The 62,895-nt window shown below is 38.3% G+C and overlaps 4 protein-coding genes across 6 annotated transcripts in view; 1 reads left to right on the top strand and 3 right to left on the bottom strand.

Moving 5' to 3' along the window:
* The window catches only part of LOC109223295 (receptor homology region, transmembrane domain- and RING domain-containing protein 2-like), a 5,778-nt gene extending 3,477 nt beyond the window's left edge, over nt 1–2,301 (bottom strand). Inside the window, exons 1-2 of the mRNA XM_019387551.1 lie at nt 1,783–2,301; nt 1,161–1,391 (exon numbers count right to left, since the gene is read on the bottom strand). Of these exons, the coding sequence (XP_019243096.1) occupies nt 1,161–1,391; nt 1,783–1,909 (358 nt within the window). The 5' untranslated portion in view covers nt 1,910–2,301. The remainder of the gene's footprint in view (nt 1–1,160; nt 1,392–1,782) is intronic.
* On the top strand, nt 5,003–5,490 carry LOC109224171 (RNA-directed DNA polymerase homolog). Its single transcript, XM_019388757.1, has 2 exons — nt 5,003–5,299; nt 5,392–5,490. Exons 1-2 carry the CDS (start codon nt 5,003–5,005, stop codon nt 5,488–5,490), a joined length of 396 nt encoding a protein of 131 aa, XP_019244302.1.
* On the bottom strand, nt 11,438–18,842 carry LOC109223293 (long chain base biosynthesis protein 1-like). Of its 2 annotated transcripts, none has more exons than XM_019387549.1 (13): nt 18,594–18,842; nt 16,577–16,694; nt 16,347–16,441; nt 15,353–15,444; nt 13,773–13,866; nt 13,623–13,695; nt 13,397–13,529; nt 13,003–13,177; nt 12,741–12,881; nt 12,556–12,651; nt 12,301–12,442; nt 12,103–12,230; nt 11,438–11,995 (listed from the first exon to the last, which is right to left on the bottom strand). In XM_019387549.1, the coding sequence occupies exons 2-13, from the start codon at nt 16,689–16,691 to the stop codon at nt 11,819–11,821; spliced, it is 1,461 nt and encodes a 486-aa protein (XP_019243094.1). In that variant the 5' UTR covers nt 16,692–16,694; nt 18,594–18,842; the 3' UTR covers nt 11,438–11,818. The 2 variants fall into 2 exon arrangements, with proteins under 2 accessions (XP_019243094.1, XP_019243095.1); XM_019387550.1 differs by having other exon boundaries at nt 16,577–16,738; nt 18,594–18,805.
* On the bottom strand, nt 26,328–49,036 carry LOC109223292. 2 transcript variants are annotated; one of them, XM_019387547.1, is made up of 13 exons: nt 48,451–49,036; nt 44,659–44,736; nt 34,197–34,354; nt 33,312–33,387; nt 32,633–32,700; nt 30,652–30,907; nt 29,984–30,115; nt 29,771–29,877; nt 29,608–29,661; nt 29,416–29,499; nt 29,092–29,255; nt 27,633–27,796; nt 26,328–26,700 (listed from the first exon to the last, which is right to left on the bottom strand). In XM_019387547.1, the coding sequence occupies exons 1-12, from the start codon at nt 48,773–48,775 to the stop codon at nt 27,649–27,651; spliced, it is 1,650 nt and encodes a 549-aa protein (XP_019243092.1). In that variant the 5' UTR covers nt 48,776–49,036; the 3' UTR covers nt 26,328–26,700; nt 27,633–27,648. The 2 variants fall into 2 exon arrangements, with proteins under 2 accessions (XP_019243092.1, XP_019243093.1); XM_019387548.1 differs by having other exon boundaries at nt 29,984–30,112.

Raw genomic sequence — 62,895 nt, 5'->3', positions numbered from 1 at the left:
CCCCGGAGGAGGGGGGGAGAGGGACGTCTATAGAAGATCAACATCGGATACTACTTATGTCAATGACCAGAAGTCCATAATATTTAGAGAAGTGTTGCCTTATAATGTCATATTGCCTTCCCTTTTTTTTATAAAGAGATATTGCCTTCTTAACCGGGTATATTTGTAAAGAACAACATTTTCATGCAGGCCGTCTACTTTTTGTGCACATGAGGGACTTAAGTCTCAAAACGCCAATAACTTATCACCTTATCTAAAAGATCAGCATAGCAAAAAACACTAGGCAGTGTTAGTGAAAATGTGCTAATTCTTCAAAATGCACTTTTCACCCAGTTATCAATTCCTAACCAAAAGTCTTCAGCTGAAAACAGGCATAACATATGATCATCACTTACCGAAAGCAAACAAAAAGAAACTTGGACAATTATTATCCTGCCATTTTTTCTTGTTTCTAAAACTTTAAATATCCTAGTTGAAAAGAAAACAATGGAGTTACTGCTTATTTATTCTTCAATCGACTCTATCAACTAATGCCTACATTATGCAAGAAGAAAGTGCAAGAACATAAAAGGTTGATATACCTCCTCAAAAAGATATCCAGTTCAAGCCACACAATCATTATGGTCTATTAAGAGGTAGGAAGGATTATACTCATCAAAATATCCATTCATTTATAAGAATACTTTTAGACAACACTACTCTTTACGGAGACAATTAGAAGCCCTTCTCAACCCCAAAAAAAAGGACTCCATAGACCTATAAGAAATATTACAAGAAACTTGAAAACAGGTAAAAGCTTTAAAGTTTCTTCATCATGGATCAACTTCTTCCCCTATGTTTAACATTTTATAGCTAAGCTCGAGCAGTTTCTTTGAGTTGTTTAATCTGTTTGCCTCTCCAAGACACCACCTTACTTGTGCCTCAACATATCAAGATTAGCTGACATGATATTAGTCTTGAATCAGTTTCAGTGATATTCCACTTACTAATTATCGAAAAGCCATTCTCTTGCCACTTACATAACTCAGTATCAAATAAGATAGCCCACTTGAACCAGAGAATCTGAGCGAATCAGATTATTTCAACTAAAATCAAAAATTGCCGGTAAGTTGAAAGCACAAAATCAATAATAATATCAAGTAAGAGGAAGAGTTCATTACTTGCAACTAGATCACCGTATTCATCATCGTAGATAATGGCTGCTTTGAAACCTGCAGCTTGGGCTTGTCTGACTTTATCTTCGAAACTACATCGACCCCTAATTATGAGCAAGAATGGCTCATGGGAGCTGTTTTTAGCTGGTTCAACCTTATTAGTCAAGGTCGAGCAGGCATCTAAAGGCTCTGCCACATACAACGTCCCGCATATGCCTGATTCCCTCGCTGACGGAGCTGATATTAAACATTTAGTACAAATTACAACAGCATCAAAGAGACAACATATGTTAAAAGAAAAAAAAAAACACCAAGACTAAGTTCTCAATGAAAGTACAAGCATTAAATTATCATGAATCAAACCATACCCCATCCACATTTTCTTGCTCAAAATTGGAAGAAAATAAATAGAAGCAACAACAACTACTACCCCAAAAGAGAACCAAGTAAAATTAGATTGATAGTAAGCAAATAAAGGTCAAGCACTAAAGTTAAACAAACTTAATATTGAATATCACTCCCAAACCATTGCATCATACAACTAAAACACCAATTACAAGAAAGATCCATATTAAAACACAAATCAATAGTGGTAGAAGCAAAGCAAAAGTTAAGATTTTTAGCTCACCAAAATTAGCTTCAATGTCTTCAAATGATAAAGTCACGTTCTTTCCTATCAAAACCACATTGCCAAACACTCTAGTACACAAAACACACACAAAACTCAAGTACCAAAATACCCACAAATTCCTCATCTCCAATAAATAGCTTACAAAAAGAAGAAAAAAGTATCAATACACCATCTTTGAGTCCCAAATCTCAAAAACCCCACAACCCCTTTTGCCAATTTTCAAGAAAAAACCCCCTCAAAAGGAAAAAAAATTGTTACTTTATTGAAAGAATAGAAACATCAGCTTCCATTCTCTACACAGCAAGAATGAAACATTCGATTGTAAAAAAAAAAAGAAATTGGTTCTTTTTCCCCTCCTTTTGGTGTCTAGAAATGGAGAAATTTTTGGAAGGATTTGGGAATTTTCGAGTGAGTATTTCGACAGAGGAAGAAAATAATTATTTTGCTATTTATAGATATGTCTCTATGGTGTGCTCACTGTGCTGTGATGATTATCTGAAGCTAAAAAGACAAGAAAAAAACTACACGGGGTGGAGAAATGTGGAAACAAAAAAAAGGAGAAAGAAAAAGGGAAGGAAAAGGAGGGGGGAAATATTACTGCAAATTGCAAAAACCAAAAATATTACTATTTTTTAAAAGACTTTAACGTCCAGTTTCTTTTTTTTTCTTTAAAAAGAAAAATAAAAAGAATGTTAGTGCTTTTTTAACTATCGGAAATTTTGATATATTTCTCCTTTTACAAAATTGCGAAATTACAATGGTTTTTTCTTGAGATAGATTTCTCGTCATGTTCTTTGGATCGCTCTCACACCTGTAACGTTAGTGATTGCCTCGTTAACTGTATATCCATAGAAAAATAAAGTGGCACAATCACACAATAAATGGAGTGAATGAGTGGTTATATTTAGTATGTCCCCTCTTATTCCCAACATGCTATGGTACCCCAAAGTGGATAGGAGCAGATTGAGTCCGTATTCGTCGCGGAGCAATAGTCGCGTCCAAATTTGAATTTTTTTTTACTATTCAAAGACTACCAAAGTTTGACTAACATCAAAACCATAAACGAGAATACTATAAGATCAATTTATTGGACTTTTAAGCCATTGGGCTTTAAAGATAAGTAGTGTGAATTGGGTAATGGTGGAAAATTAAATGGACTGGGTTTGGCTTCAAAACTGACTCGGTTTATTTGGTTAAACTAGTTGACCCAGTTTAATTAGTAACGTTAAAAGAACGTTAAAAGACAATACGTTGTCTTCCTATCAGATGTCTGTTCACAGTGAACAGACACCATACCTTTTCACAAAGCCAACAATTGCCTATAAATTCAGGCATGGCTTCCATTCTAAAAAATTCAGAAATTCAAAAACTACATAATCACTTTCCCTCTTTCTACAAGTTTATTAATCCATAAAGTCTTGTGCTTTCTTGTTCTTGGAAAATTCTAAGTGTGATTCGCTTCGCTCTTTAAGTTCGTTGGTTTCCTTCTTCTAGTATTGCCGCTGTCGCAGGAAGGTTTATTCCGTTTTATCCTGGGAGGATTTAATCCATTACCTTGACAACTGTGAGGGGGTTAAAATTCCTTAAGGACACAAGCAAATTGTGGATTCGGAATTATTTATTCTATTTCTTCTTCCTCTTGTTTTTCTTAACAGTGTTGATTTTGGTTTAATACACGTTGCCTAACACAATTTTCTCCAAATAATTATTTCATAATAGTTTCCAATTTTGGATGAAAAAGAATATAATGTGGTTGTGTTAGAATCTTTCATTTAAAGTAGATCACAAAGATCCTTCCTTATGGAAATATATCGGGCCTACGAATAATAAAGGCAAAATACAAAACTGATCAATCGGCTAAAATTAATTATATTTGTTAGCTGAAAATGTATAAAAAAAAAAAAATATATATATATATATATATATATATATATATATTTGTATATAATACACATACACGCGTGCGCGCACACATATATATTATCGATTATTATTTTTTAAAGTGGATAAAAATAAAACATTTCTCAATTATAAACGTGTTAGGCCATCTAAAATTAAAAAAATTACTTTGTCTTTTAACGTAAATAAATTTTATCGACCATACTCAATTTTACGATAGAAAGTTTTTCCTTATTATTAGCATACCTTATTATATAAAGTTAGTAGAAATTTTTGTATCACCAACCAACCGTGATATAGCTCACAAACAATTCATTAATAAGCAAGAATTAAGTAACCAGCTTTGTTGCCTAAAAAAGTCAAAACCTAGATATTTATGTTGTCTTAAAATACTATTGAAAATAACTTGAATAGTGAGTAATTAATGTATCTTAATTTTATTTTAATAATATTATGACAAATAGTTCCACAAATATAGGTTAAGTGATTTATCAAGTTTGTTTCAGAATTCATATGACTTTTGGGACTCTTGCATCAAAAATCTCCTCTTACAATAAAATATGAATTTGATAAATCATGTATGTAATTTGTCCGGCGTAAACGTTAACTCAAACTTTTTTTTAAAAAGGCCAAAAAAGGTAGTTCCTTGTCAAAGTAACCATTTTCTCTCCGGTATATAGTAAAGGCTAGTATGGTCATTTTACGAGAATATCCATCAAACATAGAAAACATGTGGCATCTTTAATAGAAGATGAATAAAAGAACTTTTTTGGTTTAAAATAATATTCGAATATTGATCCATAAATATCTTGCACCTCCAAGAGGGTACTGGATTAATCTAATCTAATCTAATTAGAACTGTCCTTCTAGCTTGTTACAATTATTTATTTGTATGATGAAGTTGTTAATTAATTGTTTATGGACAAGTAGTTGTGGAGTGTCCACAAGTAGAAAAATGAAAAGAAAATAAAGGACTTTAGGTGCAAATTGATATATTGGGCCCCATTCCAAATTATAAATTCGATTTAAGTTTGATTCCGATTTTGATCCGTCATTTTGTTTGTTTCCTTTTATTTTTTTAAGATTATCATTACCATAAGAAGCATCAGCGAAGCGCAAGTTTTATGTAAGACTTGTACAAGTAAGGAAATCATAATCGATAATTAGTAGATTATAAATATAAGTACACACTTAAATGTACTATAAATGCATAGGCTTATTGTAAATCTACTCGTCACAAATAATATAATTCAAAATCGGGGAATGTGCACAGGTGGACACTTTGAGAACCTCTACTCCTGCATTTGCCCCATAGCGTATGGTATGTCACATCTGCCCATCGAAGACACACCCTTTTGGCGCACCGCTGTTGCTTCGAAAGAAGAAAGCTGGATCGTTGCGCTTGTGCATGGACTATCGGGTGCTTAATAAGGTCACCATGAAGAACAACTACTCGATCCCGCTCATTACTGACTTATTTGATAGACTTGGTCAATCCAAGCACTTTACTAAGGTGGATCTCCGCAAGGGCTACTGCCAGGTTCTCATTGCACAAGGAGATACGCCGAAGATGGCATATGTGATAAGATATGGAGCTTTTGAAGACGAGGCTAAGGTACGGGCTGTCCAAGAGTGAGAGGCACCTACAAAAGTAACTTAGTTAAGATCCTTCCTTGGTCTTGCTAACTACTATTGTTGGTTTATCAGTGGCTACTTAGCCAAGGCCGCACCATTGATCAAGTTGCTAAAGAAGAAAAAGCCATGGGTTTGGACAAAATATTGTCAAAAGGCATTCGAAGGGCTTAAGGCACCTATGACAGAAGAGCCAGTCTTGGCCCCCAGACGGAGCACCACTGAACCCTCTAGAATATCGAAACCGCTTGTCCCTCGGCGTCTTCTCTCAGCTCCGCTGACGAACACCCTCGATCCTCCGAGCTATCTCCACAACCAGCTCGTAAGAAGTCCCCATATCAACCTCTCAGGGCATAGTGGCGTGGATAACAAAGTGCAAACCCGCAACAAACCTTCGAACTCTCTCTGCACCGGTGGGGAGTATCATAAGTGCATGGCGAGACAACTCAGAGAATCTCATAGTCGGTCACCGACATCTGACCCTTCTGGAGCTGCTCGAACTGAAATCGCAACTCTTCCCTCTGAGAGGGTGGAATATATCTATCTAGAAAGAGACGTGTGAACTGGTCCCAAGTCAAGGGAGGAGAACCTGCTGGCCCGCCGAGTAGATAGGACTGCCACCATCAATGGGCCCCGCCCTCCAGCTAAAAGGTGGAAAAGTCCACCCCGTGGGACTCCAATATCCTCATGTTGTGCAGTCTGTCCCTGCAACGATCAATAAAGTCCTGGGGTCCTCATGTCGCTCACCTCCAAAGACAGGAGGATGTAGCCCGGTCCATCTATCCAATAGCTTCTGCAGCTCGCCGGCCGCAGCTGGTCTGGGCTCAGGTATAGCCGTATTAACTGGCTGAGCTCCGCCCATAGGTAGTGCGCCTGGGGTCTGATATACGGCAGCTGCATGCCCTGGAGCCTGAGCTGTAAGGGTCTTTGCTCCCCCTCCCGCCTAAGATGCGGCTGGGTTTGTTGGAAATAAACCGGCCTGATTCATAAGATCAATGAACCGCAGCATACGGCCCATGACCTCCTTGAATCCTAGTGCGGACATGCAATCCACTAGGGCTGGCTCTGCTGCAGGCACCTCGCCCTGCTCCTCAATAACAGGATCTTCCACTGGATCCAGTGGTGGCACAACTGGAGCAACTCTAGGACGTCCTCGTCCTCTACCATGAGCTGGAGCCCTCCCTCAGCCTCTAGCAACAGGGGGAGCAGCTCCTCCACGGTCGGGTACATCTGCGGCGCGCATTCTCACCATCTGTGAGAGAATAAGAGAAAGATACTTAGCACAACATCAACTGCACGATAGGAGATGAAAAAAGTGTAGTTTCCTAACACCCTATAGCCACTCGAAGATAAGTACGTACGTCTTCGCAACGATCCGTAAGACTCCATTAGGTATGCTCATGACTTGTGAGACCTACATGAACCTAGTGCTCTGATACCATGTTATCACGACCTAATTTCTCCTATAGGCCATGATGGCACCCAACATTATCACTACGCAAGCCAACGGTAAACTAGTCATGTATTTATTCTTTTTAATAATTTTGAAGTAGTTTATTTTTATTTATTAAGTAAATGAAAAGTAGAAAATTTAATAAAGTAAAGCGTAAACAAATAAAAGAGAAAATATGATGAAATATATACTCAAAAGCCATAAAGTGTCTACTAGCATGTTCCCAAGACCCGGTGTCACAAGTGTATGAGCAACAAGTAGTATATACAAAACACCTAGGCTACTGTCTAAAATAGGATAGACAGAAAGTAAATACAAAAGAGAGACTACGGGTGCTGCAGAACGTACTCAGAAAGCATCTCACCACTATGCCTCAGGATAACCAGGGTGCGCGCCTGAATGGACACCAGATGCACCCACCTCAGATCCTGCACGATTAGTGCAGAAGTGTAGCGTGAGTACATAAACAACATATACCCAGTAGTATCCAGTCTAACCTCGAAGAAGTAGTGACGAGGGGTCGACATCGGCACTTACTATAGGCCAACAAATAAAATACAAAAATTCTAAATAGGCATGGAATATGTGAATAATAATAATAATAATAACACAATAGCAAGCAGTGAATAAATGATTCTTTAACTGATAGTAAATTCCAAAATCTCCAACTAACACATACTAACTCCAAATCAATTTTAGGCCAACAAGTAAATTATACCCTCTCAAGTCATAAAATAATATCAAGTGTAATCGAGCTCCGAGTATCATCATGCACGATTTATTCCGAGGTCGTACGACACGATCCAAAATAATGTGTGCACTGTCGAGGGTCGAACGACACGAACCATAGGTGCATCTATTATACTACCGAGGCGAAAGGCTCGCTCCCATGAGAATAGAGAAGTTTACCTCGCTCGCGGAAGTACTTGCGACGCGAGAGGTCATCTATTTCTCAAAGTTATTTAGTATTCCTCAATTCTTTAAAAAATAAGAAATCTAAGTCAAAAAAATTTCAACTTTAAAATCCCTATTCTCAGTTCTATTCAAGAGAATTAATATGCATAATAATCACAATAGTACAATTTAAAGGCACGATATGGATCTAAGTCTACCTGGACATCTCATGGAGTATAGCTACGCATGCACTCTCGTCACCTAGTGCATATGTAGCTCCCCACACAAGTAATACATAACAAGATACACCTAAGGGGATGAGTTTCCTCTTACAAGGTTTGGCAAGAGACTTACCTTGTTCTCAAGCTAACTTCCGTTCCACAAATCCGCTCTAAAGCCTCAACTTGGTGCCAAACAACCCAAAACTAGCCAAATATTAAATAAATTAATCAATATACACTCACAAGTTCATAATTTAGCAATTAGAGAAATTATCCAACCCAAATTGGAAGATTCCTAAAATTCACCCTCGGGCCCATATGCCCAGATTTCGGAAATTTTCGAAGATAAATGTTACTCATAACCTCACGAACTCAAATATATAATCTTTACCTAATTCCATAATTATTTTCGTGGTTAAATCCTATTTTTATCAAAACCTAGGTTTTTCAACTAAACCCATAATTTCTCCAATTTATATGTTAAGAATCTACCCAAAATGCATGTATTTAACTTATATGGTTTAGAAATTACTTACCTCAAAGAGCTAGGTGAAAACCTCTCTTCAAAGAGCTCCAAAATCGGCCAAGGAAATGAAAAATGAGAGAAAATGGCCTAACTCCCGTTTTTAAAACAAGTCTCTGTCCAGGCATTCCTTCTTCGCGATCGCGGAAGAGGCCTCGCGATCGCAAAGGCAAACAACCCAGGCATAGAAATTCTTACCATCGCGAACGCGACCAGGGCCTCGCGAACGCGAAGGCTCGCCTGACCTGCCCTACACAAACGCGAGGGCTTCTTCGCGAACGCGAAGACCACCAGTGTTCCACCTGGCTCCAGCCTCCTCTACGCGAACGCGGGCCTATTCACGCGAACGCGAAGGCCCCTCCCCCGCGATCGCGAACAAGGAAACCAGAACCAGTAGTGACAGCATTTTGACTTAGCTCTGGGCAGCCTGAAACTCACCCGAGCCACCCGGGACCCCGTTCAAATGCACCAACAAGTCCAAAAACCTAATACGGCCTGCTCGAACTTTCGAAACGTGTAAAACAACATCAAAACTAAGAATCGCATCCCAAATCAAATTGAATCAAGTTATGAACTTCAAACTTCTCAACTAGCTTCGAATGCGCCAAAACCTACTTAGACTACTCGGAATGGCACCAAATTTTGCGTGCAAGTCTTAAATTACCATACAGAAGTATTCCCAGGCTCGGAATCCCAATCGGACCTCGATAACACCAAAACCTACTTCAAACCAAATTCAAAGAACTTGAAAACCTTCAATGCGCCAACTTTCAATATTAAACGCTGAAACGCTCTCGAGTCATCCGAAACCCGATCCGAACATACGCCCAAGTCCAAAATCATCATACGAACCTAATGGGACTGTCAAATCCCGATTCCAAGGTCGTCTACTCAAAACGTTGACTCCAGTCAAACTTAACCATTTTAAGCCAATATTAAGGAACTAAGTGTTCCAATTTCAACCTGAACCCTTCCAAACCCGAACTAACCATCCCTGCAAGTCATAAAACAATAAAATCACATACGTAAAGTCTTAATTAGGGAGGGATCTAGAAAGTAAAAAATGACCGGCCAGGTCGTGACATACAAGAATACACTGTATTTACACTTAAAAATAAAGAATACACTGTATTTACACTTAAAAATAAACAATACACTGTATTTACACTTAAAAATAAAGAATACACTTAAATCCGGCTAGATTTGAGAAATACAATTAGAAATTCCAACAAAATATAAATACATTGTATTTACACTTAAAATTAGAGAATACATAAATAATACATTGTATTTACAATATATTTTCTGGCGCTTCACTGATAGCTCGCCGAAATTTTTTTGTTGAATTTTTGGAATAAAAAAAATGTCAAAAGATAGATCTGCCCAAGGTCTATCCTTTCATGTATATTTCATGGGGTGAAAGTGGTCGGAACTCAACGAATCTGAGAAATAAAGTTCTGATTTTTCTTGATTTATCTTAGATCTACCGAGTTCTATGAGAAACTGAAAGAAATGGGTTGTGAATTCATGTAGAGAAGGATGAGAGCAAGAGATACATTGAGACCGTTTGGAGACCGTCGGTCGGTGGCGGCGATTATCGTCGATGGCGGTGGCAACGATCTGATGGCTGCGGCAAAGAGGTTTTGGGAGAGAAAATGGTTCTTAGGATTGTGAGGAGGAGGGAGAGATCTGAAAATTGTACGTGGATGGTAAATTGCTATAAAAACAAACATTAGCTATAAATCATAATTATTTAAAAGTGTTTTGATTTATGATAAATATAGTGCATTATTTAGCTATAACATGTAAAATTTCCTTTTTATAAAGGGAAACTTACACAAATGTCCCAAATAAATTTTAACTTACCAACCTCTAGCCATTAATCATAGACTTACCAAAACTAGCCAACAAAAATTGAAAAACCAAATAATAGGGTTCTTTTTCTCAAAGAATCACATGCAAAAATCACCTTCCATATTTTTAAGCGAGATTAGCAACACTAGATACAGGACGGAAAGGAAATTTTATGGATGAGGTAGCAAATAAGGTGATGAAATACAAAAAATATATACAATATTCCAAAAATCTAAAAAAAAAAAAAGGAACTTTTGCAATGGGTATAGCTGAAATTCATTGAAAATATATAGATAAGTCAATATACAAAATTTGAGGAAGATTGAAGGTGATTTGGACTGGTTTTGTATCAAAATTCATAATTAAATCGAGTTCAGAAAAGTCTTCTGCGACACATGTATCACGCTTGTATCTCACACACATGTATACATGGATATACATGTGATACACAATAGATACAAATATGATACATATGTGATACACAAATGATACATAGTGTGATACACATATCATTTTTTTCATGTTCAGTTTTTACCGAATTTTCAATTCAAACCACCTCAAAACTTCACCAAATCATCGCAAAACTGAGATTCAAGCTCCTTAAGTTGTGCCCAATCTATTCTAATAACACCCACTCAAAACAAAGGAAAAATTTGATATTTTTTTGCTACAAATAGCTAATTGGCTAATATTAGTAATATTTTATCAATTGGCCAATTTTTGTAATGAACTACCTATAAATGGACATAGCTGGTAATTTTCCTTTTATAAACTAGTTGCCCGACCAGTCCACTACCGTAAATATCCCTTAAAAATATGGGTCCATGTTTGTTATAACTTGGGCTGGGCTATTAGATGTTATTATCAACCTTTTATAATCGAAAATCTCATAAAAAACACTATGTGATATGCTAACATTATTATAAATCTTCAATAAAATACTTTTCACACTCCAACCAAACACCGGAAAACATTTTTCATAAAAACATTTTAATAAAATAAGTCATTTTCCGGTATTTCCATCATATAATTATGCTTCAGTAAAGGCCAGATGATATTATACTCAACATTTCCAAAATATTAGCCCTTTACTTCCTCTATATGATAACATAGCGACCACATTACCATATCTTCAGCTCAAAGCTTAAAAATTTGAGATTAATCACTTTTAGAATCTAGACCAAAAAGGTACTGTATATCTTAACAATACAATAAGAAAAAACATGTCTATACAGTCAACTCCAAGATCCCAACATTCTATCCTCTTCTAATTTCTTTATAATCAGTAAGAAAGGGAAGGAAAAAAAAAAAAAAAAAAGATTAACACAGCTACAGGAAGCACAACATTAATCAAGAGAACTGACTTTTAAGGCCTTGTAGCCTTGCAACATGGCAACCTCAAGAAGTAAATCTTGATCTATCTATATTATAGTTGATGCAAAGTCTAATGAACATAAAAAGTTAAAAAAGACTCTCCACCTATTTGAATACTAGAGTGTTTCTGCCCTACTCACTTCAGCTCAAGTATCAGACACTTAAAGACGATGAATCTCTCTGCTAGCTCTGATCTGTCAATAGTGAAGCCGCGACTCTCTTCAATGATTCACTAGCTTTCTTCATATCAGATTCTGAGTGCCCTGCTGAGACAAACAATCGAAGCCCAACTGGCAACTTACATTTATCAAGTGTCGATCTCTTTGAAGTAACAACAAAAACAGAATCTTCCTTCAATACCTGCAAATGACAATATTTTGTGGAGAATCTATTAGGATGCGTAAGAGAATAAGAATAAGAAGAAATTACGGCTACAACTTGAAAGTAGATCATAGATTATGACTTACACGATCCGCGATATCTTCTAGCAGTTTTAGGTCACTGTTTGAGGAACCCGTGGACTTCTTTAGTCTTAGAAAAACTATGGGAGAGAGTGGATCACTCACTATTTCGAGCCCTTTAATATCGGATAGACCTGCAACCACACAAGGTAATAAGTTGATATCTTCCCGCAACCACTGATTATTTGGTGTAAGGGAAAATACCTTTAAACAACATCTTAATGTTTTCCCTCAATTTTGTGATAAGGTCAGGATTTTCTTCCAGGATATCAAAAGCTTTGATTGCAGCACTTGCTAGATATGGAGGTAAAGAAGCAGAAAACACGTAACCAGAACTACTGAGGCGCTGCCAAACAAAAGAAAACCGGCTTTATTGAGAAAAAATAAACAGGAGATAGTGACAAGATGTTTTTTTGGGGAGAGAAGGGAAGTGTGACTATACCAATCCCATTTTAATACCTGGTGTTCAATGACTCTTGTACTCCCGGTGCAAAATCCTCCTTCTGTGGCCAATGCATGTCCCATGGCAGCAGTAATGATATCTATCTTGTCGACCTGCAAAAAGGATAACCTGATTAAGGTTCTACATACAGAAAATTCAAATCCATAATAATACAAGATGGCTATCAATTGAATGGCATTACCGGAACATTGTAATGTTCTGTTAGACCTTTACCGGAACTGCCAAGCACACCCAAGGAATTGCTTTCATCCAACAATACCCGGAACCTGTATTTTTCCTTCAGTTTGATGATCTCATCCAATGGAGCGACTTGACCAGAATTCTAGATGTTGAAGAAACAAATGAAATTAAAGAATAATCTTCTTGGTGAATTGAGAAGAGGTGAGGTCCAGGTAGTGCTACGACATACAGCTTTGACAATTAAACAATAAAAAAGAAGATACCTGATATACTGCTTCAACAACAATATATCGCCTAAGTTTTTTAGCTCGCTTGTTTTCTTGAGTGATTTTCTCCAATGTATTTCTCAAGGACTCCATATCATTGTGCTTGAAGTATATGATTGTACTTCTAGAGAGCTGAAGTCCATTTTGTATTCCCCAATGGACACCTTCATCCCTAAGCAAGCAAAAGTCATGGTTGAAAATGAGAACTAATTCATGAAATGCTACCTGGTTCTCCATAATCCCCTGGTTCTCCATAATCCCCTTCTCCTACCCCCAATAAAAGATATCTCATCCTGTGTAAGGATATATCTATTCTACAGCCTGAGCTCATCTTGTAAAAAAACAAACAAATAATATCTATGATCAACGTGCAAAGAGTGAATTAACTTACGCAACAATGACATCTCCCTTCTTGCAAAATGCTGGAATTGCACTGAACATGGTAGAAAGCCCATAAGAGTAGAGTATAGAATCAGGAGTCCCAAGAAACTTAGCTATCCTGGCCTCACAATCAAGGTGAACATCTGTATGTATGAGAAAAAGAATGATAAGAGGTTGGCAAATACAGGAGAAGAAAATTAACTAAACTCCTTATTTATGAAAATCACAAATTATACCAATTGTTCCATAAAATCCACGAGGACCACAAGAACCTACTCCATATTTCTCCAACGCCCTGGTGCATGTCTCCTGATATACGACATTAGGCAATGATAAACCTGAACCAAATTACAATTCAAAATGTTCAAGAGAGAAGGGTTTCTTACAAGTAACTTTCCATTTCCTAATAATCCAAGGTAATTGGCTGAAGTAAAATTTACTACTTCCTTGCCATTAACAATTGTATGAGGACCTGCAGCGCTGCATTAATAAAACTTGTAAGCAATTAGATAAAATGAGAGCACTCAAGTAAATAGAAACTACAACCATAGAAATATGGGGGTTTCATAAACTTGACTTACAACTTTTATAGCCTGAGTAAGTTCGAGTAGAAGAAACAAATAAGCTAATCTCGCTCCAAACTTGCATATGTTTTAACTTTTTGTACTGATTTGCATCCTCCCAGATGCTTATTGAATGAAATAGGAGGTACAGGAGTTATTAACTTTTTGTACTGATCAAAATAACAAGCCAAACCTGCATGTATTCTCTTTTTAATTTTTAAAACCAAAAAGGGCATAGGTAGATGTGTTACACAATTAGCGCTTATCTAGATTTTTCTCCTCTCGTGAACTCAGGTTCAGTGGATCTTTTCTAGTGTCAAGATATCCCAATCAACTCATTGAGTTCCATACCTTTGGGTCTCGTCCTCTTTGACCTAAAAAGCTTGAGCCCCAATCCTTAATAGGAGGAACCAAAGCCTTAAATCAATTTTCAGAGTTCTCTGTCAGTCAGGATCACCAGACCATAAGAAAAAGAGATTCTCTATGTGGCTTCCAAAGTCAGTAGCATGGCATTTGAATTAGTTCCTATATTCTTTGGCTGGTTCTATCACTTACAGCTTGTTTGGATGGTTGTTACCCATCGTTTTATAATGTATTGTATTGTATTGTATTGTGTCGTTTTATGAATACAACGTTTGAATAGATTGTTTGTTTACTGTTGTTAAATAATATTTTCTTGTTTGGTTTGACTGTATCGTACTGTACTGTAACTGATAAGTTTACTAAAATACCCTCAATTGTTTAAATATTAAATATATCAAGAATTACGCATAAAAATAATTTAATAAAATCCCTTCCTACTAATTTATCACCAAATATGTCTTATAAAGAAAGGAACAAAAATTGGCAGAACAAAGAAACAAAGAATGGGAGTTAAAGTAATTAGAATTGGAGTTAAATAACATTAGGATAAAAAATGAAACAAAAAAAAAAAGGCAAAACCTATACATTTTACATTGGAGTTTGAAGCGGCAGAAGTTCTGGAAAAAAAGGACGAAGACAGAGTAGATTATACGTTGGAGATTTGGAGTTAAAATTAAAAAAAGGTAAAGGGTAAAATAGAATTATGGAGTAATGAGTTAGGGCATAATTGGAAAGAAAAATAGGAAACAATCCCACCACACCAAATCAATTGTTTCAAAAAAGGGATTTTTCATTATTTCGGAACAATGAATTTAACAATACAATACAACCAATTTTAATGAAATAATCAAAATAAACATCATTTTGGGATAACAATACAATATGATATAATATCTAACAACCATCCAAACAAGCTGTTAAGCGAGAATAGAATCTTACAGTGGTAAAAGGCATAATTAGAAATGTGCAGAATACTGACTTGTATAACGAGAATACATATGCTTCGCTTTTCAAAGGAAAAAAAAAGAGAGTATTTCCACCTTTCAAGTACTGGAGGCTCCGATTTCATCTCATCTGTAATGGTGGGAATAAGAGGTTCTGGCACCCATTCATCACATAGCTCATCTATTTCCTAAATACCAAAGCACACATCATCAGCTTGAATGTAGCATGTTGCATAGAAGATAGAAAACTTGCATACAAATGCTGTCAAGCTATAAACAATAACATTTTTTTTTAATTTTAACAATCACTGAGGCCCATAAATATGAAAATATTATCAAATAGTACATAAAGTATGGATGGACCCAGCATTAATAGTAACGCCAAGGAAAGACTTGTACACATGTAAGTGAGAAGCCTACCTCCTATGTATGAACACCAAAATGCGGAGATTATATAATGGCACCAACCGCTATACAATGGTCAAGATAAAAGATTCCTAAAGAAAATAGAATGTTGGAGCTCTTTAATTTTCAAGTTGAAGGTCATTGCCCAAGCACCTTACAGCTTAGAGCATAGGATGGAGAAAGCAGAGTTGGAAATCTTTAAGTTAGGTTCTACTTTGAGAGATCATTAAAGCAGCAGCTTTTTATTCTATTCTTCTAAGAATGTAAAACTTTTTTAAGTTTATTATTTTTTCTGGCCTACATCAAGCATAGGACTTTCTGCAACTTTTAAAGAGAAGAGCTGGTTAAAGTGTGAGACCCTGTCTTGATCGCTTTCCAATAAGATAATCATTTAACTACACAAATCAAAAACTGGAAGATGGGAGTGTATCATAAATACAATAATTTCCCTTTTAAGCATATCATCGTCTTAGTAATGAGGAAGAGCAATCAAATACCAATTGGACCTTGACTATGGAGGCAATTCTGTTCATATGAATGAGCAAATCAAACAAACAAAAACAACAACTACTAAGCCTCAGTCCCAAAAAGTATGAGAAAATCAAAGAGAGTGAACAAGAAAGAACAAAAGATGGACTAACAGAGAAACAAAGATAGAACTGGTGGAATAACACAAGGGACTAACCTTCTTTGTCAATGGTCTTTTAGGTGGTTTATAACTTTTCTGCGATAGTAGGAAAAGTATGACTACAAGGAGAAGACCCTCCACAAATAGATGCCCTGCAGGATCAAGAGTACGTCTTCCCACAAGTCATCATCTAGTTTAACAGCCAATAGCAATCTTTTTATGGATAGGGAAAATACCTTCCATCTAGTTTAACAGCAGTAGCAATTTTTTATGGATAGGGAAATTACCTCCAATGTTAACTCCAAACACCACAGCTCTTGCAAATGGAGCCTCGGATATCCACGTCACCCAATCAGATGCATCTCTCAACGTATTTGTAACAACTGATATTGTTGCATCCATTATCTATATGGGAAAGAAGTTGTTCCATTCACATAATTTTTGGTATTCTATGATACCCCAAGAGTTCATGTATAATCATAAAAGGAACTGGAATTAAGAGACTAAAAGATAAGCATTTAAAGCGCCAGAGAATCAACATTACACATTTTTAGATAAAGTGAGCATTGACCATCAACCATAATGTTGTTATATATCTTTTCACGTTAACATTTTCACAATAAGTTTCAAAAATGTCGCCAGTCCTATGGTTGTTATGAACAATTAATTATTTTGTTAGAAAAAGTTATACTTAATCATTCCTTTGTGTAACAAAACATAACTCAGGTCATCAGGTGTTGTATTGAAGAAAATGATAAGTTAGACGCTATACAATAGGCACACAACTATAAATAATATTATACTGTCAGAAACTCATCCAGAAAACAAATTCATTCTCTTGTCTTGAGGAATTGCATGGTCCTAAAGAACATAAATCATTATCATTTTTTTGGCAGAGAAGACAGAATCACATTTGACAGATGAAAACTAGAAAATTTATCCTATAACTGCTTTATGCTAACAAATGAAAATTCAGTCTTCTTTTACTGTCTAATGTGTCTATTTGCCTTCCACACTCAGCATGTCCATCACACAGCTCATGAATTATGGAATTATGAAATCAACCAAATTGGACAATTGAGCATATATGTGATCGTTAGAGTATGATCTAAGCTTAAAAGAAATGTGTGAAGATGCAATTCCAACTCTGTCAGATCAGAAGACCTCAACCATTTGGCCACAGAGAGAAAAAAACTAACTTCTCTTTCTTGAATTATCTTAAAGTACATAAATAAATAAATGTTTGTATAAAAGATACTCCTAACATATTTGACGGAAGGCTTTTTCTTTACAAGTTATGCAACCAAGGAAAGATAATCTTGACTTACATTATCAAAAAATAATATAAACTAAAGTATGAAGCATAAGCAAGATGCTTAGCACAGAACCTAAAATCTTAGTACCTTTTTTTTATGGTAAAAGTGACCAATGTTAGACTTGAACCAGACAGGCCGACATAGATAACTCATTCTTTGGAAATAAATTTTTTACAGCTTGTTTGGATGGTTGTTATGTAACGTTTCATTATATATCGTATCATATTGTATTGTATCGTTTTGATGTATACAATATTATTGTTTATCGTCATTTCGTGATGTCATGCGCTAACAATATGGGGAAGAAAAAATAGGGTGCGAGGTAAAATTATTATATAAAGTGGCACTTTTCGTGTTACGTAGATGATACGATACATTAAAATTTAAGTAACACTCAAAATAAACATCGTATTTAAAGTAACAAATACGATATAATACAACAAGTAACAACCATCCAAACAAGCTGTTAACCTACACCAAAAAGTATATCTCACTCTCAAAATGAGATAAATTACAGTTAAAAATCTTAGTTAAAGACCATTCTCTGCAGAAAAAGGAACATAAATTATGGGACATATTAACTAGTAGTGTTATCTCATGTCCGTAGTAGGTAACATAAAGAGCTCCTAATTTCTGCAAATAGTTAAATGAAACTCACTTCATCATCTGAATAAAACTATAGAATGGAAATCTGAATTACACCAATAAATAAATCCAAGCACAAAAATTCCTACTTTGGTTCCTTCCATCAAACCATAGTTCAGATTTGATCCAAGAGATGACAACTTCAATCCAAGATTTGTACATTAAAATCCTCAGAAACTAGGAATTGTTTAAGAAGTACATAAAATTTTACATTTTCGCACACAATTTATCTTTAAAATACAAGAGAATCGCCAAAAAAATAAAATAAATTATAAAACTCAGATTTGAAGAATACCCAAATGAAATATTACATTTTTAAATGAGAATTTCATAAAATACTGACCTGAAAAGAGTGGTTCTTGAAGCTTCAATGGTGTCCTCAAAGATTAGCTTTATTACCCAATTTGCTATTAAGATTATGGATTTTGTTTGCAGATTTTTTAATGGTGGATTTTATGGTTTTTAAATGGGGATTGAATATAGTACTAATAATTAGCGATTGATGCAGAAAGGAAAAATACAGATTGGCTCTACATGGATGAGATGGCTGTCAAAGGCAGATGTTAGAAACAGGTCAGCAGGTCTACTGGTCAATACAATATTCTTTTTTTTTTCCCTTTTTAAGTGAAAATTAATTGATTATAATTTAATAATAATAATGTGTGTGAAGTAAATTCTTTTTTGCGTTTTTCTTAATAAATTATTTTTTATTTCTGGACTACATTTGGTATTTGTGGGAATAAGTTATAAACTTTATTTACAACTAAATTCCTATAAAATTTACAAAGGTTAATACTGCTTAATTTTAATATTTCTCGCTTTGACGTGTACATGAGGCTTGTGACTCGTTTGGTTTCTTTATTTAATAATTAATAATTAATAATATACTAGTAGTGAACTATTTTGAAAAAAAAAAAGGGATTGCTAGCTTCATCATTGATTAAAAGAAAAAGTTATTACTGTATTTAACAGTAGAGTGATTACTTAGCACAAATGCCACAACACCTCAGACGAATTTCAAATCGGCAAAAAAGGAAAAAGATGCTACGTATATAAGGAAGCATATCGTAGACCTTAGTGACACGTTTAAAGTTGTGTAAGCCTAGGCTCAAAAAGCGAACAATATTACTAGTGAGTTGAGTTGTCATGGCATAGAGCCACTTACATGCAACCTTGAGCGATAGTTGGTCAAACCTCAACGAAGACGTTGAGTCCCTAAGACAGGGGTTTATGTAACACCACGGGAAAGATGTTTCTTTTATAAGGAAGCTTGCCTTAGACCCTAGTGACATTTGTGCGAGCCTAACCCCAATGAGAATAATATCACTAGGCGTATGGGCTTTTACAGTTGCACTTAGCAAAGAACTGATTATTTAATGGGATTTTTCCTTTCTATATAATATTTGGAACTTATTTACTAAAATTGTCCTAATTTTGTATATTACCTGCCCTAAATAAGGTTTGCTTACAATTTATATATAATCTATTATTAGTGCCTTAAATTAGGGGATTCAGCTACATTATTTTTGCTTTAAATTAAGAGATTCACTTACGCCGTCCTTTTTCTTTTTTCTCTCCTTTCTTTTTTAAAAATAAAAATATATTCCATTATGCCATGGTAGTAATATACTTTTTCAAGAGACACAAAAATCATTGAACCAACGTTTAAATTTGATACTATAAATTTGGCCACCTTCTATTTTCTCCAACCATTGGACTAAGGGAAGAAAACTGATCCTAATTGATTTAGAAATCTTAGAACCAACAAACTAATTAGTGCTCAAGATAGAAAGACATGTTCTGTCAAGCATTGTAATTTACCGGGGTCCAACTTCTGTTCCTTCTTCACGGTAAGCATTTGAGAAGCTGGATCCAATATCCAACCCAATTTGTATGGTACAACAACATACAAATTAAAAATAAATTTCGTACAAAGTTAATACATCCACGATATGTAAACAAAAAACAAGGGTGAGTCTCGGATGGTTAACGGATCAATTTTGGACTTGACATTATAGCTGAAGTTTTCTGGTGTCTCTACTCTAGTTTCCTCATATGCGATCGCGTGGGAAAGGCCGTGATCGCGTAGGCTTAACTGGACAGTGGAGGATTTTGTTCTACGCGTTCGCGAGAAGGAGGATGCGAACGCGTAGTTGTGGGATGTTGTGATTTGCGAATGCGTGGCCAAGGTCGCATTAGCGTAGGGTATTGGTGGCAGAAGCTGGGGTTCACGCATTTGTTCTTTGCGGTCGCGTGAGGAAGGACGCGATCGCGTAGGTCTGAGGAGTCAGGTGTATGCGATCGCGGATGTGGGGATGCGTTCGCGTAGGCTTAATTCTTGGGCCAGCTGAGTTGTACTTCGCGATCGCGAGGCAATTCCCGCGATCGTGATTAACGATCATTGGGGAGAACTTTATATATTTCTAAATGAGGGTTTGAGTTCATAACACAAAAATTGATTTGGGAGCTCGGTGGGAGGCAATTCTTGGAGAGTTGTTCACGTGGGTGTTTGGAGTAAGTGATTCTTACCTAATTTTGGTTAATTTCCATGATTATGCCTTTGATTTCAACATTAAATTTGTGATTTGGGGTGGAAAGTTGGGAATAGTGGAGAAAAGTTCTTGGGCTAAATTTTAAGGTTTTGATCGAGATTTTAGCATCAGATTTGAGTAATTTTGGTATGGGCGGTGGACTCGTGGTTGAATGGGTATTTGGATTTTGTGACTTTTACCCGATTCCGAGACGTGGGCCCGAGGGCTGACTTTTGAGTTGACTTTTTGACTTTTGATTTAGAGCTTAGTATTTTCTTATGGGATTGATTCCTTTAGTTTCTGCTGATTGTATTGAATTATTTGTTGCTAGATTCGAGGCATTCGGAGGTCGTATAGCGAGGCAAAGGTGTGTTGGAGGAGAGATTTGCACGGCTTGAGGTAAGTAACAGTTCTAAATCTGGTTCTGAGGGTATGAAACCCCGTACTATGTGTCATGTGATTGGTTTGGAGGTGACGCAAATGCTAGGTGACGGGCGTGTGGGCGTGCACCGTAGGAATTGTGACTTGGTCGATTCCATAGAATTGTGAAGTTGAATAATCTGTTGTAGCCATATGCTCTCCAAGTGTTATAGAAATTTGACTGCAAATCATGTTAGAAATCATGTTTAGGCTATGTATTGGTACTGTAGGGACCCACAGAGGCCGTGTTACATGTTGAATTATCTGCTAATTGCTGCTTGTACTCAGTCACAGTTTTACTTGCATATCATATCTCTGTCTCTATTGTTCTTTGTTAATACATTATATCATTTTGTTTAGGCTGAATACCATGATTTCTGAGAGCCCGAGAGACAGGAGAGGTTGATGACTGAGTGAGGCCGAGGGCTTGATTGTAAGGTTATTTATGGGATCGGGTTGCACGCCACAACATGTTTCATTGATATATGCCATGATTGGCTTGTTATAGCGCTTGGACTGAAGGAACCCCTCCGGAGTAAAGACACACCCTTAGTGAGCGCAGGTACCTACTGCGAGCGAGTGCCGAGTGCTGAGCGATTGAGATGAATGAGTAACTATGAGGAATAAGTGATTGCGAGGTTGGAGTGAATGGGAGGACTGAGTGATTGTTGCTCTGAGAGGATGCATTTGACTTCATTACTATTTCACTTAGCTGTTATATATCACTATCTTGAAATTTCTAAGATATATTTTATTCTATTTCGCTTGAACTTGACATGAATTAACTGTTGACCTAAATTGTCGAACTTGAAAGCATGTCCACCTTCCTATGTTGAAATTACTGTAATTGAACTATAACTGTGAAGCTCGTCACTACTTTCGATACTTTATTTAGTCTTGTAACTTATTGAGTTGGTTGTACTCACGCTATACACTGCACTTCATGTGCAGATCTAAGTATTTCCGGACACGGTGGGTGTTGATTTCTTTGCGCAGTTGATCGTTTGGAGATTTTTAGGTAGTTGCCCGGCGTTTCGCAGATCTTATCTCTCCTTCCCTATCTTTCCACTTTATGTATTTAGTTTCAGACTATTATCGATAGTACTCCCAGACTTGTGTTGTATAGACGCTCATGTACTTTGTGACACCCTGATTTTTAGGAACTTCCGCGTTGTGTTTTGGGTTTTCTATCCTATTTATGAGAATTTTATTATTTAAACTGCTTTGACTCATTTTCAGTTAAAAGTGTTGGGAATATTATGAAATGTCGGCTTGCATAGTACCACATTAGGCGCTATCACGACGGGTTAGATTTTGGGTCGTGACAGCCAATATTGTAGAATAAGAATTCCTAAAGTACGAATATATGAAAAATCATAGACGACTAGGTATTCCTAAATATGTTGCCTACAAAAGGCGTCATGAGATTCGGTAAGAAGGGAAAGCTTAGTCTGAGATATATGGTGCCTTATAGAGTCATTCAACGGATATGCAGAGTAGCTTATGATCTTAATTTCCTCCAGAGTTAGAGTCAGTCCATTATCCATGCTACGGAAGTGCATTGGAGACCCTTCTTGGGTTGTCCCAATAGATGACGTTCAGACCACAGAGGAACTATCTTCTGAGGAGATTCCAGTGGTTATCTTAGATTGATAGATCATTAGGTTGAGGACCAAAAAGGTAGCATCCGTGAAGGTTTTATGGAGAAGCAAGAATGTGGAAGAGATGACGTGGGAAGCGGAGGAAGAATTGAATCTAAATAACCTCGCCTATTTCAAACTGAAGATATGGCTCGAGATGGGATATTCAAACTAGTAGATCGTGAGGTGAGCTCTTATTTTTGACTTGCAGTACTTATGATTGACGATCGTGTGAGGCCAAGTATTGCTAGTTATAGACATTGGCCTATGTGGCAAGTAGTATGTTTTTTGGCTGCGTGTAGGTTGGTACTAGTCCAGTTTACAAAGGAGACTTTGGCAGATTTTTCGCAACTCTGTAAGTGTTAACATTCGAGGACGAATGTTCTTAAGGGGGGAAGGATGTTACACCCCATACTTTCATGTTGGATTGCATCTTAACTGAATCTATATAAGTCGGAGAGCTTAAGGACTTCTACCAAGATAATGATTAGTTAAAACAAGTGTTAAGAAAGTACCGTGAGGGTTGGAGACTCATAAGCGCATCAATCAACATTGGAGGACGAATGTTGCGAAGGGAGGAATGATGTTACACCCCATGTTTTCGTACGTAAAAGTACGCCGTAAATTAACTGATGTAAGCTCGAAATGAGATCATCTTTGAAAGTAAATAAAGTAAGTTAATCATGTTACCTTGGAGGTTACAAATATTTAAGATCATGAACTTCAAGTACCCAGATGGTTGGAAGGCTTAAAAGCTAAACGAATTGAAGAAAATAAGTTTCGAGAAAGTCATCAAGTTGGGAATGTTATAACATGTACTTTTGGGGTGAGACTAGGGTGATTAAGTGATAAGGAGGTTATGTTATGAATTATTTTAGTTGTATGATAGTCGTGTGTTATATTTTGAAGTTAAGTGAGTTGTGGAACAAAAGTTTGCAAAGGTCATCACAAGTTGCGTTTATAAATGCGCTGAAAATTAGGTCAAATGTAGCAGAGCTTTTCTCTCAATATAATAAGAATTATGGGGTGATCCACCCACCAAATTGAATATCTACGAGTATAGTTTCTATCGTATTAAGCCATTCATCGATATGATGTCGGAGTCAAGAGATATTCGCCTTCTTGTGAGACTGCACAATCAACTTTATATGGAACCCACTTAGGCGATAGTCAACGTACTTCACTTTAAAAACGATTTGGGATTAATTTTTTACCCAACTTCGTCCCCAAACTCCTCTTAACCCTCCTAAACGGATTCACAAGGTTCAAGGGATATTCTAAAGTGATTACACCATATTTCAACATTAAAAGTTAGTTTTAGTGAAGAACAACACCTCTTTGAGGTTGTGCTGTCATTGAGGATAGTTGTGGTTGTGCTTGGCTGAAAGTTTAAGTTGTTGCTACTGGTTAAGGTAAGTATAACAACCTACTAATTGTGCTTAATCTTGCTTGTATGTTGGTTAAGTTGTTAGGATGATAAACTACAAGATAATACTTAAATTAGCTTGAGATATTGTTATTCTTGATGGATTGTTTTGAAAGTTGCTCTTATAAACTTTAAGTGGAGGGAAATTATGGGAAATAAATTGGATATAATATTTTTTTAGTGTCATTATTTTGGTTTACATGTCAAGCTTGTTGAGGAAAATGGTAACTGAAAAAGGAAATGCCTATAAAGCACTTGGAAGTTGTCCATAGTGATTTATCTTATGTTGGGCTATTTCGGTTAACTTTGAAAGTGAGTAGAAGGTTGGAAATCCTTTAAAACGTATATTCGTTATTATATTGGATATATTACTGAGTTCAAGAATGAATAATAATGGGGTTGAAGGGTGCTAAAGGGATTCAATCTGAGCTTGTCGCTCGTCATGATATGTTGATGACTTGTTAATGAAATATTTTGTACCCTATTGTTGATGTTTCTCTTATTGTATTGCTCTGGTTGTTGTTGTTGGTACATGGTATTAGAGGAGGTCCTTGTTACAGGGGAGATCCTTCCCAAATTTACGTAAACGAACCACTAGCTTAAGTTACAGACTTACCCTTACTCAACTCTAATTTTGAATCTCCTTATGTTATGGTAGATTGAGTTCAATTGTTTAAAGAGTTGCCCGGAAGATATTAAGGACTCAAGGGGGTTAAGGTATGTTAAGGCTAAACCTTTCCTTTATTTTGGCATGATCTCGTAACTAAATGCGTTTGATAACGACACATAATGAGAAGTTTGTACTGTTGAATTTATGTACATTATCTTAGTCACATAAGTTATTGGATCCTCCCTAATTGGGACTTTATATTCTATTCAGTATTGTCTTCTTTCAGTCAAGATGTATATACACACAGTATTATTACAGTATTTTCTCCACCACCGAGCTGTAATCAGTGGGCAGGCCCCTATTGGGCAACTTCTGATTAGATGGTAATGTATATACCGAACCTACTGCGGCTGAGCGCTTATGGGCGAGCCAGAATGGCCTAGATACCGAGTCTAGTATGGTCGAGGGCCTATGAGCGAGCCTACTATGGCCGAACAGTTACACGTACCGAGCCTTATAGGGCCGAACACCTATTTTACTTACTATATTAAGAGAGTTGAGTAAGTATCAGCAGGAAAGCTTATCTTCAAATCATCTTTGGCTCCCAGTTACTTTTAGTTATTATATTAGTAGTTCAATTTCAGCTTTCAGTTATTCTATTGCCTTACATACTCGTTACATTATTTCGTACCGATGTCCCTTTTGCCGGGGACGCTGCATTTCATGCATCCAGGTCCTAATAGACAGCCAGATAGACCTTTCTAGTGGACGAAGCCCAACATCAGCTTGATTGGTAAGCTTCACTCCCCCGGAGTTACCAGGTCTAGAATTTAGAGTCCATTTTATATATACGGGTTTGATAGGTAGATCGAGACCCTATCCCGATCATTATACAGTTCTGTTATCTCTAGAGGCTTGTAGACGCATCATGTATATTTTGTATACCATTATTGTAGCCTTGCCAGCCCTGTGTACATGTTCAGTTTGGTATTGTTGGTTTTAGACGTTCATGGCAGTCTTGTCGACCTGCACAGTTATGCATATGAGCTTTTGTGTATGTTTACCCCTCAGATGAGAGAAACGTTATTTTCAGATGATTTTGAATATGGCTCAATCGGCCTTGATTGTTATTGTTAGCTTGCAGGTAGGCCTCGTTGGCCTAAGTTGAGGGCTACCCCTCCAGAGTTCATAGTTACAGAGTCGGGCTGAGTATGGCATTGGGTGCCGGCCACACCTCGCAAGGTTTGGGGCGTGACATATTCACAGCTCGATTTTGCGCAGTTTGGTATCTTTACTTCAAACCAAACCATTTTGCGGTTGGGGGGGGGGGGGGGGGGGATATAATCGCGCCAAATAGGCCACTTTACAAACGGAAGATAAATTTACTCTATTTCGATTACTTTAGGGGTATATTTGGCCATTTACCCTACAAAAAAATAATCAAACATGCTAATCCATGAATCAGAAATTTTAATATACTGTTTGTCATATTAATTTGCATGGTATTTATATTATCCTGCCTCACAGGACTCTTCTAATCATATACATGCCATTCAACATAATGATTCCCGGAACAAAATCTTCTCTAAGAATATGATCAAAGAAAATATAAAAGGTAAAGAATATTTCTGATCACATAAAAATGATATGAAAGAGAACCAAAGATTGGAATTGGGAAATATCTACTGATGAATAAAATACAATAATACTGAATCTCAGTCACCCATCACTCTTTTTGACAGAACCTGGTACACAAGTTCCAGGGGTTGCTTTCTCTCAACAGTTGTGGAGCCATGCATTTTAACTTCCAGCATTGTGTATACCTATAAGATTCAAAGGAAAAAGTGTTTTAATATTAATTGCAGAAGAGATTTGCAAAAAATGGCTAAACATAATCGAGTGAATCCCACTTCTCCAGACATGATAGAACATAGTTGCTGTCTCTAACGAGATTAGCAAAACAAATGCATTCTTGTAATGACGATTTAGTTCAACTGTAGTCTAGCATTTGCGACATCTAACCGTCCAAAAAATGACTAAGATGAGATATGTGGAAAGTAGGAGGAGAGAATGAAGAAAATAGAGAGAAAACTTATTCGTGTACACAATAACTAAACAAAGAAAGCGTGAATAAATAAAGATGATGGTAACATATACTATGTTGGCACCGAAGACCTTGATGTCTAACAAGATCAAGTTGACTTCAAGGATATAAGGTGCTAAAATTAGGAGTGTCAAATCCGCGTAAATACTTCATCTCGGAAGATTAGGTCTCAAGATTTACCAGAATATGTAATTACCTCACCTGTCAAAAACAAGGGAAGGGTACAAAATGCCCAGATGTCTTTAAAAGTAACGCTCAGATCAATGGTTATTAAAGGGACCTGAAAACTATTCCCCAGCATATAATCATAATGCTTACAAACATCCCAAGGTAAATGACACCATTCAGAAGTTAAAACATTACGCGTGTCAAGCAACATAGAGGAGCAAAACTGCTCATTTTTCTCAATTTTCAGAGCAATTAGCACAATATTTCCCTAAATGGCATAAAACAATCAGCTTAATGGCTATATGAAACTACACGTACATTTGTTGATCAAGAAAACTATGACTATATCATATCTTCCAGGTGAATACGAGTATGCGTACATCAGACAGTGGAAAAGAGAAACCAAGAACAAACAACATCTCACAAAGTACATATCAGTCAGAAGTTAAAACAGCTAGATTAGAAAATGAGAATTCCATTTACCTTTATGTGTGGACCTTTATGTGTGGACCCATAGGGGTTCCAAAGAGAACGATTTGTCATTTCGTGTCTGAGCTGCAGCAGCTCCTCCAGGAGGTGCATGCACAGTTATTGGAAGTACCCACTCACACTTCTCTCTACCCTCTACCAAAAGAGGATGCTCATATCTGATATGCCATACATGAAACACTTTCAGAAACAAAGAGGGATAAATTTGAGAATTTAGTGAATTCAAGGAACAAATACCAAAGTACGACGGAAAATCTACAAACAAAATCAGGTAGACATTGCACGGATGAATCAGGACATGGCGAACGAAGAGGGGAGAAGAGCACGTCAAGATTACAACTATGGTGCATTTGATTAGACCATATAAATTCCTTTCATTACCATATAACTAAGAGCATGCTTCAACCTTCCGTGATTCACTAGAAATAATTATGTCAAGAGAGTTCCCACTTTGACATAGAGATTGTAAGTTTAATCATGTAGAATCTCAAGGTGTCTTTGATTATCCACTTTAATTTAGATACTGATAGCAAGAGAGTGAAGGGGAGCCTTGGCGTGACCGGTAAAGTTGTTGCCATGTTACCAGGAGGTCACGGGTTCGAGCCATGAAAACAACCTCTTGCACAAATACAGGGTAAGGCTGCATACAATAGATCCTTGTGTCTGGCCCTTCCCTGAACCCCGCGCATAGCAGGAGCTTAGTGCACCGGGCTGCCCTTTTTACTGACAACAAGAGAGTATTTCCTGTTAAAGGTTCTAACTTAACACCCATCCTAGCAATACTCAATATCCTAGGATAATTGTCAAAAGATGGAGACCATCATCATGATCAATTTTTCATTTGCTGGGCACTGGTTCATGAACCATTACCTCAAATGATATTAAGAAAAGAGGTACAAGATTGGACACTCAGTGCTACTTACGTTTGTAGGAAGAAGTGATAAAAATATTCTTCTCCATGTGAGTTTCCTAGAGAATTTGGCATCTGTTTATTCGGAAGGGTTAAGCCATGGACAATTGAGCCTTTAACCTCTTCACGATTTACCTTGATTAAAATGGAGATCAGTAGTACATAACTAATAGTCTGCAATTTGATTCAACAGCTCACATATTCTACATGGATTCTCAAGCATGAAAGAAATAAAAGGTGGAATCAGAATAATTTTGTGCACAAAATCACTGGCAAATTTCTCATATCCCTTATATTTGGTGGAAATAAGAGGCCATTTAAGTAGTTCAAGAGCAGATATACTTCTAGACCCTTTTGATTGTTCATGATCTTTTTTCAGCTTTTTAGCAAGTCTACAAGCCTCTTTTGTATGATTACTGTTCTGCTATGTGCTTTACTCTTTATCTGCACCCTCTCAAAACAGAACTCCAGTCTTTAATCAATGACTCATGCAATGTTATCAATCCAGCAAAACATTCCTGTTACGTGAAAAAATGGTCATACCTTGACAAGTCAACATTCTTGGGAGTGGTAAAGAATTCAAATCGAAGAGCCCATTGTACAGAGACATAATGAGTGGAAAAAGACATAGGACCATCCATCGGAATGGAAAAAATAAAGCTTGTCTGAATTAAATCAGCAACCACTTCGTGATGATCACTATGAACCTGCATAATTCAAAATGCTTTGGTTACTAATCACCAAATGAAGGGGGGCTCAAACGTTTATCTCTTTCCAGATAAAATCCGTCAAAACACTTCTGCTTTATCAAATGCAAAGAGTAGTAAAGAATCATCAACAGGTATAATACTATCACTTAAAGAATACCTTAGTAATAGAAGGAGCATGTCTCCGTGAAGGATGTACAAACCGTCGGCTTATAGTCTCGGTCATCTCCAGTGTTATTAAAAGCTAGAAGGCAACAAAAAGGACCAATAAACTCCAGAGCGCACAATAAACTGATAATAATCCATATGTCTAAGGCTTATTCCAAGCATGTATTTTGATATATAAGACTACCTCAAGGCATCTTCTAGAACCCTCTTCATGAAAAAAGGTCAGGGTTCCACCTATCTGTTGCAAAAAAATGAAAAACAGGTAATGGTTCCAGCCAGTCTGATGCAAATAGGCATTAGTGATAGCACTAACATGGAAGGACCAATACACTGAATAATACAATTACCATATCACTGAAGTAATAAGTCGACTCAGAATTTTTTGGAGAAAACCTTAGAAGCACTTGGTCATCCAGTCTGATGTTGTAAGACCTCCCTCGAATAAACCCTTCTGCTGCAGTAAATGTTGGTAAACGATTATCATCAAGGATTTATCACTTAAAGAGTATATGGAGGGAACAAATACTAGATATTTAGATCTGAGTGCAAGCTTGATTTACATGCTCCAGATTCACCCATGCCTGAGACAGAAGGTACTGTTGAATCATCATATTTGGAAAAGGATTTGGTATTTTTCAGCTGTTGACTTGGAGAGACGTAAGAAGAAGACTTGCTGGGGGACAAAACATCTGCTGGAAGAAAAAAATAAAATACTCAGTTCTTTTTTGCTTAAAATAAGATAAAACTGTCAGCTTGACTAAGAGGAATTGTAACATTTCCATTTTGTTAAAAAAAGGCATAGAAATAGAAAAGCCAATTTCCTCGAAGATACCTATTGGACCATGAAAACACATACTCCAACCATCCCATTGTATGTGACACTTTCCTTTTTAGTCTGTCCAAAAAAGAACGACACCTTCCTATTTGTAAACTATTTAAAATTAGCATCCAAACTTTACCCTTAATGACATTACTTGTTTGGACCCAGTTGATATAAAAGTTCATTCTTTTACTAGGGAGATTATTGGTAGTAAGGGCAATTTTGGTACTTCGCATATATTTAGCTTATGTGTCAAAAGTTTTATTAAACTCTATGGCCAGTCAAACTCCTTCACATAAAATGGGACAGAGGGAGAATAAATTTTCTAAGACTAGTGATATTCTCTGAAACCAATTCAGTGGTAAGCGACGCTTCATATGCATGTAGATATGTGTGTGTTCGTCTTACCCCCATTAGAATCATACAAGACATCAGCCACAGCTATCTGTGGAAGTGCCAGTTGTGAAGATATGCTCGACCGTCCTTCAAGATGTGGAAGATCTTTGCTTGAAGACCTTGCTAAGGAAGACTGCAAGGATAATGAACTTCCAAATGTTCGGTGTATATTATCTTTCATGGGATTATAGGAGGAAACTGATGAGACTTCATCCCTAGAACTTTCATATCCTTCTTCCACACCATCAAAAGTTTCATTTATTTTAGCCTGCAGAACACAAAATCTCGTCAACAACTCAACAAGTTCTATCCAGTTAACCTCTTTGTTCTCGTATCTCTTTGATTATCCTACAATAAACTACTAACTAAAAGTGCTGCATTGGCATAATCAAATCCCGCCAGGGAAAAAGAAACAGGAAACAAGAAGAAGCAGAACAAAATAAAGAGAGGGAATTGCCAAAAAGAAGGAATTCAAGACGCTTTGAGGATACAATCAGCCCTATTCAGAAGATTAAGATGAATTGTATTCTTCTTTTTTGTTTTTGGTGCAAAACAGAATATAGTGTTGATCTAGAATCAATCTAAAAGTCTTAGATTCCTTGTAAGAAGAGCAAGGATTGTAATTTTTGTGCTTTTTTTATTTTCATGTAAACATCTTTTTGGCTTCCAGCATAAGTTTTGTGCTGAAGATTTATTAATATACTGGTATATGTTACCTTCTCCAAAGAAAAAAAAGAAGAAGGAACTAAAGAGGGGTCTGCTTGTCAAGAATCTAACACTGTTTTCTCTTGGCAAGTACAATTTGGAAGAAGAAAGATTTTCCTCTCTCATCCATTCTTCGTGGTGTACATCCACGACATAGCGGATATTGAGATTCTGAAGTCTCCAGGAAATTAAAAGGCCACCATTTCCATTCTTTCATTTAATCTTCTAACATTTCATGCAATACCGGACCTTGCTCTATTCCTAAATGATAACGGCTAACCAAATCTAAGTAAATCTACTTCTAGAGTGTTAATGCTAGATCTGTTGACTGCTATAATGTTGGGACACATGCTGAACAAAGCAAGTTTTGTTTCAGTTATCCTCCTAATTTGAACTCTATTGGTAAAAAATGTTTTAATTGAATTAATCATTTCTAGGAGGGCCGATGGCGTCAAGGGGTTCTAGTCCTGGCAAATTGCCTGATATTTAGACAGTGCAACAAAATCCGATAAAACCTCGCAGTCAAATAACAAGACTGAAGAGCTCCAAATTTGTAATTTATTTTTTTCCTAGCCTGACAGTCCTCTTCTCTGTATTCTTAATCTATTTTAATAAAAATTCTTTTTTATTATTTAAAAAGACGAAGAAATGCAGAAGATTCAAAAAGTCCTCTTCTTCACTTGCATGCCTCGTAGCTTTAGGAGAGTAGAAGCAAAGTTCTCACTATATGTTTGTCTTCGCCATTATAGGTGACTTGGAGATAGGAGTTTCTAGAAACACACAAACCCCCCAAAAGAAAAGAAAAGAAAAAGAGAGCACTAAACACACTACATACCATCATAGAGAGAGACAAAGCGAATAAAAGTTACAATGAAAGTGAATATATGCCTAAGGATGGCTAGCAATAGCCTGGGGGAAGGACATTAGGCTATTCAAGTTTAGTTGTATGAGATGATTTAAATGGACTAACATGGTGAAGATTCATATAGCTGACCTCAACTTGTTCGGGACAGAGCCGTAGTTGTTGTTGTAGTAGTATTGGAACGGAGGAGAAGAATGAAAAAAGGATGAAAATACTCAGGTCAACGATTCCCTGGAAACATTTGGGTCTGTTCGTAGTTGTTCTTGTAGTAATATTCCCTGGAATATCATCTTTTACAAATTGAACCATCTTTTCTAATTTTATATCTTTTCAAATTCTAGTGAATCCTTATACAGTCAATATTTCTTTCTTTAATCACAAGAAGCCTACTGAATAACAAAGATAACTGGCAACAGAATGGTTTACCCAATCAGAATCTGCATCCATCTCTTTCCAGTAAACATCCAGAGGCAGAGTTGAAGCAGGAACAATCCCTGTTAAATCGAAAAGCATAATGTGATCATGCCACTGGTTAAAGTAAAAATAAGTATTCCCCAAAATACATAATTAGAGTGGAATTTTCAGAACTGAAAAACCAAGAAAGAAAAGAACGAAAAAACATTTACACAAACTTAAAAAAATGATTATTTCAGCATATCATGTTAGGTAATTCAAATTAAGTATAGTCATACATCATTTGACTTGTCATCACAGTAGGATTATTTAAGATTGGTCAGAGGAAAAGAAAGTCCCGCCAGATAAACAGATTTCAGAAAAGTCCTTATATAATACTAGTAAAACAGCGTTTTTCTTGAAGGGGCTCGTAGGTATTCTACGATTTCAATTATAATGTAGTAACCATGTATGCAACAGTACAAGGATATATTATGGCTCCTCAAAGGAACCAAATATTCCGACTTTGTTTCTTGTCTCTATCGTTTTAGCTACCCCCAGATATTCCCGTGTTATTGAAGATATCTTGCAACGAAACAATGACCTCATCAGGATGTTAGACTTAAAGCTTTCTACGCAAAATTCAACAGCTAAATCACGAACCAGAGAACAGATGATATAAGTTTCAAAGTTTAAAGCAAGAAAATATTACCACAAGTGCGGCCTTCTTCACTTTTCAGGCCATTACTCTTCTGAGTTACCCATATTTGCAGTGGTATTCTCGTTTCCTGCACGGGTTGAGATTCAGAAAATAGTAGAATCCAAAAGCAGAAAAAAAACTTATGCACAGTTATTGCACCTTTTTTGTTGAAATGGTAAGAATATATTACTATCAGCACTCAGGCTTTATTGCACATCTGTATTGATACTAAAACTTAAGCCTTAACATCTTCCGTGAGTGGAATATAGAGGAATATACATTTATCAAATCCTCTTTTTCTTCGAAAAGAAGAAGAATCAGAGAAAAATTTGGGAGTTGTAGCACTTTTCTCTATATCGTTTCGCTAACGGATACATTATAAGCAATAAAATTTTCGTATTAAATGATTAAATGTATTATTCCTATTTCAGGTGGACAGCGGTTTTCCTTTTCTTTTCCACAATTGAATATGATTTTTCTAGATATTGGTTTGCATACAGATGAAACAGAAGCTTAAGATAAGATCACCTTCTCTTAGTTCCGTTCTGATTTATTACCAGAGGTAGAAGAAACTGAAAACAAAGCACAATGCACATCAATGTAAACAGTAACACAGTTGCATTCTTAATTAATTCAAGATTGACAAGCTGCTGACCAAAAGGTCGTAGAGCTGTCAGAAACATGAAAAATGGTTAAACAGTAAAGCACATGACCACATAGTGCTCTGGAAAAGCTGGGATGACTATGAGAAAGACGCAGAAAAGTCAGACATGCAATTACAAGAGCATGCCACAAAAGAGCAGGGTAATGCTCCTGAAAGCTGACAAAATATGAAAATCAAATCAAACAAGGATGGTAAGTATAAATGAATGATGAACAGAACAGCAAAGAACTAACCAGCTCATCAAGATCTCGTATAGATTCTTCACGGAAGTGACCATTTTCCATCAGCAAGTATTGTCCAGATAAAATACTTCTAACATAGTAAAGGTAACGAATGGTTGCACCCCTGTATGATGGTGGTATGGTGCTTGGTAGAATTGTTCGTACCATAACTGCAAAATAAAAGCACATCCTTTCTTTATTCATGTCAAAACAAGGAGAATGCCTTAAAAGAAGTACTGTTCGGAGCATTTTTTAAGTTGAACACTTTGTTAGGGGTCCGCCCCACAAATGAACAAAATCTTCGGATCACTGAACATAAAATAGACACCGGTTGCGCATAAATACAAGATGCAATCACATCAATTATTACCTATATAACAGCTAAGTTATTCCCAGAAAATGAGGCCTGGGCTATTCTCTGCCAATCCACTTTGTTTTGCAATACAGGTTTAACCTGTACATCTAAGTAAAAATTGAAGAACCTAACCACCAGGGGGTCGGCATCAAGCCAATGTAATTTGGCATGTGAAAAGTGCACGAAAAAACATGTATCTCGTGAAACGCCATGTAAATCCCTAAGTTATTCAACAAAGATTTATACAAATGGCACGGACCTTCTAGGGATAATTTCGGTATTTCCCCAATTAATTCTTCCACTTTGTATACGTCTTGTCTTTGGTTAGTACGGCTTTCTTTTTATAATGATGGTCTGTTCCAGACCAATTTGCGTGCACTTCACCTAATTCACCAAATTACCTGTTACTTCTGGTTGAATGTGCGACCACCTCATCTAAACGCTTAAATTGTAAGAGAGAACACATACTTAATTAAGTCATCAACACACTCCCTCACTAGCATGCCTGAATATTTTTCATGGGTCAAACACGTGAAAATTCACTATGTCATCAACACACTCCCTCACAAGCGTGCATGATTATTTTTCATGGTCAAACACGTGAAAATTCTTTATGATAATGGGCGGTGAGACTTAAACCCACGACCTCTGATTGCTCTAATGCCATGTTGATTTGTTTGATCACCTCATCGAAAATTTAAATTGTCAAAGAAAGTACATATTTATTTACTTGATTATATCTTCAACACCTCCTACCGATTCACGTATCAGGTAACCGTGAGCCCATTTGGATTAGCTTTTAAGCACTTGGGCTTAAAAGCATTTTTGTAGTGTTGGGACTGAATTTAAAAAGCAGTTACGTGTTTGGTTAGAAGCGTTGAAGTTGAAAATAAGCAGTTGATGTGCTTGGTGAAAAAGTGCTGATAAGCACTAATTTTATTAAAATGACCAAAATTCCCTTAAAGCTGTCAACACCAAAAATGAATTGATTCCTGCAAAATTTTGATTCTAAAGATATTGTACTAATTTTAATTTCAGTACAAGTCAATTTAGGTTGCATTTTATTTCACGTTACAAAATTTATTAGATAAAATTAATTTTATTGATTAGATGTTTCTTTTCCCTTTGATCAGATAATTACTTTTATTAAATGACTCAAAAAAAGGTAATGGAATGGTGAGAAGCCAAAATCAATTAAAGTTGAATCAGAAGCTAGGATATGGTGTTCAAATATATTGAAGGATGATGTACATTACTAGAGATATTGCGGATAGTCATTCCAAGAAGTTGGAGAAAGCTTCACAAAATGGAGCACTCGATGTGATAGTAATTGCGGCAATGACAAGTATAATCATTATCTATCGTCGGAGAGATAAGTGGAGAAGAAGAAAGATAAGGGATAAACCTGTAATTTATTTGGTCAAACCCCAAGTACTTTTAAGCCAAAAAGCAATAACTTGGGATGGACCAACTTATAGTTTTTGGCTTGTTTTGAGTTATTTTAGTTTAAAAGCACTTGGCTTAACAGAAAAAAGTTTGTCAAACACCAAAACAAGCCCAAAAGCACTTTTAAGCTGGTTTGACCAGCTTTTAAGACAATCCAAACACCCTCTATGTCCAACAACGCATAGACGGATGAAAAAAAATCACCTAGCATTTTTTTTTACCTCTGCTATGATTTGAACCTTGGTCTCATGGTCTACTCCACCTGCATTAACGGATTGACCATTAAGCACATCCTTGGGTAGTTAGTATGACTTATTTACACATTTATTTGTTCAAAGTTAGTCTTTTCAAGGTCTATTTGACGCATTTCAAACCAGCTTTTAAGCCAATCCAAACACCCTTTATGTCCAACAAGGCTTAGACGGATGGAAAGAAATCACCTAGCATTTTTTTTATCTCTGCTATGATTTGAACCTTGGTCTCAGGTCGACTCCACCTTCATTACCGGATTAACCATTAACCACATCCTTGGCTAGTTAGTATGATTTATTTATACACTTATTTGTTCAAAGTTACAGTCTTTTCAAGGTCTATTTGACGCGTCTCATTGAAACTCAGACTTTAGCTTTCATAATTATCATACAGTTTCTGACCATTAAGTTCCTTGTATTGCTTATCAAAAAGAAAAGAAAAAAGAGTTCATATGGAAGTGTTTCCCTGTCCTCACGATGATAAAGTTCTTTTTTTCCTTCTTTGATAGAAGACTGAAGATTTAACCACTAAAAATTAGTACAACGACAAAACAATTGTTACACCTCAATCACAAACAAGTTGGGCTACATATATCCTGAATATCCATTCTGTTCTGTTTTGAACTGTTTAATTCCAATACTCAGTAATTTGTCTTCTAAGATAAATTAAGGGTTTTCTAACTGTAGAGGTGCTCTACATTTTCGATATACATATATCACAAAAGTACTTGCAAACTTAGAACCTATATGGATCTTTTGCTCCATTGTGATTGAATTCTTCACAAAATTCGCATGAACTCTAGAGATTGTAAATCCTGTAAGACATATAAAAACAAATATAGCAACACTAGTTGAGAACTTACATGTTCCAATTAAACATGGCATACCCAATAATAGAAAGGTGAAATCTCAAACAGACAGAGGTTTCTTCTTTTTAAGATCATAAAGGGCAGACTACTGAATATCTTATACTCCCTCTCTCCAATTTTAAGTGACACGCTTTCTCTTTTAATATATTCCAAAAAAAATGACACATTTCTTGTTTTTCGAAACTACATAACCTTAACATCCCCGATTTACCATTAATGACATGAGTAATTGGGACCTTTACCACCTTATTTAAACTGAAAAGACATGAGGAACTCTCCTGCAACTCATTTAAAGGATATTGGTACTTTGCATGTATTTGGTTAAGTCTTCTTTAATTTCTTAAATCGTGTCCAGTCAAATACCTTCACATAAATTGGGAAGGAGGGAGTATTAATTTCTTGGGAAGAGGTTAAAAGCCAAATGTTGCTACAACTCAACTTAGTGAATAGATTCTTTTACCAGATTTGAGACCCAGATTAGTTAAAGGTAAATCAAAACTGTGCCTTTGAAACCATTGAGTTCAAAATTGTAACTACTCCCTACGTCCCAATTTACGTGACATTATTTTATTGGTCAACGAGTTCAAGATGTCAATTGACTTGTATATCATCAAAGAAATAACAGAAAGATAAGGTGCTATGTTAGCTTTGATAGAACAACATTTCATCAAAGTTTAAGTTAAAATAGTCGAATGAGTTTAAACTCTTGAAACTTGTGAAGGTTTTATAAAGTAGTCTTGTTAATTAAATAGTATTAATGATGTGAAACGTTCCAAAATAAAATGAATATCGTGCAACTACAATTTTTTATAAGTCATATCAGGTAACTATACCAAAGGGAGTAAGTCAAAGAGACTTTGATGGTTCGGAGTTGAGTGTGTTCAAATTGAATTTTCACAAAAACAAATCTGGATTAATAAAGACAACTGGAGCGTCGCTGCGTCGCTTTATTTTTAAGACAAACTGAAAGTTATGGTAACGACCCTGCCGGTCGTTTTGAGAGTTATAGCTCCGATCCCCTATTTACTGCTTCCCCCGTATTTGTTTCTGTTTATGTGACTTGCCGGGAGGTTTTGTTTTTGGTTTCGGAGTGTTTTGGGACACTTAGTCACTAAAACGGAAGCTTAAACCTCAGGATTTTGACCGTAATCGGAACTGTGTGAAGACGACTCCGGAATGGAGTTAAGTCGGTTCTGTTCGCTCCGTTGGGTGATTTTGGACTTAAAGGCGTGTCCGGATTGTGTTTTGGAGGTTTGTAGCTGATTTAGGCTTGAAATGGCGAAAGTTAAATTTTTGGAGACTTTGACCGGTAGTGGACTTTTTGATATCGGGGTCGGATTCTGATTTCGGAAGTTGGAGTAGGCCCGTAATATTGAATATGACTTGTGTGCAAAATTTGAGATCAATTGGACGTGATTTGATAGATTTCGGCATCGGTTGTGGAAATTTGAAGTTTCAAGTTCATTAAGTTTGGATTGGAGGGTGATTCGTGTTTTTAGCGTTGTTTGATGTGATTTGAGGACTCGACTAAGTTCGTATGGTGTTTTAGGACTTGTTGGTATGTTTGGTTGAGGTCCCGGGGTCCTCGGGTGTGTTTCGGATGCTCAACGGATCATTTTTGGACTTGGGAAAATTGCAGAAAATCTGGTATTGTTGTTGCAAGCTTTTCTTCATCGCGTTCGCGAGAGAGGTCTCGCGTTCGCGTAAGGCATCTGGTAGGCCAGCTGAAGTTGTTTTTCGCGTTCGCGAAGATAGGGACGCGCTCGCGAAGGTTTGATCGTCAGTGCATCGCGAACGCGTGAAGGACAACGCGCTCGCGTAGAGGAAGTGGAGCAGCTGGGGACCCCAAAGAATTGTTCTACGCGTTCGCGTAGTGTGGACCGCGTTCGCGAAGTAGTAGGCAGTGGAACCTACGCGTTCGCGAATGGTCAGCCGCGTTCGCGAAAGGGAAAGTTTGGTCAGTGGATTTTTGTTCAATGCGAACGCGAGGGTTTGACCGCGTTCGCGAAGAAGGAATTATCTGGGCAGAATATAAAATTTCAAAAACGAGGGTTTGGCCATTTTTATCAAAACTTGAGTTTGGGAGCTCGAATTTGGACGAGATTTTGAGGGATTTTCAGAGACATCGATTGGGTAATGATTCTACATTTGATTTTGGTTATATCCCACTAATCTATCATTAATTTCATCGCTTAATTTCGTATTTGGGTTGAAAATTTGGGGAAAATGGGAAGAAGTTCTGCAACTAAGATTTTGGGTTTTAATTAGGATTTTGACATCGGATTTGGATAATTTTGGTACGAGTGAACTCGTGAGTGAATGGGTGTTCATGTTTTGTGACTTTTACCCTATTCCAAGACGTGGGCCCGGGTCGACTTTTGGGGGCGATTTTCTAATTTCTTGCTTAAGCCTTGATTTCATTAGTTAGATTAGTTTCTTATAGTTATATTTACCGTATGTAATTGCTTTTGGCTAGATTTGGGCCATTTGGAGTCGGATATTCGTGAAGGCATTGTTATCGAGTGATTGAGCTTGGTTCGAGGTAGGTGGCTTGCCTAACCTTGTGTGGAACTCCCCTTAGGATTGGTACTGTTTTGATATGTGAGCGTCATGTACGTGAGGTGACGAGTACGTACACGAGCTATTTGTTGTAATATCCGATTTTTACTGAGTAATAACCTGTTTTCTTCTTATTTGAGTTATACCAGCATGTGTAATTATCATGTTTAGCTTAGAATAGCATGTCTACGTGTCTTAAATGCTTATCTAAACTCTGTGCAGCATGCTTAGTGGATTTTCCTGCTTTTCTCTTGACTTGTACTTGGTCTAAACTGTAGGATCTCTGTTGTAACTGTTATTTCCATTGTTTGAGCTGCGTATTTACTTTGGGACTACGGAACGGTACAACGGGAGATCCCCTGCATATTTATTTTGGGACATGGGGTGGTATCTCGGGAGATCCCTTGCATATTTACTTTGGGACTATGAGACGATATCCCGGGAGATCCCCTTGCATATTTACTTTAGGACTACGGAACGGTATTCCGGGAGATCCCCCTGCACATTTACGTTTTGGACTACAAGACGGTATCTCGAGAGATCCCCTGTTGCTATTTTTGTGTACTACACTGTTATCCTTCTGTGATTTCCTTCTGGTTAAATTTAAATCTTTATTTTACTGCGATATTTTGTTCCATCTTATTTTATATATATATATATATATATATATATATATATATATATATATATATACCAGTAGGGCCCTGACCTGGCCTCGTCACTACTCGACCGAGGTTAGGCTTGGCACTTACTGGGTACTGTTGTGGTGTACTCATGCTACTCTTATGCACATGTTTTCGTGTGCAGATCCAGGTACCTCCTACCACCCTCGCTTTTAGTTGCACAGCTGATGCTGTTCCGGAGACTTCAAGGTACATCCGCCCGCGTCCGCAGACCTCGGAGTCCCCCTCTATTCCCTTATGTTGATTTTTCCTTTACTTCTTTAAACACCGGTGTATAGAACAGTTAGAAATTCTTAAAAAGCTTGTGACTTACGGTGTTCTGGGTCTTGGGAGACTTGTGCATATTCGAGAGTGGTTATTGTATATGCCGAACGGCACTTATATCAGTTGTAAATTATCTGTTGCAATTAATTGTTACTTTTATGTTTTCATTTCATTATTCCGCAAATGTTAGGCTTACCTAGTCGTAGAGACTAGGTGTCATCACGACATCTCACGGAGGGAGGATTTGGGTTGTGACAAGTTGGTATCAGAGCTCTAGGTTCATAGGTGTCGTGAGTCACAAACAGGTTTAGTAGAGTCTCGCGGATTGGTATGGAGATGTTTGTACTTATCTTCGGGAGGCTATGGAACTGTTAGGAAAATTTTACTTCTTTGATTTCCTTGTCGTGCGAAATTGTTAACTTCGAAATTCTAAACTTTTGTCTTCTATTCTCTCACAGATGGTGAGGACACGTACAGCCGGATCAGATGACCAGGCACCTGCGCCCCCTGCTAGATCCGCCAAAGGCAGGGGTAGAGGCCGAGGACGTCCACGTGGTGCAGCTAGAGCACCCGCACGAGCCGCTACAGAGGAGCCACCAGTAGCTCCAGCCGGAGCCCAGGCGTCTGATACGCATACTGCTACTACTACTCCAGCTCTCCAGGAGACCCTTGCCAAATTCATGAGCATGTACACCACTTTAGCTTAGGCAGGGTTGATTCCCCTTGCTGCAGCTACATCTCAGGCCAAGGGAGGAGCACAGACTCCCGCCGCCCGCACCCCAGAACAGCGGGTTCAAGTCGATCAGATTCCAGAAGTTATACCAGTGCCACCTGTAGCCCCAGTTCAGCCCGAGGGTAGGGCAGTTGTTTCTTAGGAGGAGCAGCGTAGGCTCGAGAGGTACAAGAAGTACCACCCTCTTACTTTCAGTGGATTGGCGACAGAGGATGCTCAAGGTTTTCTTGAGGAGTGCCACCGTATCCTCCGTACTATGGGCATAGGGGAGTCGAGTGGGGTTTATTTCACTGCGTTTCAGCTCAGAGGAGCAACCTATCAGTGGTGGCGTGCTTATGAGTTGGACAGTCCGACTGAGGTAGCTTCACTTACATGGACTCAGTTCTCGAATATGTTTTTGAGGGAATATGTTCCCTAGAGCCTCAGAGATGCATGGCGCGCCGGTTTGAGCAGTTGCGCCAGGGTGCTATGATTGTGTCAGAGTATACAGTTCGTTTCAGTGATTTGGCTAGACATGCAACGGCCTTGGTTTCTACGGTTCGAGAGAGGGTCTGTCGGTTTATTGAGGGGCTCCATCCTAGCATCAGGACTAGCATGGCCCGGGAGTTAGAGATGGATATCTCGTATCAGCGGGTTGTGAGTATTACTAGGAGAGTGGAGGGCATGCTTGCTCGAGAGAGAGGAGAGGGAGGCCAAGAGGTCTCGAGAGACTGGTTCTTATTCTGGTGCTCATGCCCCAGCTGCAGTTCGACATGGTAGGGGCTATGTGAGTCGCCCTGTTCATTCAGCTCTTCCAGCCGCCAGTGGTATTCCGGCTACTTCTAGGCCCAGGAGCCTTACTATGCACCGCCAGTATCTAGTGCGCCTCCTGCACGGGGTGCTTTTAGCGGTCAGTCCAGCAGACCTAGCCACAGCAGCTACGACCTCCCAAAGCTTGTTTTGAGTGTGGCGACACTCGCCATATAGTGAGGGATTGTCCCAGACTTAGGAGGGGTGCACCTCCACAGACTTCTCAGGCATCGCGTGCTCCACCGGGTCCTCAGGCTATGGTTACAACACTAGTCACTACTCCACCTGCTCAGCCAGCTCGAGGTGGAGGTCGGGGGAGGTAGAGGCCGCCTAGAAGGGAGGCCAGGCCACATACTATGCCCTTCCTGTTCGTACAGAGGCAGTTGCTTCAGACTCTTGTCATTACAGGTATTGTTCTGGTCTGTCATAGAGATGCGTCGGTTTTATTTGATCCAGGCTCTGCTTATTCCTATGTGTCATCTTATTTTGCCTCGTATTTGGGCGTATCCCGTGATTCTATGAGTTCTCATGTTCATGTGTCTACACCCGTGGGAGATTCTATTGTTGTTCATAGTGTCTATCGGTCGTGTTTGATTGTTATTAGTGGTTTAGAGACCAGAGCCGATTTATTATTGCTCAGTATGGTAAATTTGATATTATCTTGGGCATGGACTGATTGTCGCCCCATTATGCTATTCTTGATTGTCACGCCAAGACCGTGACGCTGGCTATGCCAAGCTTACCGCAGTTAGAGTGGAGGGGTACCTTAGATTACACTCCTAGCAAAGTTATTTCATTTCTTAAAGCTCAACGAATGGTTGAGAAGGGATGTGACGCATATCTAGCTTATGTGAGAGATGTCAGTATTGATACCCCTACAGTTGAGTCAGTCCCAGTAGTGAGGGATTTCCCTTTCTAGCTGATCTTCCGGGCATGCCGCCCGACAGAGATATCGACTTTGGCATTGATTTGTTGCCAGGCACTCAGCCCATCTCTATTCCTCCATATCGTATGGCTCTTCCTGAGTTGAAGGAACAATTACAAGAATTGCTTGATAAGGGCTTCATTTGGCCCAGTGGACCTTGGGGTGCTCCGGTCTTGTTTGTGAAGAAAAAGGATGGTTCCAGGCTTATGTGCTTTGATTATCGCCAGTTGAACAAAGTTACGATGAAGAACAGGTATCCGTTGACTCGTATTGATGACCTATTTGATCAGTTACAGGGTGCCAGAGTGTTTTCCAAGATTGACTTGTGTTCAGGCTATCATCGGTTGAAGATTCGGGAGCCAGATATCCCGAAGACTACTTTCAGGACTCATATGGTCATTACGAGTTCCTTATGATGTCATTTGGGATGACCAACGCCCCAGCAGCACTTATGCATTTGATGCACAGTGTATTTTGGCCCTATCTCGACTCTTTCGTCATTGTGTTTATTGACGACATTCTAGTGTACTCCCGGTGTTGGGAGGATCATGAGCAGCACCTGGTAATACCCAATTTTTGCAATAAACTATAAAGCTGGATGGTAATACGATATTTTAATTGGGTAACCAAAACCCAGTAAAGAAGGAACCTAAGCGTCAATGGGAAAAGGTAAAACTTATATACAAATAATGTTCATCATGCAACATACAGTAACTCCGGACAGTAACATTTTATACTCATTATCATCATGCAATTCAGCTATGTGAGTTATTCAAATGATTAATGGTATTTGCCTTGTCGTTGTCATGTTCTTTTCAAGAATTTCTAGTTTTGCTAAAATAAGCCCTGTCCTAGGCTTTTTGCTTGATTTCCCTTCAACTTCATAGGGTTTCAACATGATTCGAAGTATAGTCCTTATTACATCATCATCTTGTAACTTTGCATCTTCTTGATGCCTTCTTAATAAAACATATTACTTCATCAAAAAAAACACCCCTGCTTCATCATTCAGACCAAACTAAAAAGCTTAATGAATTCATCATCATCTTCAACCAAACGCTTGAGATTTTATTGAATATTTTTTTAGTTTCCCTGTTTTGCAAGCAAACACTGACTATGAAAACAAAAAGTATATCATTCTTTTTTGTATTGATGTCACGCAACAAAGCATCATAAATTTTATTTCTATTGTATTACCTAGTATAGCACTGTGGTTAAACCCACTGCTCGCATGTTTATACAAAATTCTTTGCATATGTTTCCATTAAAAGAAACAACAGATAGCTAAACGAATATCAATATACTCCCTCTATTCCGGTTTATGTGATACTATTTTTTTTATTAGCCCGTTCTGGAATAATGACACATTTCTATACCTGAAAACGATGAACTTTGAACTTCCCATTTTACCCTTAAAGGGAAGTTTTTATTGCCACACAAATCCTACGACATGTTTAAGATCACACATGCTAAAAGTCTTCCTTTCTTTCTTAAACTTCATGTCGAGTCAAACTATGTCATATAAATTGAAACAGCAGCAGTATATGATTAGAATGAGTAAGAAACAGGAGGATAACGTCAAGCTAAAGGTTAAACTTACATTGTCTGGAGCTACCAGCTGAGACAATCTGATTTGAAATTAATGCAGGAGTCACATTATCCATAAAAACATACTCACCTGGCAGAGTATAAAACATAACAATGAAAAGTATCACATAAAGCATAGCAAGATATAAGAACATTTTTCTTACTAATAACAACAGAGCAAAAACAGAAAAGGTCCCTGGAGCTATTTATTAGTGCATCTGGTTAGAGAGGAATAGAAGTTTTTTTGGATTTTGTCAGTTCATTAGTCATAGCCTAGTTTTAGTTATCAGAACTGACAAATCTTCACTGTTTGTTTCTTTCGTTCATCCATGTAATGCTTTGCATCTGCTTGATGCCCTTAATGATTTTATTACTTCATCAAAAGAAAAAGAGCAAAAACAGACTTTTCTTTTCTATAAGATCTATGATTTCATCCTACTAGCTATAAGAAATTTTGTGATAATCAGGAATAAAGCATTTCTCTAATGTAGCATATTGCTTTTAGTCCTTTATAAATTTGGATTGTGCCTTATCAGCTGATGAAGAACTTTACATAATGGCACCCACAATGCCCACATTTATCTTTGAAAAATCAAAGCACCATGTATGAACTGGTACACCGACCAGATTTTGTGGTCCAACATGGTCTACACAGCCAGACACTTCAGACTACCTTTCCAGCTTCAAAAACGTCCCTCCATCAACTGTTGTCCATTGTTTAGAACTTGAGTTGCTTTTTCTTCGCTAAAAAACCAGATGGAAATCCTGTGCCTTCTAAAGGGGGCACCTTCAATCTGTGTTTAACCCCCATATCTCTGCAGCCCAGTTTCTGATTGCTTTCGTTGAGCCAACACACTTTACAAAGCTCCCTACCAAACAAGTGTTCAGAAATTTTCTTCCTCCTCTGGATGTGCTCGTTTGAAAGCCTAAAACTTGGTTCCTTGACAGCATCCAATTTCTGGAAGTTACCATCTAGCTCCAGTACTGACCAAGGTAGAGCATCTTTGAAGCCAATCTGTCTTTACCTAGATTCTAGTTTTTTTTTTTAGGTAACATGTTTCTGTATATTTATTAAGACATCAGCATAAAGATTGTGCTGGAAACCAAAATAGGATGTTACATCAGAGCGCCAAAATAGTAAAAAACCTACATGCTTGTTCTTCTTACAAGGAACCTAGTACATCCAAACTACCCTCAGGATCATCTATGTATTCAGATTTACACCAAAAACAAAGAAGAAGAAGAATACAATCCAACATATCCATCTTGATTCTAGTTTTTCTTAAACAACTTTAGCTTTACTTAGTTCTTGCATCAGATTTGCAACGTCAGTGTCCCTTCCAGAACACGGAATCTTCTACAGTTTCAAGCTTTTCTTTAAACTTTTTAAGCTTTGCAGGTAATCAAAATCTTGCACCACTTGGACTGAGAAATAGTACCACCATTTCTTCACCAATAACCCCCCTATTGTAGCCACATATTCACTTCTTAAATCAAACTAGGAAAGTTCTCCTCCCAATTACTAGAGATATTATCCTATTAATGCAAGACGCGGCTCTTTTATTTTCTCCGCGTTAATTTAACCATACCATTGGTAAACCAATAACATCACAATTGGACTTAAATTCTGAGAATTCACGGTTACATGACCATCGCTTCTGCAAATCTAACAGCATAAAAAATCCCATGCGATCTCAAAAATTTGACATCTTCTGAAGTGCATTAGATAATCGTTGTGCATTCCCTATGAACTCCAGACAAGACCCACCCAAAAAACTTCCCCAAGCATTTGAGCAGGTAGGACAAGGCAGGACAACTCCATAATGAAAGGATCTCCTCATTTAGGGACATCCCCTTTTGTCCCATAAAATTGAAAAACCCTTAGCTGCCAGTCTTGAGTTCAAAGACAATCGTGACACATGTTCAATTGCCTACCCATCTTGATTTCTTGTAACTGGTAAGCAATACACATACGGCCTCCAATTTTTTATCACTGCCTTCACACCATTTTATGGGGATCATTTAGACCCTGCGTATTCTGCGACATTATTTTGAATTGCGAGATGATGGTGAGTATTTAATGCCTGATGTATCCCCTCTGCCTTTTCCTTCCAACCTTTCCTTCTGTTTTCCAATCAACTTCACAGCATTTAGGTATCTGAACTCGAAGTCCATTTCCACTTTGGTGCCAAAATTCTTGCTCTTCTAGATGGTGTTTGCACATTGTTTGTTTTATTCCACTTCTGTTCCTTCTTACTTCCAGTTAAATTTTCCAGTCTTCTCCTAAAATCCTTCAAATGAGATTCCAAAAATATTTTCTAAAGCTTTGATCTTTTTATTTTTTTGGCCCAAATAATCTTATTCTATTCCGGCGAGTATGAGTTGTTGTTATTTCTAACAACAGCAAGATGTACATCAGACATTGCAATTGGTTCCACAGATACATCTGAAGTATTCGATAGCACCTTCCACCTGTGATCCCTTCCCGTCTGCTAATTATAAACTGGAACATCTGACAAGGAAGGTTCCCAAGAATTATGTTCTACACTCCCTCTCTTCTCTTGACCCTGTGAAAACAAATCTTCATTTCCTTCATAGCTCCAGTGACACTCATCCTCAAGTGAAAAGCTGGCCAAGCTTCTCTCCCTAAATCTCACTATTCCATGACCAACTAATCTAGCTTTCATTATGACCTTGAGTCTATCTTTCTCTTGATCATGCATGAGGCTTATGTTACTCTGTATTATTGAATCAACCCAGATTGCGGGAATGTTTCTTAAATCAACAGAAATACTATGCAAATTTTGATTTGGTTGACACAACACTAGAGAGATGGAAATTTTATCTCCCTAACTAACCATTTTATTAATATCCATTCCAATAACTATATACTCCCTCATCACAATAATGTGGTACACCTTCCTTTTTAGTATGTCCCAAAAAGAATGTCACGTTTCTATATTTAGAAATAATTATAACTTTGAAATTCCTATGTTACCCTTAATGAGATGATTGTTAGCCACACAAATGTCAATGGCTTATGTTAGGACACAAGTTTCAAACGTCTTCCTTTCTTTCTTAAACTCCGTACCCAGTCAAACGGTGCCACATAAGTTGACACGGAGGGAGTGGTGTTATATATCAAGCAAGTATCAACAGTTCATATTCAAATTAACTAATATGATTTGCACCAAACTGAATTTTTGATATTAATTACTCATTACATCCCATTTTATGTGATATTATTTGACTGAGCACGAAGTTTAAGAAAGAAAGACTTTTGAAACTTGTGGTCTAAAACAAGTTGTAGATATTTGTATGGCTATAAATCATCTCATCAAAGGTAAAATGAGAAATTTAATGTTAAATTGCTTATAAATATAGTAACATATCATTCTTTTTGGACAAACTAAAATAGAAAGTGCATCACATAGATTGTGACAAAGTAAGCAGCTAATTTCTTAACTACAACTTATATACTTCCTCCGTCCCAATATATGTGGCACTGTTTGACCGTACATGGAGTTTAAGAAAGAATGAATCACTTCTGAAATTATTGGTCTAAAACAAGTCACATGTATTTGTGTAGCTATAAATCATCTTAACTAAAACGTGAAATTTAAAGTTAACTTATGTTTTAAGTATAAAAAGGTATCACTCTCTTTAGACAAAGAGGAAACTGCATCACACATATTGGGACAGTAATATTTTCAACTCTTCTCCTAAAAACTACAGTACTAAGTTTGGCCAAACAAAGACAACAAAAATGGAATTTGAGTAAATAAATACAGAAAGCACACCAAACCTCTGCGTTGCTTAGAATCAGGAGAAGGTTTAGGAGTTGAAAACCATTGAGTATCCAATTTCTCGATCCCTTTAATCTCAAAACTAAGTTTTTCAATAAGCAAAGAGCAAGTAGTAGTCGGGTTCTTGATTTCAACAGTAATGGTTACCGGATCACCCGGTCTATACACTTCTCTATCCGGTTCCAGCTTAAGCTGGGGTTGTGGTAGATCTATCGTCGCATTGGATTTTCTGCCAGTGACGCCGCCGCCGCCGCCACTGCCGATGCCGGCGGTGATGTTAAAGAATGAGAAACCACGGGAAGGTGGTTTATTAGAGGCTGACATTTGGGAGATCAATAGTGGAATTTGTTGAAAAGATCAAAAGGGTTGAAAGATAAGAAAGGGGAAAAGGATTTTATTTCTTGAATTAGGATATGAAAATGGAGAATCTATGGAAGCTCAGTGATGGAGTGTGAGAATGTGAGATCTTTGACACCCTGTTTCATTTTTTTCTCATGCCAAATTGTTTGTACGAAAATTTGCATCCTTTTTTTTTTTTTTTTTTTTTTTTTTTTTTTTTGCATTTGGGTATGATCTCTCGGCAAGTTGGTCATATGAACAAACTTAAGTGCCAATTGAACTTCAACTTTTAATTATTATTTGAAAAATTTTATTTAATTAGTATTAATATATGATAGTAGGCTATATAGATGCTATTTACACTCTAAATGAACCGTATTTTATTGTTGTTTTAAATGCAAAATGATAACAAAATACTCTAATTGGTGTTCTTTTGCTTTGCAAGAACGAATCCAAGTTAGGAAGAGACTATGGAGTGTTTTGGAGTCAATAATATGGATATAAGGCTAATCAAGAAGAACCCAAACAAAAATAAGCAAGAAAAAGGCAAAGGAGGACTAAACAAGAGGCCACCGCGACCACGGCTGGAACGCGGTGGGCCAAACGAGCGAGGCAGAATAGACGCAGTTCACCGCGGGTGCGCCGCGTTCTGCCGCGGTCGACTGGGTAATCGCCCAGAAATTTGGGGACTAAAGTGTAAATCGGGAAAAACTTATCCTAACCCTTTTATAAACTCAACAAGCTCGCCCAAGCAAAGGTTAAGCTTGTTTTTAGACTGAATTGGAGGCAAGAACAAGTGTGAGAAGAACAATCAACCATTAGAGTTTTTCAATCTTCTCTTTGTTATCTTTATTTGCACATTATGAATACTTTTGTGATTTTATCTTGCTTTGCTATGAGTATCCAAATACTTTGTCTAGGGTTTTAATGGAACCTATTGAAGGATAAACTTCGTGTTATGTTAATATAGTTTGCCCGGTTTATTCTCTATTTGTTCAACTACGTTCTTGTTGTAGTTAATTGATAGGATCCTCAATTAGCTATGCCTATTTAGTATGTATTACTTGGGAGAGAGTGCATATTTAGGTAATTGTTGAACAACACCACTCCCAAAGTATATGAGGAATCAATAACTGAGGGCTTAAAGGCGGGATTAGGGATAACGCGATCTAAAGTGAGCTGTAATAAAAGTCAGCTAGCGTAACTCGGGAGTGTGCGTCTAGTAAATTGTCGTAATTACTCGGGGGAGATTAGAGTGCTCATGATCGATAGAGTCGATTAGGAAATTCTATGTGAAACATAACAGGAAGGGATTCCTTCAATAGGGGAAATCACAACCTTAGATCCTCTCTTAATGGTTTACAACTCAATCATAGTTAGTTTTAGTTTACTTAATTTTGTTCAGTTATAGTTAGTTAAAACATCCCCAATTGTTATTCAAAATATTTGGGAAGTTGACTACGAAGAATTTAGTGAGTCTAACAAAAGTAATTGGTAGGTTAATTCCCTGAGGATTTGACTCTAGGCTAAATACTCAGATTATATTTTCAACGTCCGCTTTGTCCTTTTTATAAGTCATAGTTTGGCGCGATCAAATTTTGGCGTCGTTGTCGGGGAATTAACGGTGTTATCAATTACAGTTGAAAGAAATACAAAAATTCTTACTGTAGTCAGATTTCTTTACTTTCAATCCATACATTAAAATTTTAACGTTTGTTGACTTGGTTGCATAGGTGCATGCCTAGAAACTCATCGAGAACTGGTGACGTATTTGAAGCATTATCAGATCCCGAGAAAGTATTCAAGGCCTTGAACCGGGCCAACCTGAAAAGCAAACAACAACAATCAACTGAACAACTCGAACCAGACATGGGAGATAACGTGGTAGATCCGGCTGCGCAGGTAGTGGCACCTCTTGTGCCAGAGGCTCCTCTATATGACTGGGCGCAACCCACAGCTGAGAATTTGTCCACAACGATATTAGTCCCGCGGATACAGGCCGAATCTTTTCAAATCACAAACAACATGCTACACTTGTTGCAAAACAAGGGACTATTTTCGGGGTCATACATTGAGGATCCTCAACAGCACTTGAAAAATTTCTTGTCAATCTGCAAAACTCAAAGGCAGCCCAACGTAACTCAGGAAGCGATAAAGTTGTTGCTGTTTCCATTCTCAGTGACAGGAGCTGCCCAGACTTGGCTAAACTCACTCCCCATTAACTCCATCACGACTTCGGAGGAGTTAGTCAAGCAATTTGTGAATAAGTTCGATCCATCCAACAAGACTGCTCAGCAAATTGATGAAATGTTGAGCTTCAAACAGAAACCAATGGAAACTCTGCAAGAAACATGGGAACGATTCAAAGGATTGTTGGTTATATGTCCGCACCATGGTATTTTAGAGCAGATGTTGGGGCAGCGATTTTACATTGGTCTGACAGATGGTGTGAAATCTAATGTTGATGCTTCAACTGGTGGAGCATTTTTGAGCAAAACATGGAGAGAAAACAAGGTCCCGCTTGACAAGATGGCACAGAATTCGGGCTGGACAACCAGAAATGCACCAATCACTCCAGTAGTTCACTCAGTGCCCTTAGATCCATCCAACACTCTTGCTGAAAATATGGCCACATTAATGACACAGATGAGTATACTCACCAAAAAGGTGGAAGAGTCAGGGCAGAAACAGCAGGTACATATTGTAGATATTACCAATGGAGGCTTATGCACATCTTGCATTAGTCAGCCAATTGGTAACCAATGGAATGCAGAAAGTGATCATCATCATTATCCTGAGGACATGAATTATGTGGCTAACTATGGGGGCCAGAGACAGGGTGGCCAGAATTGGGGTCAACAGAATCAGCCTTACAGGCCAGTCCAGCCACAACTCAATAATGAAAATATGGGAGGTATGCGACCTCACAATAATATGGCGCCTTATCAAAGGCCACAGGGATACAATAATCAAAATCAGCAGCAGGGTTATCATCCTCCTTAGCAGCAGCATGGTGGGAGACAGGAAGATGGGTTTGCTAGACTCGAGGCAACGATGCAGCGGGTTATTGGGTCAAATGCAAAAATGAGTGATAGGGTAGATGCACATAAGTCAGCTATAAAGAATATTGAAGTGCAGATGGGCCAGATTTCGATGTCTTTGAATAATCGTCCTCATGGGACATTGCCTGCAGACACGCAGGTAAACCCAAAAGATCAGGGCCCGAAGCAGTTGATGGCAGTGAGTCTACGAAATGGCAGAGACTTAGACTTAGAGCAAGAGAGGGCTCGAGAAAGCAGACAGGCTGAGACACTTGTACCAGTGCCCATTAAGCTGGATGATTCAACGAAACTGACAGAGGTGACAGTACAGCCTGCCCAGGAAGAACCCAACACACAGATTGAGGCTGAAAAAGAAGCTGAGGCAGCCCAGGAACCGGTAGTTGAGGTAGTGTCTGACAAAGAGAAAAACCAAATCATTGGGAAGAAGAGACCTCCAGCACCATTCCCATAGAGGCTAGCCAAGTACCAGAAAAAGGAACAATACAAGAAATTCTTGGAGATGCTGAAACAAATCCAGGTAAATATTCCATTGATTGATGCTTTAAAGGAGATGCCTTGTTATGCAAAAATGAAAAAGGACTTGATGTCCCGAAAATTCGATTTCCGAGACCTGGCCACAGTGACTCTAACTCAGACCTGTATTGATGTGGTGACTAGACCAGTTGCTGAAAAGTTGTCTGACCCAGGGAGTTTCACAATTCCCTGCACCATTGGTAACTTTGCTTTTGCCAAGGCACTTTGTGATTTGGGGGCTAGCATAAACTTATGCCCCTGGTGATCTATAAGAGGTTGGGGATTGGAAGAGCTAGACCCACGTCTATGTTATTGCAGCTGGCTGACAGAACAGTGAAAAGACCCTCTAGTATCTTGGATGATGTGTTGATTCAGGTAGGGAAATTTGTGTTCCCTGTAGATTTTGTGATTCTAGATTGCAAATTGGATGAAGAAATTCCCATAATTTTGGGAAGGCCGTTCTTGGCCACAGGGAGAGCTCTCATTGATTGTGAAACTGGGGAGCTCAAGATGAGGTTGAACGATAAGGAGATAACATTCAATGTGCAGAAATCTATGAGGCGACCAAGTGAATTCGCCAATTGTTCTCTTATTGATGTCGTGGATGCAATCGTAGAAGCAGATGATGAGATGTTAACTATTGAGGACCCTCTTGCTGCATGTCTGGCAAATTTAGAAGAGGTGAATGGGGAAGAATTGGCAGAATGGGTGCTGGCTTTAGAGGGCAGAGGGTTTTGGGATAGAACACTTGAATTCGAGCCCCTGCACTTAGAAAACAAAGAAACTCCTCCAGCCAAGCCATCCATAGAAGAACCACCAAAGCTGGAGTTGAAGCCACTGCCCACCCATCTCGGGTATGAGTTCATTGGACCTAACTCCACATTACCTGTTATTATCTCATCTAGTTTGTTAGATGTGCAGGCACAACAACTTTTGCAGGTACTCAAGGAGTGCAAGACTGCCATTGGATGGACCATGGAAGACATTAAGGGGATCAGCCCGGCATATTGCATGCGTAAAATTCTGCTGGAAGAGGGGCACAAACCTTCCAGGGAGCACCAAAGAAGGCTGAACCCCAATATGAAGGAAGTGGTGAATAAAGAGGTGATTAAGTGGTTGGATGCGAGAATCATTTTCCCTATCTCTGACAGCAACTGGGTTAGTCCGGTGCAATGTGTTCCTAAGAAGGGTGGTATGACGGTGGTCAAAAATGATAACAATAAGCTGATCTCTACAAGGACCGTCATAGGCTGGAGAATTTGTATGGACTACAGGAAATTAAATCTGACCACCCGGAAAGACCACTTCCCACTTCCCTTCATTGATCAGATGCTTGACAGATTGGCAGGGAGGTCCCGCTTCTGTTTTTTGGATGGGTACTCAGGGTACAATCAAATCTCCATTGCACCAGAGGATAGAGAGAAGACCTCCTTCACATGCCCATATGGCACATATGATTTTCTGAGGATGCCCTTTGGCCTATGCAATGCACCCGCCACATTCCAAAGGTTCATGATGGACATATTCACTGACGTGGTCGAAGACATAATGGAGGTGTTCATGGATGATTTCTCAGTGGTGGGAAACTCATTCGACAAGTGCCTTATAAATCTGACCCGAGTGTTGAAAAGATGTATTGAGACTAACCTGGTACTTAATTGGGAGAAGTGTCATTTCACGGTACAAGAGGGCATAGTCTTGGGACACCGGGTATCAAGCAAGGGAATCGAGGTGGATCATGCTAAAGTTGACGTGATAGCAAAGCTGCCACCCCCAAACTTCAGTCAAAGCAATCAAGAGCTTCCTCGGGCATGCCGGTTTCTACCGGAGATTCATAAAAGGCTTCTCCGAAATTGCCAACCCTCTCTGTAAGTTGTTAGAAAAAGATCACCCTTTCTTGTTTTCTGATGATTGCAGGGCAGCATTCGAGGAGTTGAAAAATAGGCTAGTCACAACACCTATCATTGTTTCCCCCGACTGGGAGCAACCATTCGAACTCATATGTGACGTTAGGGGTGTTCATGGTTCGGTTTGGATCGGTTTGTCCCTAAAAAGAAACCAAACCAAGTAAGTCAGTTTTTCAAATATATGGAACTGACGTTCGAGTGAAGCCAGCTGCTCCCGAAAGGTTTCTCTCTCAAAAGCAAGATTGTCCATGCTTTGCCTCTATCCCAGGGTTTCGGCCTCCTTCATCTTGAGCTCCTCTCGAAGCTGCTCCACCAGTTCGCCCTTCTGTTGAAACTGCAAAATAAAGTTGTTAGAAGACCGAGCGAGTTGGCCCATGACAAAAACTTAGGAGGGAACATTACCTCCTCGGTAAGCTCGGTTCGTTGCTGACAAGCCTTTGCCAATTCGGCTCGAAGANTCTTACACTAAACAAAAGAAAACTACCAATCAAACTATAAATGTAAAGGTAAAGAACTATATTAAAAGTGCAAACTATTAACATTTACCATAAATTTTTTGAAACTTTGTATAACAATATACATATATATTGGTGTAATAATAAATTTGAAATAGCTACTCCTATAGTCGGTTTGGTTCGGTTTTTTTTGATTAAAACCAAAACCAAACCAAATTTGATCGTTTTTTAAAATTCAAAACCAAAACCAAACCAAACCAAAAAGTATCATTTTTTTTGGTCGGTTTGGTTCGATTTTTCGGGTTTTTATAAACACCCCTATGTGATGCTACTGACTATGCAGTGGGGGCAGTGCTAGGACAACGAAAAGACAAGCTCATGCACCCAATTTACTATGCCAGTAGAACATTGACTGGAGCTCAACTGAACTACACCGTGACTGAAAAAGAGATGTTGGCGGTGGTGTTCGCATTCGACAAGTTCAGATCATACCTGATCGGCTCTAAGGTAATTGTATATACTGATCATGCAGCTCTCAGGTACTTGATTGAGAAGAAGGAGTCCAAACCGCGCCTGATTCGTTAGGTGCTGTTACTACAAGAGTTCGACCTGGAGATTCGTGACCGTAAGGGCACAGAAAACCAAGTCGTTGATCATCTATCGCGACTTGAAGGAGCTGAAAAAGCAGTTGAGGTAGAGGATATTCTGGAAACCTTTCCAGACGAGCAACTACATGCCACAAGCCTTTTGGAAATGCCATGGTATGCAGACTTTGCAAATTACCTGGCAAGCAGTATAGTTCCCTATGACCTTTCCTCTGTGCAAAAGAAAAAGTTTTATCGTGACTGCCACATGTATTACTGGGATGAACCTTATCTGTTTAGAGTATGTATTGATAATATGATCCGGAGGTGTGTCCCCGAGATAGAACAATCTTCTATTTTGCAGGCATGTCACGCATCGGCATATGGCGGGCATTTTGGAGGAGTCAGGACAGCAGCAAAAGTGCTAGAAGCCGGTTTCTACTGGCCAACAGTGTTTAAGGATGCACATCAATGGGTGAAGGGTTGTGTGAGTGTCAGCGAACTGGGAACATTTCCCGTCGACATGAGATGCCCGTGAACCCAATTCAAGAGGTTGAAGTGTTCGATGTATGGGGGATAGACTTCATGGGCCCCTTGGTCAGCTCTTTCGGCAATAAGTACATACTTGTTGTTGTGGATTACGTGTCCAAATGGGTGGAAGCTGCAGTATTCCCCACCAATGATGCAAGAGTGGTGGTGGGGTTTTTGAAGAAGAATATATTCACCCGGTTCGGGACCTTGAGAGCTATTATCATTGACGGAGGCACTCACTTCTGCAATCGAGCCTTCGAGAAATTGCTAGCAAAGTACGATGTGCACCACAAGGTGGCAACACCCTATCATCCTCAGACCAGTGGACAAGTCGAAGTGTCGAATAGAGAGATAAAGAGTGTACTGACCAAGACTGTGAATGCCACAAGAACTGATTGGGCGAAAAAGCTAGATGATTCACTCTGGGCCTATAGAACTGCTTTCAAAACACCAATTGGTATGTCACCATACAAGTTGGTGTTCGGGAAGGCCTGTCACTTGCCAGTGGAACTAGAACATAGAGCTTAGTGGGCAATGAAACAGCTAAATCTGGACATTGAGGTTGCGGGAACAAATAGATTCACAGAATTGCATGAGCTAGACGAGTTTTGATTTATTGCTTTCGAGAGCACGAGGTTGTACAAGGAGAGAATGAAGAGGTTGCACGACAAGAACATTGTTGAGAGAAATTTCAAGCCCAGAGATATGGTGTTGCTTTATAACTCAAGATTAAGGCTATTTCCGGGTAAACTCAGGTCACGATGGTCTGGACCATTTCGAGTGGTCGACGTGCTCCCTTCAGGTGCCGTAGAGATTGCCTCAGAGAAAGACTCTCATACATTTAGAGTCAATGGGGAAATATTGAAACTATATGTGGGCATGGATGAACCCAAGGAAGTGTCAGTGATCCACCTGACTGAATTGCAGAGGTCAAGCGAGCCTTAAATGCGCTCATCTGAGTCGTGCCGCGACGTTAAATCAGACGCTGCGTGGGAGGCAACCCACAATTTATGTTGTTTTTCTTTTCTCGTGACCGCGGTGGGACCGCGGCGCGACCGCGGTGAAGGAGGAGTATAATGTTTTAGGACTGCTCGATCCACTGCGGCCACAGTGGGATCGCGGCACGACCGCGGTGAAACAGGATCATTCTGTTTCGCCCCCCTTCACTCACCGCGGCTGCGGTGGGACCGCGTTCGACCGCGTTCAACCGCGGTGAATCGCGATAATTGTGTCTCCCAGGTAAGTTGTATTTAAAAAAAAATTTAAATTTATTTTTCTTTTCTTTTTCTTCTTCTAAAACTCTAATAATACCCCCCCCCCCCAATTCCCTCACTTCTCTCACTCTTACCCATCGAACCCTAGCCCCAAGTCCTTTCTTCTTCTTCTCTCCATCCATCACCAACTCACTTCTCTCCCACACACACACACTCACACACTTCAGCCTCCCTCCTCCCCATCTTTCATTACTCTCAACTTCTACAAGACCCAGGAATGTCAAGCTTTCTATCTATCTTCTTGTAATTCTCTATTTTGCAATTTTTATGTTTACATTGTTGTAGTATTTATCATTAAATTTTTGGTGTTATTTCTTTTTGCTTTTTTAGTGGGGTATGTGGAAAGTATTGTAGATAAGAGTGTAGTTCTGTTGTGTAGAGTTCATTGTGGTGGGGTGGAATGATGAAGTGAGAATGGTTGATTTAGGGGAAGAATTTATGCTTCCATAGAGCTAGGTGTGTTAGCTTAGAACCATGCTCACAAGGTGTTTGTGAAATTGCCCCAATGGAGTTGTAATGGCTAATGTGACCATGGTGGTGGTGAAGCCTGAGTAACCACATAGGGTTCACACAACTCAAACCCTCACTGAAAGGAACCTATGTCTTTTTTGGCAGGTACAATGTATCAATCCAGGAAGAGACGTACCACAGGGTCCTCCACTAGTGGACCTGGCAGTTCTTCTAGAGCTCGGGGTCAAGCTAGTGCAGAACAGTATGACCACACCAGGTTTGTCTCCAAAGCGGCTCAGGACAAGTTTCATGCAAAGGCGTCCAAAAAGCTATTGCCAGAAGTACACATTGACAGGCATGCCTTGCAAATTGAATGCCCCCGTATCTATGAAGAATTGAGGAGGCGTCATTTGGACATATTCTTTGATGAACCGGAGGAGGGCAATGTGCTGTTGGTAAGGGAATTCTATGCAAATTGCTCAGAACATGTTGAGAGGGTTGTCACGATATGCTGTACTCTGATGAATGCGTCTCTTGAGGCCATCCATCGAGTGTACAGGCTGCCGGCGTTCACTGAAGAGACAGATTATTACTGAGGTTGTCAACCTTCTCTATATGTCGGGTGGCAACCAATTCTGGAAACAATCTGTGTGGCTAATCAAGATCCAATCTGGATAAAGTCGAGAATTACCCTGAACTCTCAATCTCTCACTTGGGAAGCCAAGAGCTACGGCGATTTATTGTTTCATGAGTCAATACGACTTTGATGTGGCCCGGCTCATCCAAGAAGAGATGTTTATTCGCTCCCCGAAAGTACTCAAAGGGTTGTACATCCCCTCCTTGGTCACCAAGCTGTGTCGTGCTGCACGGGTTCCTGAAAATCCCATAGTAGATGGGAAGTTGCCATTGAAAGCCCCATTCAGGGCTAGCAAAATCACAGTTGGGAAGGAGCCGGTTGTGGTGGTTGATGATGATGATGCTGAGGACACTGCCGCCCCACCACAGTCGAGTGTTGCTGAGGCGGGATCATCATAAGCCCGCCGCAGTACCCGCATGACAGCCCTGGAGCAAGAAATGGCTAGCCTCCGCACTTCGATCACTGACTTGGGCACTAGAGTTGACAATTTGACTACTTAACATGCTAGGTCGGAAAAAAAGATCATGGGCTGGCTCCGGGCACTCGGACGAGCGTGTCTCGATCCTGGCACCGTATCTGATCAAGATTGAGCACCAGGGAAGTCCCCTTACCTTACTTTGCTTTCAATTCTTTGACATGGGGACATGCCAAATCTTTAAGTGTGGGGTGGGGGATGGTTGTTGTTGTAAAATTGTATAACTTTGTGTGGTGTTGTCTTTGTTTGGTATTGTTGGGTTATGTTAGTAAACTCCGGCTTGGCCCGAAGACGGACACCTCTCGACGGGTCTCTTGAGGGATATAAGTCAAACAAAAAAAAAAGATTTCCGTTTGTTAGGTAGTGTATCAACTCCCCTTGGTTTTTTCTTTAAACCACGGTTCTTTTCCAAGGGTTTCTATTTGAACCGGGTGTAGTTAGTTTTTATTTTAGTTTAGGAAGTCTTGGGCGAGAAGCAAAATGGAAAATAGGGACCCTTAACACTATGGTACCTTGAATAAAGACTGCTTTAGTGTGACACTTAGGCTCTTTAGTTGACTCAAATAAGGCCTTAAATTGTGTGTTCCTGAATGCTCAAGCACTTAGAACAGAGTGTCTGATGATCCTAATTGAATTGAGTCATGTGCCATGTGTGAGTGAGGCTTCTGTATTCTGTGCTAACATTCAATGCCTAGAACTTGCCCTGTGTGTGCAAAGCGAAATGGTAGCTTCGTTTGGTTTGGAAAGTGATATAGGCGTCTCTTTGCTTAACCGTTTTATGTATGCTTGTTCCCATCTGATTGTGTATACCCTAGTCAACCCCGTTGAGCCTGTAAGCATGTTTTCCTTGGCAACCACATTACAAGCCTAACCCGAGTTTGAATAGCCTATCTTGTTGAACCCTATCACCTCTTAGAAGCACTCAAAGTGTGATGGATATGAAAAAATATAAGCGTGGGGTGGTTGGTTGGGCTGTTAAGTGGAATTAAGGGGATATGAAAAAGAAAAAGGTGCACTGTTTGATAAACAATATTAGAGGCCACCAGAAAAAAAAAGAAAAATCAGAAAAGAGAAGTTTCAAATTAGTGGTAGCTGTTAAAAAGAAAAAAAAAGTGTGCCTAGTGGTGAACACAATAATGCAATGGTAGAATGAAGGTGTGACAAAGTTAAGAGCTTAAAAAGACACAATGTAGTGGAGTGCTTAAGGAGGTGTAGTCACTATACCCAGATGTATCTTACCCGTCCCGCAGCCAACATTATAACCAAATAAAGTCCTATTTGATTCTAGACCGAATGAGCTCGATCAGTTGAGTATTACACTACGGGCAAGCCTATGGTGTGTTATTTGTGGCATAAGAATTTGTTTCTGAGGGTGAGTGAAATGCTGTATTCGAGTTCCTCAGTGTGTGGTTTGAAAATGATATAAGTCTCTTTTGAAGCGAGTAGGCACATGATTCATGAAGGGAAGGTAAGTCTGGACCTCTCACTAAGGGTAGGAGAGCTGTTTAGGGGTATTGCATGGCTATAAAGGAGTCCACTCTTGAGGTGAGGAGGTTGCGCTGAAGTAGTCGATCCATGTGAACTATTCTTGGTATAAGGAGTATGGAAGTGACCCAGTGACGCTTAGGCCTATAGAGTGTGGTTTTGTTGCTAGAGGACTAGCAACGGTTTAAGTGTGGGATGTTGATAGTAGGCTATATAGATGCTATTTACACTCTAAATGAACCGTACTTTATTATTGTTTTAAATGCAAAATGATAACAAAATACTTTAATTGGTGTTCTTTTGCTTTGCAGGAACTAATCCAAGTTAGGAAGAGACTATGGAGTGTTTTGGAGTCAATAATGTGGATATAAGGCCAATCAAGAAGAACCCAAATGAAAATAAGCAAGAAAAAGGCAAAGGAGGATGAACAAGAGGCCACCGCGATCGCGGCTGGAACTCGGCGGGCCAAACGAGCGAGGCAGAATAGACGCAGTTCACCGCGGTCCTGCGTTCTGCCGCGGCCGCAGTCGACAGGGTAATCGCCCAGAATTTTGGGGACTAAAGTGTAAATCGGGAGAAACTTATCCTAACCCTTTATAAACTCAACAAACTCGCCCAAGCAAAGGTTAAGCTTGTTTTTAGACTGAATTGGAGGCAAGAACAAGTGCCAGAAGAACAATCAACCATTAGAGTTTTTCAATCTTGTCTTTGTTATCTTTATTTGCACATTATGAATACTTTTGTTATTTTATCTTGCTTTGCTATGAGTAGCTAAATACTTTGTCTAGGGTTTTGATGGAACCTATTGAAGGATGAATTTCGTGTTATGTCAATATAGTTTGCCCGGTTTAATCTCTATTTGTTCAACTACGTTCTTGTTGTAGTTAATTGATATGATCCTCAATTAGTTGTGCCTATTTAGTATGTATTACTCGAGAGAGAGTGCATATTTAGGTAATTGTTGAACAACACCACTCTCAAAGTATATGAGGAATCAATAACCGAGGGTTTAAAGGCGGGATTAGGGATAACGAAGCCTTGGGTGCGATCTAAAGTGAGCTGTAATAAAAGTCAACTAGCGTAACTCGGGAGAGTGCGTCTAGTAAATTATCGTAATACTCGAGGGAGATTTATGATATTAAGAGTGCTCATGATCGGTAGAGTCAATTAGGAAATTCTATGTGAAACATAACAGGAAGGGATTCCATCAATAGGGGTAATCACAACCTTAGATCCTCTCTTAATTGTTTACAACTCAATCATAGTTAGTTTTTAGTTTACTTAATTTCGTTCAGTTATAGTTAGTTACATCCCCAATTGTTATTCAAAATATTTGGGAAGTTGACTACGAAGAATTTAGTGAGTCTAACAAAAGTAATTGGTAGGTTAATTCCCTGAGGATTTGACTCTAGGCTAAATACTCAGATTATTGCAACCTCCGCTTTGTCCTTTTTATAAGGTATAGTTGGGCGCGATCAATATAGCATTTGGATGAATGTGAAGGCAAAGAAGGAAATTCACTGCATGCCCAAGATTTTACTTATTACACATTGGCCAAATTATTTAGTGGAAAAGGGCATGATATAGCCGTTTACTTTGTTTTATTATTCAATCACATCCTTCGTTATACTTTTCATTTCGATTTATGCCCGATCGACCATCAAAGTTTTATATTTTCCCCTTGGCACATTCTAAATGAATCTAAACTACCCTACTGAAAAATTAACCAAACCCTACCTTATACCCTTGCCCCGCCCGATCATATACCCTGTTAACCTTATAAAAAGTACCTCGGATTTATGACACTTGTAAAATCTCTTTCCGGGATTTAAGAAATTTTTTTAAGTAAAGTGGTTAGCAACTTCCCCTCAACGGCACATCCTCTTCAACGAACAATTATTTTTCGATATCAATAATTCCTTTCCGACCAGCTGAGCAAAAGAAGGCAACAATGAAGAAACCCTAGGACCAAATTGAAAGTGATATGGGATTTTACGGTAGAGACAAAATTTTAATAAGGTTAAAAGGGTATAGGATCGGGTGGGCTAAGGTCATGGGGTAGGTTGATTCTTTCATAATGTGCCATGTGTCCCAATCGATAAAATATGGGCAAATATAGAATTTTGATGGACGACATGGCTAAATGTGAATGAAAAGTATAATGAGGGATATGATTGTACAATTAAACAAAGTAGATGGGTATATTAGGTCCCTTTTCGAAAATAAAAGGAATGGATTGCAGATACAAAACCCTAACTCTAAAAGAGAGAATTATACATAAGTACAATTCACACACATACGCTGCAATCAGGTAGCTTATATTTAACTTTGTAAAGATGTAGCCCCAAAATAATAGGTCAAGATTCAACATCCAACTTCAAAAAGATTCTCGAAAAAACTATCTTTTAAAAAAAAAAAAAAAAACTCAAATCTAACCTTCTCTCTGAATTATTAACTGTGACTCAAATATTAGTTCAACAAATCAAATTAATTTGGCTAGTGAAAATTAGATTTTTAAAGTAATCCACCATCGTTGAACAAGTTTAAATAAGTGGATTTAATTTTCGAATGTGATTTTATAAGAAATTTGGGATGGGCGTTATTTAGACTTATTAAAAATAGTCTATGGAGGTGATTATAAAATTTGAAATCATTTAATAGAGATTTTGACTGATTTTAAACAACTAAAAATCAAATACACTTTTACACAAGATATGTATATATATATATAT

Source organism: Nicotiana attenuata, chromosome 3 (genome assembly GCF_001879085.1).
Source record: "Nicotiana attenuata strain UT chromosome 3, NIATTr2, whole genome shotgun sequence".
Taxonomy (NCBI): Eukaryota; Viridiplantae; Streptophyta; class Magnoliopsida; order Solanales; family Solanaceae; genus Nicotiana; species Nicotiana attenuata.
This window is presented reverse-complemented; position numbering and strand designations above follow the sequence as displayed.

What these genes read in the sequence shown, in the direction of transcription:
- LOC109224171 (XM_019388757.1), top strand. Translation starts at nt 5,003, where the DNA reads ATGGTATGTCACATCTGCCCATCGAAGACACACCCTTTTGGCGCACCG. An exon ending in CTTTTGAAGACGAGGCTAAG is followed by an intron (nt 5,300 to 5,391) that starts GTACGGGCTGTC and finishes TTGGTTTATCAG; the next exon opens with TGGCTACTTAGCCAAGGCCG.
- LOC109223293 (XM_019387549.1), bottom strand. Translation starts at nt 16,691, where the DNA reads ATGGATGCAACAATATCAGTTGTTACAAATACGTTGAGAGATGCATCT. An exon ending in AAAGACCATTGACAAAGAAG is followed by an intron (nt 15,445 to 16,346) that starts GTTAGTCCCTTG and finishes TTTGGTATTTAG; the next exon opens with GAAATAGATGAGCTATGTGA. An exon ending in TAGAAGATATCGCGGATCGT is followed by an intron (nt 11,996 to 12,102) that starts GTAAGTCATAAT and finishes TGTCATTTGCAG; the next exon opens with GTATTGAAGGAAGATTCTGT.
- LOC109223292 (XM_019387547.1), bottom strand. Translation starts at nt 48,775, where the DNA reads ATGTCAGCCTCTAATAAACCACCTTCCCGTGGTTTCTCATTCTTTAAC. An exon ending in TGATTCTAAGCAACGCAGAG is followed by an intron (nt 44,737 to 48,450) that starts GTTTGGTGTGCT and finishes ATACTCTGCCAG; the next exon opens with GTGAGTATGTTTTTATGGAT. An exon ending in TGGATGCAGATTCTGATTGG is followed by an intron (nt 30,908 to 32,632) that starts GTAAACCATTCT and finishes TGTGTTCTGCAG; the next exon opens with GCTAAAATAAATGAAACTTT.